Source organism: Lynx canadensis, chromosome F1, assembly GCF_007474595.2.
Source record: "Lynx canadensis isolate LIC74 chromosome F1, mLynCan4.pri.v2, whole genome shotgun sequence".
In the NCBI taxonomy this organism is placed as follows: Eukaryota; Metazoa; Chordata; class Mammalia; order Carnivora; family Felidae; genus Lynx; species Lynx canadensis.
In genome coordinates, this window is record NC_044319.2 from 46066805 (window position 1) to 46138893 (window position 72089).

The window sequence follows — 72089 nt, forward strand, 5'->3', positions numbered from 1 at the left end:
CATTAATGCAAATGCTAAGATAACACATAAGGATCCCATGTATATGTTCTATTTTTTTTAATGTTTATTTATTTTTGAGAAAGAGAAAGAGTACAAGTGGGGAAGGGGCAGCGAGAAAGGGAGACACAGAATCCGAAGCAGGCTATAGGTTCTGGGCTGTCTGTCAGCACAGAACCCAATGCAGAGATTGAACTCACGAACTGTGAGATCATGACCTGAGCCAAAGACAGACACTTAACTGACTGAGCCACCCAGGCAGTGTTCAATTTTCTCTCAGTGTCTTTATAACATTGATTTTGAGACTTTTGGCATGATTTGCTGTATTGAAAAGTCATATAAAACAGCACGTGACAGGATAAAATGTTTGTCATACAGATGCACTCTGAAGTCTAATTTAAGTTGGCCAATTTACTTAATCTCTATACCTTATGGGAAGAAAAGAGTACCGACTTCATAAAGTTGAGGTTTTCAGTAAATGTTGGCTATTTCCTTACAGGAAAAAAAAAAGTAGTGTGTGTGTACGTGTGTGTGTGTGTGTGTGTGTGTGTGTGTGTGTTTGCGAGTGATAGATTTTGAAAAAATAATGTGTGTATCATTCAGTCATTGATCATCAGTGCAAAATGCACTGTGCATATGTTTTCACTTTGTCCAAGGTTGCTAAATTTGCTGCCCTTTCATTTAACTTATCACCAGTTTGACAAGCCTCCTTTCAGCATATCCTTTAAAAGGACTCAAGAGCTTTGTTATCTCACTTAAGAAATTTAACAATCTTTGAATATATGAAGCAGAGGTTGTTTTCATTTTCTCATGCTCTCAAAATTTATTCAGGACTCTGTGTGGGAAGGTTGAGAAGAGTGCAAATTTAGTCATGGAGTTTGAGTGAAAAAAATACGTGTATATGTGTGTGTATATAAATATAAATATGTAAATATATGTGTGTGTGTGTATGCATGTGTGTGTGTCTGTGTGTGTGTATGTACACTTTTAGTGTGCTACTAGGCGAATTACTCGTTTTTCAATATATTATGAAGCAGAAAAAATTGTATATAAATATTGAATATTTAACACTAGGTACTCTGCATTACTACAAATTAGCTAGATCCAAAAGAACAAAAATGTCAACTCAGTATAGAGCACATTTGATTGTTGCCCTGGATGACAAGTGTCACATACAGAAGGACTTTTTAGTTTTAACTCAATCGACTTTCTCCCTAAAGTGTAAAATGTATTGGGATTGTGGTGATGCATTAATGGGATTTGTTTGCTCAGTATGTAAAATTGTTTGCAATATCCAATTACATCCCTGTTCTTTAAGCTTGATGTTTAAGAGTTATTGTCTACAAACTGTTACTAATTATTAACTCTAGTAACTCTAGCATTTATCTGTATTACTATTTTTAAAGAAGATTTAGCTGTTTAATTAGGAAAGATAAAACCAAGACAAATGTTTTACAATTATTAAAATTACTTAACTTCTACATTTAACAAGAGTTATATTCATTAAAATATAGGCCACAGATTACACTATATTACTTTCTAAGAGAAACATAAAAATATAAAATTTATTCTCAGTCTAATCATTATTTTTATGTTTTAACATTTTGATCACTTAAAATAATTTAGACCAAAATAAGCAATCATACCTGAGATAATACCAAAGAGATTTTACTACTAATTTTATGTTTGTCTACAAAACTTTGATAGGCTTTTGTTCTCACATCATGTAACCCTTGTACAGCATCATGTAAATATAGTTATTTCCTATTTTCCTTACCATACCACTCCTATGGCATTAATGAAGAAGTAGTCATAGTTTACAGCTTACATAATTTCCCTAAGTAAGTGTAGAAAGGATTCAAAAGATAATGATACACTACTTTTCCACCAAAGGACTTAGAGAAGTAGCTTAAAAGGATTAGCTAGTCTTGGGGCACCTGGGTGGCTCAGTCGGTTAAGCATCTGACTTCAGCTCAGGTCATGATCTCACACTCTGCAAGTTTGAGCCTTGCATCAGGCCCTGTGCTGATAGCTCAGAGCCCGGAGCCCCCTTCAGATTCTGTGTCTCCCCCTCTCTCTGCCCCTCCCCTGCTCATGCTGTCTTTCTCTGTCTCAAAAATAAATAAAAACACTAAAAAGAATTTTTTAAAGTATTAGCTACTCTTAAATCAGAAGTATTATGTGATGATTTTTATGTAGGAGTCTAAGCAAACAAAATGTCTGAAGGTCATTGCTAGCCCACAGAAAATCTTGTGAAAATTAAAAACAAATGTATTTTTAAAAGAAAAGAACTAAAACAACAGTGACAACAATTCCTCAAGATACTTTATTCTCATCATTTGGAAATTTATCATTATAAATAAAATAATCATTGATGTCTCTAATGTGAATGATGCCTGTTGGATGTGATGCCTTTGTGTAGCGAATAACTGAACAGTTATAACTCTGGACGAGTGTATCTTCATGGAGCCCATACTAGGAGTTCAGGCAAAATCTGTAAACCTACTATAATCATTATACAATCATGAATTTTTTATTTTTTATGGTAAAAATGGTATCTTTAAAACTGTTAATGATCATGCATGCACTGGATGTCTATTTCCATATTGGCTTGGAAGAGTCCACAGAATATTAAATGGACAAGAACCCTATCCATAAAATATAATTATTTAGAGTTAGTAAATGTATAAGTAGATATTTAGGTAGACAGAAGGACAGGAGCATGAATAGCTAGATGATTGATAGATAGATGATGATAGGCAGATGATGGATAGATAGATAGATAGATAGATGAGAGATAGATAGAATACATATATATATGCATGAAAGATCATTAATCCTTACCTACAAATAGGGTTATTGAGATAAATCTCTGTTTTGTATGCTTTTTAATTTTTTTCCAATGTGTTTCATGTACTATATCCTACTTCAAAACAATTAGTAATTTTATAAGGTACATAAGTAAAGCAATTTTATTGATTTTAATCACAATATAAATGATGAAATTACTACACTTGTTCTAGGCTAAAATATCCTTTAGAATGTAATGTTAAGAAAGAAAAATAAACCAAAGAAAATAAATCATGAAATTTAGATTACATGTGTTTTAACCTTTTACTTTTTTTCTCATCATATCCTTTTTACTTGTTTCCTCTGCTACACCCACTCACAGATTCATCAACAAATGTTCTGATTAAAACCATGCTGATTAAAAATGATTTAATGAAAGTTATAATACACCATGTACAAACTTTAGCTTATGTGAGAAAGAACTTATTAATCACATTTAAAACTGTCTTTTAAAAATATAGCTGTTTTCAAATGGGGCACTATTTTCATTGCTCAGTTTCTTTAAATTTTATATTCTTTATGGTGTATAATCATTGCAGAGGGGAGTCTACATTTTTATTATATAATGAAAGAAAGAACAAATAATGATAAGAAAACCAGAAAATACTAGAAATACAAAATTAATCTAACACATACTATCAGCTACTTCATCAACAGACAGATCGCACATATGTTACCCAGAAGACATCTCTTTATTATCCTTACGGGTTATGATTTTGTTTGTTTTTCTCTAGTTAAAAAGTATTTCCTTAGCTCCTACTTCTACCTGAAATATAGAATATCTCTGCTTGGTTCAGGAGAAATCTAATTTTGGTGTATCATCCAGACATTGTTGATGCAATTTCATTGGAAAAAGCCTTTGAAAAATTGAAAACTAGGGAAATTTTAGTCAAGTTTTTAATAAATACTAAAACCATATATATTGTAAAATTTTTATGGTGTCCATGTTGAGTGAACATTCTAGTGTACATCTTTTGCGTAAGGTGTTGAAGTTTGGTCAATACCCTAACTGGACTTTACTGAAAATGAAAACACACTACTTTTACATCATAGAACTTAGATAGGATATGAAGGGATCAGCTTTTACATCAGGAAAAGGTGTGTGGTGATTCATGTGCAGGAATCCCAGCAAATAAAATGTTTGAGGGTTACACAGGAGGGAAAACCAAGGATAAGCAGAAATAAAAGCATGAACTTGGCTGCAAATGAGGAAGAACTGGGGACATCCATAGTATCTTAACACAGTAGGTTCTAGGCACAGCAGAATGAGTTTAATATTGTCTACATATCTACATACTAGTCAATCAAAAAGGATTTGGTGAGAAGTCTGTAAAGTAGGTTGACTTCTGGGGAAATAGTGACAACAGGAGCAGTCGGCAAGATCACCATGGCAGATCACTTACCTCTTATGTAGTCCTCTATTAGTACATTCTTTCATAAATAATTTTATTCAAATATAGTTATGAGATTGTTATGCATTGTCATTGAAAATATATTGGCAACTAAAAAAGCCACAAATTACCAAGTTTTTGTCCCTCATATTTACTCCTCCAGTATTTAGAAAGTTGCTGTATTGTGGATTATTGATGTTTGGGACATATTCGATTAATTAGTAAACTAGTGGTATACTATTAGTCAATATGTAGTATCCACCAACTATATATATATTTTTATCATTCTCTATTTTTCCACTGATATAATATTTATTTACATGAAATGTTGAGATTTTAAATGCATTGTTCTATTATATATTGTTCTATCCTTACACCCACAACCAATTTGTGAAGGCTCATAATATAGCTAAAAAGATTCTCCCTTCACCATCCCCCTAAGATTCAGATTTGATAAAGCTGTTACAAAATTCTAAAGGAAATTTTATGTAACGTTGGAAGATGTTCTGTTTCTATTTATTAGACCAAAGAGATATTTATGTGAATTCTTTAAATAAAACATTTAATCTTTAAAAACAATTTTTGTTTTCTTTGTTAGACTTTCAAGTGTTCTCCATAAACTAGAGTATTGTTTTTAAATTCATTTTTTAAAACCACCTGCATGGCAATAATTTCCCTTTTTATGTTTTTAAATAAAAAAACTCAATATCATGATGGTAAAATCATGTGTGTGTGTGTGTGTGTGTGTGTGTGGTGTGTGTGTTATTCTCTTCTACAACTCAGTTTTTAGAGGAAAACAGGGCTTTTGTTGGAAATATTAGAAGTTTTATATGCTAAAGGATAAATTGTTGGTAAATAGGATAATGGTGGTTCCCAAATAGCTGACTATCCAACCATTTACTCCATTAGGCAACTTTACCTTGGCACATTTCAAGGAAAAATAAAGGCAATTTTGTCCTTAGATTAATAGTTCATTTTGAAACTCTTCATTTTACTTCATGTCATATCTCACTCCTACAGTTCCTTTTTCAGTATAACAAATGGACTCAAACATTTAGAGGGGGAAATTTATTTTCTCAAGCATACGTGTATCTTGGGAATAACCATACTTAAATGCACAATGACAAGCATTTTTGCAGTACTCGATTTAGCTTGATAAAGTTAACATAATTAAAACGTTAATATCCTGTTAGTCTTCTTTCCTGTCTACTTAGCACGGATTAAAAAAATCACTCTGTGTTTCCTTACAATTTTATATTTGTACACCCAATCTAGAAACATTTTTGTCATTATCCTTATAACTGATTCATTGCATTATTTTCCAGTAAAAACAAAACATCGTTTAATTCTGGTTTATGTCTACACAACTATGCATACACTGATTTAATCACTTTCTTGGGTGCCATCCCAGGTGACAAAATTTCTTTGAAGTAGTCTATCAGAGATAAAAAAATAAATAAATAAATAAGAAAAGAAAACGTATTCTCAGAGTCTACTCATGCAAAGATGTTTATGTGTTGAACTATATAAGTGAGGAAATTAATATGCTAGAAAATGATGGTGTTATGGGGAAAAAGAAAGAAAAATTAGGATAAAGAGGATAAGGAGTATTTTGGCTGAGTATTTAGGCAAATATTTGGGATTTTTAAATAGGGCAGTGGCTGAGAAGGTACGATTTGAGCAAAAACGTTCAGAGATGGCTGAGAGGTAGATGTAGATTACAAGTAGATGAAATAAAAACCTGAAGTCAAAGTATGCCTAGATTCTTTAAGAAACAGCAAGACCATACTGACTGCAGAGGAGCAAACCAAGGAAAAGTAAAAAGAGAAACATCCAGACAGGGGGTGTGAAGCCAGCTCATGTGAGGATTTAGCCATCATTTAGATTTTTGACATTTACACTAAGTTATGCAAGATTACAGAAATGGAATGTCATCATGTTGTTTCTATTTAAAAGAATGACTCCATCCTCAGTGTGAAGAACAAACTTTAGTTATTAAAGCAGGATCTTGTTCCAGCCATCCCAGTTCGAGATTATGGAGTATGGACCATGGTGTTGTCAGCAGAGGCAATGAAAAATGCTTAGGTACTGCATATAGTATAAAGGTAGAACCAATATTATTTTCCCACAATGGGTTGAGTATGGGGTTTAAGGTGTCAGGTGTATATGAAAGCAAGAGTCATATAGGAATCCACTATTTTTGGCCTAATGAAGGTATTAACAGGGAGAGGAAAGGGTGAGGTTGGCAAGAGACTAAGAGAAAATCAGGAATTTAATGCTGAACATATTACATTTAATGACTTATTCAGTTTGAGTTTGGAGTTTGGGAAAGAGAAGAGTGGAGATATATATCTTGGATTTATTCATTTTTTTTTTTGCATACAGTAAGTTTTAAAAGTTTTTGGGCAGAAAGAGATTACCAAAATAGTAAGTATAGATACTTACTGTATAGAAGAGAGAAAATAAGAACTGAGTTCTGATGCACTTCAACATTAACTTTCATGAATAATAGGAGGAAGCAGCAAAGGAGGTACAGTAAGAGAGGAGGATATGAGGTCCAAACACCCGGTGAAGGAAATATATCAAAAAGGAATAATATGTTGTTTCAAATGCTAATAAACATTTACAGTAAGCAGGATTTGGATTAAGATGTCTTCCTGTCACCTTATATATGGGGAAGATGCGCTGATGCATATGAATTTCTAAATCTCAGCCTCTTTGGGAAAATTAATATTCTCTAAAACTACAGTTTTGTTGATTCTTCACAGTCTAAACAGAGCTTTTGTTTTTTTTTTTTTTGTTTTTTTTTTAATTTTTTTTTTTCAACGTTTATTTATTTTTGGGACAGAGAGAGACAGAGCATGAACGGGGGAGGGGCAGAGAGAGAGGGAGACACAGAATCGGAAACAGGCTCCAGGCTCTGAGCCATCAGCCCAGAGCCCGACGCGGGGCTCGAACTCCCGGACCGCGAGATCGTGACCTGGCTGAAGTCGGACGCTTAACCGACTGCGCCACCCAGGCGCCCCTAAACAGAGCTTTTGAATTATTGCTGCTTTTCTTCTGTGATAGATATCTACAAGGCTTAGTTTGAAACTATGGGCTTAAAAAGGAAGAGGGACAGAGACAGAGAGGGAAAGAAAAATTGTTCCTGCAGTGAAAAATGTCTACTATTCTCAAGCATGAGTAATTGAACCACTCATAAACTATTTGGTTAGTTCAATGACCAGCCTCTGTTGGAATAAGAAATATCTTAGATGCTGATGGTAAATGGGAAATCAAAATTAAGAATAACTGACCTCAGGGAGTATACTAACAAAGGAGGTAGATATTAAGCAAAGGATAGGCAAAGATGCTTTAAATATACAATAGTTTATAGACATGTGCAACTATTTGAGTACAAAACAATATAGGCTTGAAATTTTCTCAACACTAACATAATCTATCCTAAAATATTGACTATAAAACAGTAAACTTCAAGATCAGGGATAATTAGCCTTGAGATTGTGGACAGGCTTCAAATGATTCAAGTCTCTGAAATTGCATGCAAAATCTTATGAGTGTGTGAATAAGCAATTCCCCCTGAGGATTAGGCTGATAGCTATCATCTATTGCCAAACAGTCCTTTGACCCCAAAAGTTTATGAACAATACTCCAGATGAATACTAAAATGCTATTTCAAACATCCTGCAGTTTCTAAATAGCCAGATGTTTGGAGGCATGAGATACATATATGGATGATTGACTAAATTTCAGTTTCATATACATGTTTTGACAGCAAGTACTCTGTGTAAAAAATGCAAATTAGCTCATTAGTTTGGAGATAAAGCAATTAATGCTGGAATATGACCAGGCATTAAGATTCAAAGGATGGAATGAGGATTAAAATCTTCCTTACTTGAAGGTTGATAGGTTTTCCTTAACATTTGTAGGGGACCTAAGCCAAAAGAATAAAAACTTCAGTAGGATTTAATTAATTACATTCTTTCTTACAACTTTATGTTAAATCTTAAAATATTTATAATCATACATGGAAATTGTATAATAGAGTATAGGGGTATAGAGCAGAAAAAAACTCGAGGTCCCACCCTACCCCTATTTTACCAATGGGGAAACAGGGTCTCCATTAATTTATTTATCCACAAACATTTATTACATGCCTGCTGTATAAAGTCACTGTGCTCAAAGAGATAATAAAAGCCAAGAGGCAAAGTATGGCTTTGAGTTCCCTTCTAATATCAGTAGATGGAGATTTCCCCCTTGATTACTTTTTAATGTTATGATTCATAAAGAACTGTTTTTTGAGAAGGGGAACAGAAAATGTCTTAAGTCTGTTCAGTATGCCTTGTTGATTGAACATCTGAGACATTTCTTAAACTTCAGAGTCTCCCATTCTTTCCTTAAAAGTATAAATACATTTCCCCTAATAAAATATTATAATATTTCCACTCTTTATGAAAACTTAGGCTTTAAAAAATTTTTAATGAGTTTTCTTCACACACTCATTTGATGATCTTTGTTGTTTGGATTCTTTAGTTTATTATGGTTCAGAATGAGTCACAGTTGGTGCAAAAGAACTAAGGGACCTGAGTATTAGCACCTATCACAAGAGCTGGCCGGGGGCACTTAGGTGGCTCAACTGGTTAAACGTCTGGCTTTGGCTCAGGTCATGATCTCACATTTTGCGGGTTCAAGCCCCACATAGGGCTCTGTGCTGACAGCTCAGAGCCTGGAGCCTGCTTCACATTCTGTGTCTCTCTCTGTCCCTCTCCCACTCACACTCTGTCTCTCTCTCACTCTTTCAAAAATACATAAACATTTAAAAAATAAAAAAAAAAAGAAAGAGCTGGCCTATAAATTTTCCTCCACAATCATTTATTTATTATGTATAAAATGGCAGATTCTTCATTAGTTATGCACTTAGAACATATTAAATTAGCAATATTTTTATTGTTAATGAATGATGATCTTAACTCATAATGTAAAAATAAAACATAACCTGAGGTACATGGGACATTAATTTAGAAGGGTGGTTATGAGAGAGTAAGCCCTGTCTCTCACACCCTCACCATCCTGACAGAGGGCTTGACTGATCTCTCAGGATTCTCAGGATCATTCCACAGAAACTTCCACATAGCAATCAGTTAAACCTCATGATTAAACTTAAAAATAAACTTCAAAAATTATAAAAAACTGAGAAAAACCAAGTGATTATATTTCTATTTTTTACTGAGAAGGCCACTTGATAACATGGGCAATTTGCAAGGACAATAAGTTGTTACAGAGCAAGAATACAGTTAGCACACAGTGCCTACTACTCTAATGTAGTCCTTGTGTTTTAATATCCCAAAGTCTAATTCAGGCAAAAAACTCATATGTTAATATTTTCTGACATAAAACAGACCAAAATAGCACATATTATCAGGTCTGTATAGGTTGAATCCATTTTATTTTCAATTATCTGAAAGTAGTATACATTTTTAAACATTTTCAGACAGAAACATAATCTATAAAATAATAAATAATAATGTGTCTCAAATGTCTTATGCACAAGCATTTAAATCATTTTGTCAATGCACTAAAAACAACTACATTCTAACTATAACTATGTTTAATAGCTTAGGAATAACTTAAATACTGAAAGCCTTTTTGTGTATCACTGAGAGTTCCAGAAATTCACACATAAACTCATCAGGGAAACAGATGAGTACATACAGGTCAAGGAACTGACTTTCTAAAGGATTCATAGTGAGAAGCCTGGCCTCTTGGCTGCTGTATTTTCCTTGATGTTAAATCTCTAGAAATTCTTGCAATGGGATTCAGTTTGATAAAGAAACAAATTGACTAGTGCTTTAATTATGAGTGATATGTAAAGAAACATTTCAAAAACATAAGAATAATCTTCCACATTTTGGTAACTGACAATAAAGGGAGACATAAATTTCATTTTTTTGTGTAGTCTGTTTTGCAAAAACAAATCCTTCCACTGTGTACTAAGTTACTCACAGCAGTATGTTCAGAATATTATGCAGAACATTATGTAGATATCTGTTACAGAAAAAAAGCTTCTGAAGAATTTATAAGTATTGAGAACTCTTTTAGCTCTCTGATTGACATTTTAAATTTATGAATGATCTTGTTCATACGATATCATTAACCTGTTTCAGTTGTTTCTGGAGATTCTATTTGACCACCATATCCTAGAAAGAAAAACTCAGATGTATTTTTCCAAGATCAAAATCAAAGCCTAAAAGTATTATCTGTGAAAGGTTTTACAAATTGCAAATTACCGGGGCGCCTGGGTGGCGCAGTCGGTTAAGCGTCCGACTTCAGCCAGGTCACGATCTCCCGGTCCGTGAGTTCGAGCCCCGCGTCGGGCTCTGGGCTGATGGCTCAGAGCCTGGAGCCTGTTTCCGATTCTGTGTCTCCCTCTCTCTCTGCCCCTCGCCCGTTCATGCTCTGTCTCTCTCTGTCCCAAAAATAAAAATAAACGTTGAAAAAAAAATTAAAAAAAAAATTGCAAATTACCAACTAGATAAATACTTTGGTTTTTAGTTATTAACCGATAGCATTTATAATTATCATGAGTCTATCAATAATTAAGACATTTTAGGGGCGCCTGGGTGGCGCAGTCGGCTAAGCGTCCGACTTCAGCCAGGTCACGATCTCGCGGTCCGTGAGTTCGAGCCCCGCATCGGGCTCTGGGCTGATGGCTCAGAGCCTGGAGCCTGTTTCCGATTCTGTGTCTCCCTCTCTCTCTGCCCCTCCCCCGTTCATGCTCTCTCTCTCTGTCCCAAAAATAAATAAACGTTGGAAAAAAAAAAAAAAGAGAGAGAAAAAAAAAAAGACATTTAAGGGTGAAATGCTAACCTATTTGAGAAAAAAACCCAACATAGTAGTATATGTAAGTTTATACTGTCAACATGTTAAGTTATGACTTAAGTGTTTTACTCCTGTTTAATTTCCAAGGATTATAATGGAAGAATAAAATAATAGGAGTTAAAGAAAATATAACAGTGTTTTGTGTGTTTTTTTAGGGTCAGGGAGAGAATCAGCCATAATTGTGCCTCAATGTGAAGGTGGCAAAGTTTATTGTTATTTTTTTTGAATATTTGTAGTTCCTCTTCTGTACTCTTTATGACTGGAAATTTGGGACACACTAAAACATGATATGAAATATCAACTTAATACAATTAAGATTTTCTCAGTCTTAAAGCCTCATCCTTCACATATCAGTAGCTCTATATTTAGTGAAAGGAAACTGTACAAATAAATAGTAAAATAACTGTATAAGATTAGGTGGAGTAACCCCGTCCCTTGATTCTTACATAATTCGGTGTTTGTATGTGTATGTATGTGTAATATTTTTAAATTGTTGGAAAGGAAACATTATGCCTTGGGCCTGAGCCATGGAGAAAGGATGGCTTGGCCGCTTACAGTAGTCCTCCCTTACCTGTTGTTTTGCTTTTCGTGGTTTCAGTTACCTGCAGTCAACCATGGTGGGAGATGATCATCCTTTGACAAATAGTCAGAAAGAAAGTATAGTAGCCCAACGCTACATCAGAATGCCTGTGTCATTCACCTCACTTCATCTCATCACGTAGGCATTTTATCATTTCACATCGATGCAAGAAGGGTGAGTGCAGTACAGTAAGATATTTTGAGAGAGAGAGGTCACATTCGTATACTTTTATTACAGAATATTGTTATAACTGCTCTACTTTATTATTTATTATTATCAGACTCTTACTTTACTTAATTTATAAATTAAACTTTATCATAGGTATTATATGTATAAGAAAAAACATAATGCATATATAGGTTTTGGTACTATTTGTAGTATCAGGTATCTGGAGGGGCATCTTGGAACACGCCCCCACCCCCTTACACAAGGGGAACTACTGTATTTCCTGTCTAGAATGGAATCTTTTTTCTCAATAACAGCAAAGATTAAAAAACAAAGTCCTCTTTAGATGCGTGAAAATAAAATCCTGGGAGAAATACCATGATAAGAATAGTAAGTCTTTAGTTTCCAAGTATTTAAAAATGAATGCTATCTAAATAATAGCTGACTCTTCCTAACTTTTATTAAAATATTTATTACTATGCAACTATAGTCTTACAGTTTCAGAGAATATACAATTTATTTGGCACTGTACCTGAATCTTCTGATTTTTTAAAATCTATCCTATCAAAATGAAAATGTTACTTTTTTTTCTTAAAGTTTATTTATTTTTTGGGGGGGGGCATGGGGGGAGGGGCAGAGAGTGAGACAGCATGGAGCCTGACATGGGGTTTGAACTCTAGAACTGCAAGATCATGACCTGAGCCGAAATCAAGAGTTGGACGCTGAACTGACTGAGCCACTAGATGCCCTGAAAAATGTTACTTTAAATAAGGCATGCTCACTTAAGTATTTAACTAACTTTTAAGTTGAGGAAACTGCAGTGAAAGAAATATAGATTTTTCTTTATTCTCATGAGCAATTAATTCCTGTTACTGGAGGAATATTGAAATCTAATCACCAAAATATACATACAAAACAAACCAAGAACAGCAACATAAATAAAATGCAGCAATTTTTTCCTGTGAACTCCAAACCAAAAATTGATAAATTATTAAATTCCAGGGAAAACAATATGCGGTATTCACATTTTCATTCAGTTCTAAAGCTTAACTGATGTTACCGACTTCAGTATATTTAGAAAATCATATGGTGGGTTTTTATTACCTTTTATTTTTGTGTTATATATGCTCCTTTAAATTTTTTGTTATAAAATAGGTGTAAACTAATTTAATTTAGAATTGTAAAGCTGCTCATGACATAGTGATCTAACAGAAATTATGAAGTGTTAGAAGAAACCATGGGACAGAGCCTTTCCACTGGAAGAATTACCATTTTTGCCACTCAGATCTAGTTTTAATGTTAGAAATGAATCATTTTTTAACTCCTATAGCTCCTTCCTGTGATGGTGATTGGAGATGGATAAAGAGCCTTTTGGGAATATCTTACATAGAGTGTAGTTCAGTGCCTTTTCTCAGTACCATGAATTTCCATGGCAATGTAACATCTCTGAACATTATATTCTAGATTCTTGACAACTCTTATATTCTTTTCTAAGGAGGGCACTTGTGATGAGCATTGGGTATTATGCGTAAGTGACTTATCACTAAATTCTACTCCTGCAGCCAGTATTACACTATATGTTAACCAGAATTTAAAGAAAAAATTGAAACATACGTACGTACATACATACATAAAATTTGGGATGCAGTTTTGCATAAAATTTTTAGAGATGATAGAAATAGTACATAATAGTACTCTAGTCGTGTTATAAAAAGTATTTTCTAATCGGGGGGTACTGAGTCTAGGAAATTGCGTGCATTACATGAGAAGGACTAAACAATATTTTTAGAATCGGATAGAAGATTAATCCTAAATTTCCCAGTTTCTCATCCCTGTGCTGTATCCACTACATCATGCCATCATGCTGAATTCTTCTACTCAGTGATGAATTAAAGTAATTATTATTGGGGCGCCTGGGTGGCGCAGTCGGTTAAGCGTCCGACTTCAGCCAGGTCACGATCTCACGGTCCGTGAGTTCGAGCCCCGCGTCAGGCTCTGGGCTGATGGCTCGGAGCCTGGAGCCTGTTTCCGATTCTGTGTCTCCCTCTCTCTCTGCCCCTCCCCCGTTCATGCTCTGTCTCTGTCTGTCCCAAAAATAAATAAAAACGTTGAAGAAAAAAAAAAAAAAAAAGTAATTATTATTTTAAGTAGAAGATGCTTTTTATAGAAGTAAATATCAGATAAACAAGTAGTGACTACGTAATCCTCTTTGAAAATGTTTATTTAAGGTTGTTTTTGAGAGAGGGATTAAGAACTAGTGGGGGAAGGGCAGTGAGAGAGGGGGACAGATAATCCAAAGCAGGTTCCAGCGCTGTCAGCACAGAGCTTACACAAGGTTCAAACTCACAAACCATGAGATTGTGACCTGAGCCAAAGTTGGACACTTAACCTACTGAGCCATCTAGGCATCCTGTGACTTTTCAATTCTTTGTGATGCCATCAAATAGGCAAAGGAAATAGGAATGGAACATTGATTTTCCCATTCATTCATTATTTATTCACAAGGAAAGCCACTAGAATTATTTTTAATCTTATAAGAACACTAGGTTGAAAGACTGAGTTGAAGATGGCTAAGTTTTATGTATTTGACAATGAATAACTGCAGGGCTCCCAGGTAAATTTCCAATGGCCCTGTGAGGCAATTTTTTTTTTTTAATTCAAATATTGGTATTTCTACCTGGTTCATTTACAAGAATTTCAAAATGTCGGGGAGCCTGGGTGGCGCAGTCGGTTAGGCGTCCGACTTCAGCCAGGTCACGATCTCGCGGTCCGTGAGTTCGAGCCCCGCGTCAGGCTCTGGGCTGATGGCTCGGAGCCTGGAGCCTGTTTCCGATTCTGTGTCTCCCTCTCTCTCTGTCCCTCCCCCGTTCATGCTCTGTCTCTCTCTGTCCCAAAATAAAAAACGTTGAAAAAAAAAATTAAAAAAAAAAAAAAAAAGAATTTCAAAATGTCAAAAAGTCAAAGCTTAGTCCTGAGTTGGCTCTTAATATTAATAAGAATATTCTCAAGTGCTAAACCTAAGGAATTGTAGTGAACTTCCATATACCATATAAAATATGCAGAAACACTATATACACATATGCATATACTTGTATGTACACATACACACACACACACACAAACACTGGGGCATATTAGAATCAATTGAGAGGAGTATTATTCTACTTAATTTGTATGTTTTTCACTATCCCTATAACTTGTCACCTCCTCTATTTATAGAGCTATCTAGATGTATAGGATGAGGATTTAAGGCTAAGTAAATTTTAGCTGCATTAAGTTCACATTATCATTTTCATTACTGACACATCCTTACAAGGTTTTCAGTTGGAATTTATCAACCAAGCGTTTTTTGTTTGCTTGCTTGTTTGTTTATTCTTTTCAGATTCTTTAGATTACTTTTCACATAAAATATGTTTTCAGGGAAGTAGCTAAGTCTACTGTCAGTGATTATGTATTCTTATAATAATAGCAAACCATTAAAAGGTTGATTCAAGCTGATGCTCCATTTCTATTTGTTATTTATTAATATGGCAAGGATATGCAAAAAAATCATCAAGGAAAATTCAGTACATTATGATAAATAATAGTACGTGTTAAAACCAAACAGGAATCAACCTGAAGCTATGTTCAAAATGCATATACTTAAGTATAAAATTGATACAAGAATATGTTAAGATCTTAAATATTTAAATAGAGTTGCTATTTTATTCAAAATAATTAACAAAGGTCCAAAGTCATTATAGATAATTTATTAAGCTGTCTCAAACTCACCTACCCAATTATTTAGAAATTTTTCTCTTTTTGTATTTTTTAATATTTATTTATTTTTGAGACAGAGAGCACAAGTGTGGGATCATGACCTGAGCCAAAGTCAGACACTTAACCTACTGAGCCACATAGGTGCTACATATCCCCTTTTAACAATTAAAAATTGGTATCCATCTATGAACAGAAGTGTCTATGTGGAAATTGTGGAATTCTGTGCCATATGTGAAGGCACCTGGATGGAGTTTTGCACACCTGTGCATCAGGTGGTATACTGGTCTCGGGATGGGCTGTCGAACCATCCAGAGCCTGTGAACTGGCCTCAGCTTCTCTCTGCCATGGTTGGGGAACAGTTGGATATTGCTGACTTGAGAAGGCACCCACAGGAAAGAGCATTTGTGGATGCCAAAGACACTCCAGCACTCCACAAGAAAAAAACAAAATTGAATTTGGACACACTGGAGAGTGTAAGAAGGACTTTGCAAGTTCTGCCTCTCTCTCAAGGTAGTACAGTGTAAAGCTGAACTAGCCTGCTGTGACCGCTACCACGAGGGAAACGGGGCACACATACCTCTATCTGCAGATAACATTGTATTATATATAGAACACCTTAATGATGCCACCAAAAACTCAGAACTAATAAACAAATTCAGTAGAGTTGTGGAATACAAAATCAGTATACAAAATCAGTTGCTTTTCTATACAATAATGACAAACTAGCAAAAAGAGAAATTAAAAAAAAACAATCCTATAAAATTGCAACCAAAAAATACCTAGTGATAAATTTAACCAAGAACATGAAGGATCTGTGTACTGAAAACTTCAGTGATGAAAGAAATTGGAGATGACACAAATCAAAGGAAAGATAGTCTGTGTTCATGGACATCATTAAAATAGTTAAAATGTCCATACTTTCTAAAGAACCTACAGACTCAATGCAATTTCTATAAAAAATCCAAAGGTATTTTTCAGAAGAATAGAAAAACATCCTAAAATTGGTAGGGAATCACAAAAGACCCCAACAGCCAAAGCAATCTTGAGAAAGAGCAAAGCTAGAAGCATCATACTTCCTGATTTCAAACTACATTACAAAGCTGTAGTAAGTAAAATGGTATGGTACTGGTATAAAAGCAGAGGCATAGGTCAATGGAACAGAATACAGAGCCCAGAATTAAACCCATGCATATGTGGTCAATTCATTTATGAAAGGAACCAAGAATATACAATGAGGAATCAAGAGTCTCTTTAATAAATAGTGCTGGGAGAGTGGGGTAATCACATGCAGAAAACTGAAACTAGACTCCGAGTTCACATCACTCTAAAAATTAACTTGAGAAGGTTTAAAGACTTAATCATAAGACTTGAAACTGTAAAACTTTAGAAGAAAACAGGGAAATGCTCTTTGACGTTGGTCTTGGCATTTTTTTTTTAATATGGCACCAAAAAAGCAAATATCAAAAAGTGGGACTATATCAAACTAAAATCTTCTCATAGCAGAAGAAGCAAAAATCAAAATGAAAAGGCAATGTATAGCATGTGAGAAAATATTTGCAAACCATATAGTAATTGTGGGATTAATAACCAAAATGTTGGGGCGCCTGGGTGGCGCAGTCGGTTAAGCATCCGACTTCAGCCAGGTCATGATCTAGCGGTCCGGGAGTTCGAGCCCCGCGTCAGGCTCTGGGCTGATGGCTCAGAGCCTGGAGCCTGTTTCCAATTCTGTGTCTCCCTCTCTCTCTGCCCCTCCCCCGTTCGTGCTCTGTCTCTCTCTGTCCCAAAAAAAAAATAAATAAATAAACGTTGAAAAAAAAATTAAAAAAAAATAACCAAAATGTTTCTCCTCCATTTGCCCTCTTTCTGTCTCTTTAAATAGATAAACATTAAAAAAAAATCCAAAATGCTTAAAGAACTCATACAACTCAATATCAAAAAACAAATAAAAAAACAAAACAACCTAATTTAAAAATGAGCAGAGGAACTGAATAGACATTTTCTAAAGAAGAAATCCAAATGGGCAACAGGTACATGGAAAGATGCCCAACATCACTAATCATCAGGGAAATAAAAACCACAATGATATATCACCTCATACCTGTTAGAATGGCTATCATCAAAAAGACAAGAGATGTACAGAAAAGGAAACCCTCAGGCACTGTTGGTGAGAATATAAATATGTTCAGCCAATATGGAAAACATTATGGATGTTTCTCTAAAAAGTAAGAATAGGATTACCATATGATCCAGTGATCTCACTTCTGGGTATATATTCAAAGGAAATGAAAACACAGTAGCAAAAAGCTATCTGCACTCTCATGTTGTTGTTGTTTTTACATTAGCCAAGATATAGAATATTTACATTATTTATATTTGCCAAGATATAGAATTATTAAAATAGCTAACAATTTACATTAGCCAAGATAAAAAAAAAAACTATGTCATCAATGGATGAATGGATAAAAAGATACAGTTTGTGTATATTATATATATAATGTATAGCTTAAACTACTATTATATATATTTAGCCATTAAAGGAAGGAAATCCTGCCATTTGTGACAACATGGATGAACCTTGAGGGAATTATGCTAGGTGAGATAAGTCAGAGAAAGAAAGATAAATGCTGTATTATCACTTATACATAGAATCTAAAAAGCCATTATCATAGAAACAGACAGTAGAATAGTGGTTCCCAGGGCCTGAGGTGTGGGGGAATTGGGGAGATAATACTCAAAGGGTACAAACTGGTAATTAGAAGATGAATAAGTTCTAGAGATCTAATGGGCACACTGTGATTATAGTCAGCAATACTGTACTATGTACTTCAAAATTGCAATGAGAGTAGATATTAAATGTTCCCACTAAGAAAAAGAAATGATAGTTATATGAGTTGATAGAAGTGTTAATGCTATAGTGGTAATCTAATTGCAATATGTATAAATGTATAAAACCAACAAGTTGTATACCTTAAACTTACACAATGTAGTACATCATTTATATCTCAATAAAAAATAAAAATAAAATAAAATAAAATAAAATAAAATCTTTTTTTCCCACAAATCTACTAACGGCATATAAGAATAGCAAAAATTTCCACCAACCTGAAATGTGGGGGAAAAACTACAGAAATTTAAAGTAGAATATACTAGTATGAACAAATAAAATACAAAAGCCACATTTATGTATAGCCATTAATACGTTTCCACTAACTTTCCCTTGCTTCATTATTTTTGTTGCCTCTGGAAATTCAAAGTTCACATCTACAATAGCAGTACACGTATAAATTACTATAAAACTGAGGCAACTATGTGGGACAAAGACCAGTCCTAGACAAAGCTATAAAAGTTTAAAAATGTTGATTCTGGTGTCCTTCTCTCCTCCCTCTCTGCCACCTCAGTTCTTCTATTCCACATCTGTCCCTTCTACTCCTTAAAAACCAAAAAAAATTAAAACAAAACAAAACAAAATGTCCTTTTATGACTTCAACAACTGAAAAGCAGGTGGGGTCATTTTTCTTCTTTATCATTGGATATCTGTGTTAGAAATCTACCGTTTTATATTAATAGAAATACATAATGCAAAATGCCTATTAACATTAACCTAGAATTAGTATTCAGATTTAAATCTAAGAAAAACTTTATTTGAACTTTCTTCTGATTTTCAAACCATTCTCTTATAGGTGAGGTATTTTACTGTTGTAAATGCAAATGTTTGTTCTGTATTGTACATGAAAGGTCAAAGCAATTTTATATCTGCTTCTACAAAATATTTTAATTCAAAGAAATCCCTTGATTAATATTTTATTGGAAGAGATTTATTTCCTAAATTTTATTTTTTGGAACATTGTCCTTTCAAGTTTAACTGGCTCTGAGAAATTGTATTCTTTGACTTCTCCTGAAACATGATCATGTGGTTATCAACATGATCATAAAACCCAAAGAGAGTGCTGGTAGACCTCAGATGCATCCAGATTTACATGTGCTTATCAGTTTTGAATTAAACAGCCAATGTTTTATCAATTCTTAGCATAAACCCATTGTATTGTGCTTTGCTGTATTTGGGTGTCTATTCCTTACTAGATATGCTCTTTTCACATTTTTTTAAAGTTTATTTATTTTGAGAGTGAGAGAGCATGAGTAGGGAGAGAGAGAGAGAGAGAGAGAGAGAATTCCAAGTAGGTTCCGTGCCGTCAGCATAGAGCCTGACATGGAGCTTGATCTCATGAACTGTGAGATCATGATCTGAGCTGAAATCAAAAGTCAGAGATTTAATTGACTGAGCAACCCCGGTGCCCCTAGATATGCTCTTAGATTGTAAAGAAGTAATAAATAATTTGATTTTGAATGAGCATACCTGACATGGTAAATTTTTAATAAAGTGCTATGATTTTAATACACATTTGTGATTGGTATAAAAAATTACTAAGTAAACAGTTATGATGGTTCCATTTCTGTGTGAAGTGCTGAATGTTTGGAAATTAAATGCATCAACAATTCAAGGAAATGAGTAACATAATCAGAAAAAGGGTAAACAATGATGATGAGTGACACCCACTAAAGTACCTCCAAAGTTGCATCACCATGTCTATATTGCAAATTAGTAAATTGAGGCTTATTCAGGTATTTCCAAAGGATAAATCTTAATCTGTGTTAAAGTTAGTATGTGATACTGATTATTAGTATCGTGATCACAATCATAATTGTCATGAAAATGGTGATAATGCTAGCTACTATTTACTGAGAGTTATTATCTCTGATAGTTTTTATGTCTGAGAAGAGTACTGAGAAGTTTATACACAGTATCTCATATTACTCCAACAAACCATAGAAGTAGGTACACATATCAGGAAAACAGTCAAATAGAGTGTGATTTCAAACTTCTGTATATGAGAAAGTCACTGGGTAGCAGCTTTTAAGCTTATTTCTTAAGCTTATTTTTGCAACCAAGACAACTATGCAGAATGCATAAAACACGAAAGGAATAAAGTATAGCTCAAGGATACAGAAAGCATATTGGTGGCTTCCCGAGATCAGGGATTAAGGTAGGCAAAATGGGTGAAGGGGGTCAAAAGGCACAAAATTCCAGTTATAATATAAGGAAGTCATATGTGTATAATGTACAGCATGGTGATTGTAGTTAATCATACTGTATTACATACCTGAAGGTTGCTAAGAAAGTAAATCTTAAAAGTCCCCATCACAAGAAAAAAAATTGCCTTGTAATTATGTATGTTGAAGGATGTTAACTAGATTTATTGTGGTGATCATTTTGCAGTATATATATATTGAATCCATGTTTACATCTGAAACTAATATTAGTTATATGTCAATTATATCTCAATGAAAACAAACAAAAACCAATGGAAATCAATGAAATAAGCCATGTTAAAGTGTGTTAAGATCTCAGATGAAAGGCAAGTAAAAAACAAAACAAAACAAAAAAAAAAAAAAGAAAGAAAAGAAAGAAAAGCAAGCATAGTGAAATGAGTCCTAAATTCAGACCCATATTTTCACTTGCCTGGTAGAGGCACAGAGGACTTATAGAAAGCTGTGACTTAATCATAGGCTCTGTTGCAAAACCATTCAATCCTCTGCAGGAATATCCACAGACTGTACCAGCCCCCATACACAATGACTGGCATTTCACCAAAAATTACCTAAAATTTTTGGTTAGGGATTTTGCTAGAAAAGAGTATCAAATAGTATAAAACCAAATTAAAAAGCAGATAATGGAAACTGACTCATAACTGTTACTGCCATGCAAGGTAACAATCATGATTATTATGATAATAACTATGATTAATATATTAAGGATAGCAGAGAAAAGTTGAGAATCTTACCAAAAAACTTAAATCTACTAAAAAAGGGGCATTTTACATTGAACTTAAAAGGAATAACTAAACTTAAGTATTACATACATGGGACTAAAGAGCAGAATAGACACAACAGAGCAGAACAAAGGATTAGTAAACTGGAAGTTATGTCACAAAATGCTGAGAGTAAAACATTAAGATGAAAACAAGATTATAAATACGGGAAAATGTGTAAGACCATTATAGAATATGATATAAAGTATAGTTATAGGGGCACCTGGGTGGCTCAGTCAGTTAAGTGTCTGACTCTTGATTTTGACTCAGGTCATGATCTCACGGTTCATGAGTTTGAGTCCTCCCTCAGGCTCTGTGCTGAGCATAGAACCTGCTTGAGATCTCTCCCTCATTCTTTCTCTCTCTCTATTCTTTCTCTCTCTCACGCTTTCTCACTCTTTCTCCACTCTTTCTCTCACTCACTCTTTCTCACGCTCACTCACTCTTTTCTCCACTCACGCTTTCTCTCTCTCTCAAAAATAAATAAAAACATAAAAAAAAAGAAAGTACATATATATGTAATTCAAGTTATAGAAGGCAAGACCTGGGCAGAGAATTTTTTAGAACTCTTGAAAGAGATCAGTCTACATATGCAAACAGTTCTATAAAGCCCAAGCATGATAATGACAAACAAAAGCACATTGAGTACGACCTAGCAAACTGCTGAAAATCAAAGACGAACACAAAATATTAATAACTGCCATATGGAAAAAATACACTTTCTTTTAAAGAAGAAGTTAAGGGGCACCTGGGTTGCTCAGTCAGTTAAGTGTCCAATTTCAGCACAGGTCATGATCTCACGGCTTGTGAGTTGGAGCCCCATGTAGGGCTCTGTGCTGACAGCTCAGAGTCCGGAGCCTGCCTCAGATTCTCTCTCTTTGCCCCTCCCCCACTCATGCTCTGTCTCTCTCTGTCTCTCAAAATAAATAAACATTAAAGAAATAATAATAACAAAAGAAAGGAGAAATGAAGAGTATTGATTTCACAAAAGAAACCATGCAAGCATAAAAACAAAAGAATGAAAGCTTTTAGTGTTGAAATAAAATAAATGACATCCTAGATTCTGCAGCCATTGAAAATATTTTTTAGGGGTATCTAGGAGGTTCAGCTGATTGAATGTGTGACTCTTGACTTTGACTCAGGTCATGATCTCATGGTTCATGGGTTCAAGCCCTGCTTCATGCTCTGCTTGTGATTCTCTCTCTCTCTCTCTCTCCCTCTCTCTCTGCCCTCCCCTGCTCGTGCTCATTCTCTCTCTCTCTCGAAATAAAGAAATATTAAAAAAAATTTTTTTAATTTAGTAAATGGAAACTGAGATATTTTCTGACAGAGGCCTGGACTAAAATAAAGACTAAAGTAAACCAAGGTATATGATATTAAATGAATGACACCATTACCAGAAAAAATAAATAGGATCAGAAAACATTGTGCTGGTAAACATTAAGGAATATACAATCTTTAAAACCATAACCTTTGGAGATTAAAATGTAAACAAAATTAAATTATTCAAGTCAATGGAAAAATGTGGACTAGGAAAAAGAGAGGTTAAGTTGTGTAGGGATCCTGCATTTTCTTGGAAGTAGTAAAAGTGCACATCTAAAACAAATATAAAAGCTGAAAATGTGTAAGAAACTAACTGAAAATGATAGATGCACATAAAAATTGTAAAATACATAATAAATAAACTAATATTTTATGCATTCAATAATATGTATGATGATATATATACATAACACAATATAATGTATATCAAAATTTAGATCATATAGGATCATATGATCATATATTATGCTTTATTTAGAATATGATTTAAATAATAATATATATAATTTATAATATGATTTATAGACCTATATTTAGGATTACAAAAGAAGGCTTTTAAAAGATAAACACTATAAAATCTTTAAATATATTTCATATATTATACATAATATATTATGCATAATACATAATATGTAATATATGGCATATTGTCATGTCCATTATATATTGCATATTATATGTAATATATGTTATAGGCAATATATTATATAGACTATATATTCCATACATTTAAAATATTTTGGTGTTTATATTTAAAGATTTTTTAAGTTATATTTATTTTGGCCAGAGAGGAAAGCAGAAGCAGGGGAGGGGAGGGGCAGACGAGAGAAGGAGAGAGAGAATTCCAAGCAGGCTAGCACTGTCAGCACAGAGCCCCATGTGGGACTCAATCTCATGAACTCTGAGATCATGACCTGAGCGAATTAAGAGTTGGATGCTTAACCAACTGACCCACACAGGTACCCCAGTGTTTATCTTTTAAAACTTATATTGCCAATTACATTTAGTTTATGAGTGATTACGAATTAAATTTTTTTTATGGTGTGGTAGATGTCAAGAATCCCTCATCATACTAGGGTAGGTAGAGATTTCTTAAACTGGAACAGAAAGCACTAACCAAAATGAAATAACGATTGATGAATTCGGTTTCATTATAATTAAGTATATTCCTCAAAGTACAAATAACATAGTCTCAAGACAGAATTATATATATATATTTATAATATAAAAATATATGAGTTATTTTATATATTAATATACTATAAATATATTGAGTATCATATAATCTTATATCAAACTATGTATATATAAATATATATGAGATATATATATTTATATACAATCTGTATATATAAATATATATGAGTTATATATATTTATATAAAATATATAAAATATATGAGTTACATATATTTATATATAAAAATATCTTGCATATATGTGTGTGTGTATACATATGTATACATTTACGACACCGCACATATATGCATGTGAAGAACCTACAGAGATCAATTTAAAAAGCCACAAATTCAGGGCACTGGGTGGCTCATCTCATTCAGCTGAACATCAACTCTTGATTTCGGCTCAGGTCATGATTCTAGGGTCGTGGATCAAGCTCTGAGTCAGGCTCCATGCCTGAGATTTTCTCTCCCTCACTCTCTCTGTCCCTCCTGGCTCTTGCAACATGCACACATGTTCTCTCTCTAAAAAAAAAAAAATTTAAAATAACTAAAATAAAATAAAATAAAAAAGCCAGAAAATTAATCAAATCTTTGAATAGAGACTCTGAAAAAAATATCCAGATGACAAATAAGCTTATGGAAATTTTCTCAACATCATTAGTTTTCTGAAAGTACAAAAAGAAACAACTTTTTTAAAAGTTTATTTTTATTTATTTTGAGAGAGAGAGAGAGAGCAAGCAGGGGAGGGATAGAGGAGAGAGGGAGACAGAAACCCAAGCAGGCTCACCATTGTCAGCACAGAGTCCATTATGGGTGGGGCTCGAACTTACAAACCATGAGATCATGACCTGAGCCAAATCAGGAGTAAAATGCATGATCCACGCAGGTGACCCCCAAAAGAAACAGCTATCACCAGCCCTCCACACCAATAAAAATAGAAACAATTAGTAAAAATAATAAATGGAAGCAAAAAGACCATCATCATTAAGAGCAAAACTAATAAGGCATATTTGACAAATATTTAAAGTAACTAAAAATTATTAGATATTGTTGATAGAAGTATAAATAGCTGCAACCACTTGGTTTACAATTGCTAGTGTTTATAAAAGCGGAACATGTTACTACTCTGTGACTCAGTTATTGTTCCCCTAATCCTAAGCATATTTGCACCAGAAGGACATGAAACAAAAACACTCATAGTAGCATTATTTACAGCATCTCAAAATGAGAAAAAAAAATGCCTAGAACCATTAGAATAGACACAATATATAGACATAATACTGTAAAGCAATAAAAAGAACTATTGTTATTACATGCAATAACACTGATGAATCTTACAAAAAATCTGGAGAGATACAAACAAGCTAGATACAAAAGATTATATAAAGAGGAATTTCAATTTTATAAAGTTTTAAAACAGGAAACCAATTTATGATGTTAGAGGTTAGTTTTCTTGAAGTAATAATGACTGGAATAAAGCATGAGAGAGGTTTCTGGAAGACTATCACTACTTCCTCATCCTCCCCACCAAGACTGTAATTTCATGGAGGTTTGGGAGTTCTAAAAATTATCACACCAAAAATTCATCATCACTTCATCAGTTAATCAAAACTTCACCACTGTGCACTTCAGTACAGAATTATTTATAATTAAAAGGTAAAACAAAAAGATTGTACTTGTAATATCTATATTTGAATTATGACTAAAGTTTAGCAAGGAAATAAAGATTGAGTGGATTAGTCCAGGTGAATAAAATATGAAGGAAAGAAAATAAAAGTAGGCACCATGTAGCTATGTGTAGTTAATTTATTCACTCATGAATTCCTATATTCATTCATTAACAAATATGTTATATCCAGTACTCTAAGCATTGGGATATATCAATAACAAAAATTGTTTACTAATGGGTAGGACTATTTTTAATGAGGAAAGCAGTGAATCTTTAAAAAAATGCAGCATATTAGAAGTAAAAGTAATGGGGAGGGGTGCCTGGGTGGCTCAGCGGGTTGGGCATCTGACTTCAGCTCCGGTTGATTTTGTGGTTCACGAGTTCGAGCCCCACATCGGGCTCCATGCGGACAGCTCTGAGCCTGGAGCCTCCTTCAGATTCTGTGTCTCCCTCTCTCTCTGCCCCTCTCCCCCCCCTTCTCAAAAATAAATTTAAAAAAACATCAAAAAAAGTAATGGGGAAAAGTTATAGCAAATAAGATTACAGCAAATGTTTTCACGGGATAGAGTAATGGGATGGTGATTTAAACTTGCATGGCCAAGATGGCCCTTGAATAAAAAGTGACATTTCAGCAACACTTGAAGGAAATGAAAGAGTAAATCATATGGTTATCTACAGGAGAAGCATTCCAGGCAGAGGGAGAAGTTGGTAACGGAGAACAGAGATGGAGGAATATCTAGTATGTATACAACTCAGAGAACATACTAACATAACCACAGAGAAGTGAATGAGAGGAAAAAAAAAATATGAGTATAGGCCAAGAGTTAAGAGTCATGTAGGGCCTTGGAAGTCATCATAAGTTCTTTAAAAGACATGAGGTACCACTGAAAGAGTTTGAGCAAAGTAGTGGATAGTTTTCGGAAGCTAATGGCAACAAGATTTGCATGTAAACTGGATGAGAATTGAGAGAAAAACAGAGAATCAAAGAAGACTTGGAAGTGTCCAATCAGAACAAATTAAAGAATGGAGTCTTCAGCTGAAAGTAAGGAGGAAGGTGATAGAGGAACTTTCAGGGAAAGATCAGATCAGTTGAGTTTGCAATGCCCATTAAACATACAAGAAGACATATCTGATAGGCATTTGGATATATACTTCGGAATTCAGAGAAGAGATTAGTGTTTGAGATACAAATTTGGGAGTGATGGAGCAGCTAGATGATTTTTAAAGTCACAAGATAATGTCACAGGGATCACTATAGATAGAAAAGAAAAGAGAACTAAAAACTGAGTCCTCTGGGACCCACCAACATTAAGTTTAGTGATATATCCAAAAGAACTAACAAAGAAAGAAAAATCAGTGAGGGAAAAAAGAAAGGCCCACCCTACAAGTCAAATGGAAAAAGTTTGTTAAGGAAGAAGAAATGTTCAGCTGTGTCAAAAGCTGCCTGTAGGTGATGTCAGATTAGTTGAGAGAACCACTGAATATAGTGATGTGGTAGCTATTGTCCAGGTATATTGGAACTGTGGGCAATGATTCTAGCCAGATTACAGCATTCTTTAATGAAGTCTGGTCTCTGTTCTCAGCATTTATATTTCCCGACATGAAACATTCACGGAATATTCTATTGTGGAAAATATGCTTAAGAGTCAGAATGAAATTCTACATTAAAAAATGTTTTTGCATTAAACGAAATACAATTAAAGAGCACATTAAAGGAGGGAAGAAAAAAAGCACTTTGACAGGCATCTTTGTGCTTGATAGCATTTGTCCTATGGGATTCATGGATATGTGAAAAAGACAGCTCAGGTTTTGGTTGATGTTTGTCAACAATTCAATGCATAACAAGGAAGTGACTCTCATCCTCCAGTTACAATGTGGATCCTTTGGAATGCCAACAAAAGTCCTTACAACAATAGGGACCAATTTTGTCTTCTGAGAAAGACTTGACACTTAGTATCCGTGTAAGTAGCCTTCTTTCTATAAGATATTACTTCCACCAGTATACTCACCCCCGATGATCATATGCCATTGACAGGACAGATTTTTGTGACCACAATCTCCAGGATGGCTATACAATGATCAAGAAATGTTCTGTTTGATCACTAAATCATACACACTAACAAAATCGTTTTTCACTTCTTTTTGGGTTAATTAACCAAGAACCAACTAACCAACGAATAAACAAAAACATAAATAAAGTAAAAAATCCAAGAACAATCAGTGAGTGAGAATATAGCTTACATATTGATGGGTTTGCCTTAGGGGAACTGAAAAAACAATGTGTGAGGTAACTTCTAGATGAGAATATGAGTAACGATTATTCTGCCACACTGTGGTTCATTCTGCTGACTTTAGACAGTTCTTTTACTCTGGGTGTCATGTTGGCTGGTGATAAAAGATTTGAAATTAATTCTAACAGCCATGTTTCTATTATTAGTATCTTTAAATTTGTCATAATTTCTTTGACACCTGTCAGGATAACTTGCATATTCATAGTTAAACATACATAATTTTATGTATAATTATAATACTTTCTTTTCCATTAAGATGTCTTACAAATGAATAGAAATCTAGTTCATGAAGTATAAATGAATGGTTCCTTCTCTTCCTTCACTAAGTCCAACTGAAATAATTGAAGGAATGTAAATAAGAGTACAGTGTGATTCAGATCAGGACATGTGTTATTAATGAGAAATTACTCTAAAACACAAAAGCAGGTGGAATCAGATTAATATAGAAGGAAAGAGTGTTGAAAATCTTTCAAAGAAATACAGGTGAAAATTGAGATGACATAAAATCCAGATTCCACAGCAGAATTTTGAATATCTATACTACCTATATTATCAAGGAATAAGGTATGGGTCTTCAATACAGTTATTACATTGCTCTGTTATGACTATTCCTGTTTTTGGTTCCCAGAATGGTTGACTTTCAGTGTTTGTTTTAAGACTGAAGCCCAAGGAGAGGGCACCTGGGTGGCTCAGTCGGTTAAGCATCCGACTTCAGCTCAGGTCACGATCTCCTGGTTCATAGGTTCGAGCCCCACGTTGGGCTCTGTGCTGACAGTGAGGAGCCTGGAGCCTGATTCAGATTCTGTGTCTCCCTCTCTCTCTGCCCCTCCCTGCTCATGCTCTGACTCTTTATCTCAAAAATAAATAAACATTAAAAACAATTTAAAAAAAAGACTGAAGCCCAAGGAGAGTTGACTGGAGGATCTGCAGACTGTGGAGGCTTGTGCGCCACAAGGAGAAAGGAAGCAGTGCCCCTAGTAATATGTGAACTATTTACTAATAAATTCTTAAACCCAGAAAGCAAGTTTTCCATATATCCAAAGGAATTATTGCCCGACCTCAATCCACCTCTGATTTCTTCTTTCAAAGAGCCAACAACTACAATCAGTATACATATATACATATCCACTCACTTGTTACTTTATAGAGAAGTTTTTAAGAAGCCATGACATTTACAAAAAGGAAATTATGTGATAATAGCAAATGAAACTGTTCCATAGGTGAAATATAGGAAGGGGGGTTAAGAGGTATAACTTCCAGTTGTAAACAAATGGATCACGGAGATGAAAAGTACAGCAGAGGGACACCTGTCAATAATACTGTAATATTATTACAGTGGTGCCAGATGGTAACTACACTTATCGTGGTGATCACTGAGTAATGTATAGAATTGTTCAAACACTGTATTGTGCACCTGAACCTAATATAATATTTTGCGTCAGCTATACTTCAACAAAAAAAATAAAGCACTCTAAAATATATTCTAGACTGGCAACAAGCCAACATACACAATTTTTAAAAATATAATGGCTTTTTTACAGAAGATTTCAGAGCTTAAATTATAAACTGAAATAATTTGTATTATAAAACCTAGGGATGCTACTGGCCCAAAGTTGCATTTATGCAAAATAAGAAAGGTGCTTACTCCCCAAAGTAATCTTTTGTGTTGTGATATGTCATGCAATATTATATTACTGAACTTGGGAAAATAAAAAAATGAAGGGGTCTCCCCATTTCAGCAGTGTTAGGTTACCCTGAAGAGTGTCAGCTTGAAAAGGAAAGAAGAAAAAAACAGGAGTAGGGAAAGTATAAGAACAATGCTGGTGCTAGGATTCAATGGCGAGCACACCGCTTGAATTTACCCAGAGCCACTAGTATTTTAATAAAAATAGTATGTAAACTTTGAAAATCAGTGGCCTAAGCCCCAGTTAGAAATCTGGGGAAGTTGCTGCTACTATAAGACACTCATATGCAGGATCCGTTTCTATCCAGGGGAGCCAATGGTGAGAATCCAGGCCTCTGAGAAAGAAGTTGCCCAGGGAAAAGAAACCTCAAGAGATGCCCAGAGATCCAAGAGCATCAGAGAACACCAAGGACAACACGTGGTCACAGGTAGCTCTGTTGGCCTTTAGCTGTGCCACCAGCTAGCTGTGCTACTGTGGGTTTACTTACAAGGGGGCTTGCTTCTGCTGCTCCAAGACTTTACTGGAAGACCAAAGACCGAGTTTCCTCACACACTGCCATACAAGTTTATGTCTAACATGGTGAACAGCATTAACCTAGATGGTATGTTACTGTGCAGAGTCAATAACTGAACAACCAAAGGCACCCTGTCACAATTAATAGGTGGGAAGAAAGCAATGCTAGAGGAGACTTCATACCTTAAATATATAAATTATTTATATATAAATATATATAAATAAATATATAAATATATAAATATATATATATAAATATATATATATATATATATATATTTGTAACCAACAGGTCTAAAAAATTAATTAGTTCAAGTTCCAACTGAAGAAGCTAAAATATCACCATTCAGAGAAAGTGAAATGGAAAAATGAAGAAAAACAGAGTAGTTAAATGAAAAGCAAAAACCTGTAGATGATAAAAAGGAAGACTGTGTTTAAGTCTAATATGATTAGGGCATATGCTAAAAGACAATTGAACCTAAATATTAAGCATTAGGAACAGAAAGAGTATACTAACAGATTCAGAGGTAACTAAACATAAGGAAATTTTGTACATAACATAAACTTTTATCAGCAATTTGAAAGAAACTGAATGAAGTATGTGAATTTTAAAGAAGAATTGCTAATGTTAAGTCCAAGCATTATTTCACTTGAATAGGCTTTAACTGAAAAGAATCTCAGAATATATTTTAAAAAGGAAAAGAAAAAGTTTTAATTCCAGGTATATCAAAACAGAGAAAAATAGAAAATGTTTTATAATTCTATGTAGCATAAAGTGTATAACTCTATCAGATATTATTGCTCTCACAAAGAAGCAAAGGATTCATTTCATTCATGCAAATATGGGCACACAGACACTTAATAGATATAAGTGTGCCAAATACAGTGACAAAATAAAAAATGGTGTAATAATGGTTGTTCCATTAAAGGAAGATGGTGTTTCAACCTTGGGAAAACCATTAACATGATTCAATTTGAAAAACAACTAAAAGAAAGAAGACCATTTACATATTTCAAAAGATACTAAAATGCATTTGATAATGTTTAATAAGCAATTGTGATTACATTCTTAAAAAGGAGGAAAATGTATCATGATTTATTAATAAAGTACATCCTTTAATATCAATGCTTAACATGAGGATGAGGTGATAAAAGAATTGCTACCATTGTCAGGAAAAAAATTGTGATGTCCTTCATCACTGCTATTTTTTAGTATCCTTTCTGCAGGTACTAAATTACCCAGACAATGAAAAAGCAGTAGAGATGTTAAAAAGGTATCATCAATATCCACAGGTGGAAATGCAAGAGAAACCACTGAACAGAACAATTATTCGAATCAGTATGACAGGCTAGTACTTCTATGATTTTCATTCATTCTAGAAATAACCACAAAGGAAAGTGAATACTCTGTTCTATTGCTGCTATTATAAATCATCATACATATAGTGCCCGAAACAACTACATTTATGATTTCACAGTTCTCTAGGTCAGATCTGGGGAGGCATGGCTGGCCAGCTTCTCTGCTCAGCATATCATAAGATGTAGGCTCGGGCTACACAGTTCTCCTCTGGGACTTGGGGTTCTTCCAAGCTTACTAGTCTTGGCAGAATCCTGTATTTTGTAACGATAAATCCAAGGTCCCCATTTCCTTCCTGTCAGCGAGGCCACTCTGCCCCTAAAGAATGCCCACATTCTTTCTCACTTGGCCTCCTCCAGCATCAAGACAGCACCTGTAGGTGAATCATTCTCAAGCTTTGGATCTCTTTGACTTTTTCTTCTGCTTCCAGCCAGAGAAAATTCTGCTGTTAGAGTCTCCTTTATTAGATTTAGTCTCCCTGGATAATCTTTTTTTTTTTTTTAATTTTTTTTCGACGTTTTTTATTTATTTTTGGGACAGAGAGAGACAGAGCATGAACAGGGGAGGGGCAGAGAGAGAGGGAGACACAGAATCGGAAACAGGCTCCAGGCTCTGAGCCATCAGCCCAGAGCCCGACGCGGGGCTCGAACTCACGGACCGTGAGATCGTGACCTGGCTGAAGTCGGACGCTTAACCGACTGCGCCATCCAGGCGCCCCCTGGATAATCTATCTTAAGGTCAACTGTGATACAAGATTTCTTTCACAATTAGAACAATGTAGGTAAAAACTTAAAAATAAATATGTATAAATATATACAATATAATATATAATATGTGTGTGTTCTGCACATTTATTTTTAAGCTTTTTCATGATATAAATGTATAATTTCTACACACTTATTTTTAAGTTTATTTCTTAAGTTTTTGCAGTGTGTGTGTGTGTGTGTGTGTGTGTGTGTGTGTGTATCAACTTTATAGAGAGATATATCTAATTTTGTATGGGGACAAAATAGTGTAACTATTATGAACACAAACTTTGAAGAGATACTTCGTGGTTCAAATCCCAGAATCAATCTACCCCAAGAAGGAAATTATTTCACTTTCATGTGCCTCAATATTCTTATATATAACAGAGGGGGGAAAAACCAGTATATATTTCACAGGGTTGTTTTAAGGAGTTAATGAGTTAACAAATGTATTTAAAACAGCACATAGCTTCAGATTAATTTTAAAATGTAGTACAATTTCATTTGAAATAAAAATGTAAACTTTTGGGCAATTGGCAAAGATACTGAAGTTTATTTGAAAAATTAAATATAAAAGAATAGTTAGCACCCTTTTGAAAGGAAAAAAACAATCTCTGGGGTGCCTGGGTGCTGGGTGGCTCAGTAGATTGAACATCTGACTCAGGTCATGATCCCAGAGGTGTGGGATCAAGCCCCCTGTTGCACTCCATGCTGAGTATGGAGCCTCCTCGCTCTCTCTCTCTCTCTCTCTCTCAATCTGGTTCTACATTAAAAAAAGAAAAGGCTGTGCTTCTGTTAGCAATATACACTAAAAAGCACCAAATGATGACATTCTTGCACAGAAATGGACATGTTCATTCACTCATTCATTCATTCACTCAATCTATAACAGACATTTTTGTTGGCACTGCAGAGAGATAGAGCAGTAATAGAACAGACGAAAATTCCTGAATGAGACATATATTCAGAATGGAAAAATATAATTTATAGTATCTTAAAAGGACTGTGAGCTTGGCTATAGTAACTATTTTATATGCAAAGTGACCCACTGGTCATTATTTATTTTAATCCGAGAGTATTATTTGTTGGTGTTAATTCCTAGGTATGTCAATTGCTGATAAAAATGAGCTTAAGTTTTTTGAGGATAGGAGTTGATTTACTCAGTTTTGTGTTTCCTGTAGCATTTAACAAAGTAACAGAGTAGAGAAGCCTCGTATTATGCCTGAATGAAAGAATATGTGAAATAATAACTTCAATAAGTCTTTCAAAAGCTATGAAGAAGTAGGTTTTTGATGTATTTGCCCTTTTATTTTTAATCCACATTCACTCAACAAAGAAAGCAGAGAAGTGATTTTTTAATTGTAACTAAAATATACAAAACAAAACTCTCCTCCTTGCAAGAATGACAAAGAAATAGTAAGTGAAATAAAGTTCAGATTAGGAAATAAATTGAATTAGCAACAATTATATGTTCAAGTTTTTCCAGTGAATTATTATTTTAAAGCTGAAAATTCATATTGTCATTTTTTAATTAATGTATTTAAATTAATATTAAGATGTAAAATTTCTAGAGCCTGCTTAATTGTATTTTTATAACCAATTACACAAAGATTGTGTTTATGGAATAAAAATAGATATATCTGAAAGAGACATATCTGTCCTTAGATTGACACTATATTAGCAACTTCACGTTTATTTTCTCCTTTAAATTTTACAATACATTTGAAGAAACAGATGAAGGAATTTTAGTTCATTGAGATCACACAATTAGCCCAACACTACACATTTATTAAGTTTTTTGAGTTGGTATTCAATGCAAATTTATATTTCTCTAAAATATATGCTTCTTAGCATATATTTTCCATAATTGGGAAAGGAGTGAGGAAGGGATAGAGGGAGGGATGAAGGGAAATAAGTACAATTATTAAAATATTTAGTTGCATTAGAATTAATTATATATTTAATTATATATATGTGTGTGTATATATATGTTTATTTTTTCATCATACATACATTTTAAAGGGATGGTGAGGTATTACACATTTAAAGATGTTCTTCAAAGAGTTTTATATGACATGCACTTTATTCATTGCCTGTTGATTCTCGGGATTATGTTTAGGAGGTTCGTCTTTGCCGATGTGTCTGGCTCGATTGGGTTAATCTCACCAGAGACTTAGGTTGTTTTAAGATTGATACTAAAAAGCATGGCTGCACTAAACATTGTCCTGTGCCTCGTTGAGCATAGTGTAAGAGCTTTTCAAGGGTAAATAATCAGGGTAGAATAGCTGGAGAGTAGGCTATATGCATTTTTAATTTTGTGAGGTATTGCCAAATTGACATGAAAATTGTTTTGGCAGATTTGTACTCCCACCAGCATTTGGAACATTTCCTTTGTTCCACATTTTCAGCTATTATCTGACTTACTTTTTCCAATATGAGGCCACGTAGATTTTTTTGACATGTATTGGTTTTTCCTAGCTGCCATTTCTATAGAACTCTTCACACTCACCTAAAAGAAAGCATTCTATTTAGAGTTCTCCTTTCCCTGAGAAGCAAAGAGAAGCCATTTTAAAGATATAAAAGAATTAGATGAAAGATTAAAAACGGTGAACATATGAACATAAATTTACTGCAGGAAATCCTCTAAGGGAAGCCTATGTTCTTAATTCACAAAAAAAAAAAAAAAATAAAGAAAGAAAAAAAAATTCAGCGATCTAAGCATTAATGGCTAGTATGCAGGGAGCACCACCGGCTTGCTTGCTACTAATCACCTTTGTACACAAATTACCATTGATTGTCATCTAGTCCACCACTAAATGAATAAGGATAAATTGGAAATTTCATTTTTGTGTAACTCGAAATCTCTCTCTCCTTGTTTTACTATGTTAAAAAAAAAGCCAACACAACTTTGTTTGTTCTCAGTGCTGCTTCATCCACCTCTTCCATCCAGAAAGAAGATATATTGTATGTGACCTGCCATATATAAAGGACAAACCTACTGTATGCAAGTGAACTGCTCATGACATCAGTAGTTTGTATTGTCCTCATTTATGTTATGTGTACTATTTTCTTTCTAAGAGATTATTAAATCATCAAAAATACCCACCATCTATAGAAAGAGCATTTGATAAAATTCAACATCTTTTTTATGATAAAAACTCTCAACAGTGCATATAAAAAAAACATAAATCAACATAATAAAGACTATACATGACAAATCCACAGCTAACATCATACGCAATAGTGAAAGGCTGAAAGCTTTTACTTTAACATCAGGAACAAGACAAGGGTGCCCACTCTTACCACTTTTATTCAGCACAGAGTTGGAAATCCTAGCCACAGAAATCTGACAAGAACAAATAAATAGAAGGCATCTAAATTGAAAAAGAAGAAGTAAAATTGTCACTTGCAGACAACATGATACTATACATAGAAAACCCTAAGACTCCGCCAAAAAACTATTCGAAGCAATGAACAATTCAGTGAATTTGCAGAATGCAAAATTAATAAACATACATCTATTGAATTTCTATATACTAATAATGCACTATCAAAAAGGAAAGTTAAGAAAACAATCCCATTTCCATTGCATCAAAAAGAATAAAATACCCAGGAATAAATGTAACCAAGGAGGTGAAAGAGCTGTACTCTGAAGACTATAAGTCATTGATGAAAAAAATTAAAAATAACACAAATAAGTGGCAAAATCTACTGTACTCATAGATTGTAAGAATTAAAATTGTTAAAATGTCCATACAATCTAGGGTTGACTGTGTGGCTCAGTTGGTTAAGCGTCCAACTCTTGGTTTGGTACAGGTCATGATCTCATGGTTCATGGGATAGAGCCCCGTGACTGGCTCTTTGCTGACAGTTTAAAGCCTGCTTAAGATTCTCTCTCTCCTCTCTCTCTGTCCCTTCCTCTGCTTGCACTCTCTCTCTTTCAAAAATAAGTACTTTTTAAAAACGTCCATACTATCCAAAGCAATCTATACACTCAATGCAATGTCTATCAAAACACAATAATCAATTTTAAAATTGTATGGAATCACAAAAGACTTCAAGTAGCCAAAGCAATCTTAAAAAAGAAGAACAAAGCTGGAGGTAACATGTTCCCTGTTTTCAAACTATCCTACAAAGCTATAGTAATCAAAACAGTATAATAGTAGCACAGAAACAGACATATAAATCAATGGAACAGAATAGAGAGTCCAGAAATAAATCCACACATATATGGCAATCTTTTATGAAGGAAGCAAGAATATGCAATAGGGAAAGACAATCTCTTCAATATGGTGTTGGGAAAACTAGCAAAAATAGAAGCAAAAGAATGACACTGGATCACTATCTACACCAGATACAAAAATAAACTCAAAATATATTAAAAACTGATGTATAACACCAGAAACCATAAAACTCTTAGAAGAAAACTTAGGCAGTAAACTCTTTAACATCTATCTTAGCAATATTTGTTTTGATCTGTCTTGTCTCTTCAAGGAAAAGGCAACGAAAGAAAAAAAATGGAACCACATCAAACTAAAAAAATTTTAGCATAGGAAAAGAAACTATTAACAAAATGAAAAGGTAACCTACTGAATGGAAGAAGATATTTACAAATGATAATAACCAACACAGGGCTAATATCTAAAATATATTTTAAAATAACACAACTCAATGTTTAAAAAAAGCAAGCAATCTAATTAAAAACAGGAGTGTCTGGAATAGAGATTTCTCCAAAAAGGAAATACATATGACCAATAGACACATGAAAAGGTGCTCAATATTACTATCGTCGGGAAAAAAGAATATCAAAACCACATTGAGATATCACCTTACACCTGTCAGAATAGCTATTATGAAAAAGACAAGAAATAACAATCATGAATGAAAGAGGAGAGATCACAACCAACACCACAGAAATATAAACAATTATTAGAGAATACTATGAAAAATTATATGCCAACAAAGTGGATAATATGGAAGAAATGGACAAATTCCTAGAAACTCACAAACTACCAAAACTGAAACAGGAAGAAACAGAAAATATGAACAGATACATAACCAGTAAAGAAATTGAACCGGTAATAAAAAATCTCTCAACACAAGAGTCCTGGGCCAGATGACTTCCACAGGAATTCTACCAGACATTTAAAGAAGAGTCAATACCTATTCTTTGGAAACTATTCGAAATAATAGAAATGGAAGGAAAACTTCCAAACTCAATCAAGCCAGAATTACCTTGATTCCAAAACCAGACAAAGACCCCACTAAAAAGGAGATTTTCAGGCCAATATCCCTGAAGAACATGGATGGAAAAATTATCAATGATATATTAGCAAATCAAATTCAACAGTACATTAAAAAAAAAAACTATTCACTATGATCAAGTGGGATTTTTTCCTGGGCTACAGGATTGACTCAATATTCACAAATCAATGACCACATTGATAAAAGAAAGGATAAGAACCAAGTGATCTTCTCAATGGATGCAGAAAAAGCATTTGACAAAACACACCATCTATTCTTAATAAAAAAAATCCTCAAAAAAGTAGGGATAGAAGGAATACACCTCAACATCATAAAGGCCATATATAAAAGACCCACAGCTAACATCATCCTCAACAGGGAAAAACAGAAACTTTCCCCTACAGTCTGGAACAAGACAAATATGTCCACTCTCATCATTACTATTTAACATAGCACTGTATGTCTTAGCCTCAGCAATCAGACAACAAAAAGAAATAAAAGGCATGTAAATCAGCAAGGAAGAAGTCAAACTTTCACTATTTGCAGATGACATGATACTCTGTAGAAAACTCGAAAGACTCCACCAAAAAATTGTTAGAACTGATACATGAATTCAGCAAAGTCACAGGATATAAAATCAATGTGCAGAAATCTGTTGCATGTCTATACAACAAAAACAAGGCAGCAGAAAAAGAAATCAAGGAGCCAATACCTTTTGCAAGATACCTAGGAATAAATCTAACCAAAGAGGTAAAAATATGTTCTCTGAAAACTATAGAACACTTATGAAAGAAATTGAAAAAGACAAGAAGAAATAGAAAAGCATTCCATGCTCATGGATTGGAAGAACAAACATTGTTAAAATGTCTATACTACCCAAAGTAACCTACACATTTAATGCAATCTCTATCATAATACCACCAACATTTTTCACAGAGCTAGAACAAACAATCCTAATATTTGTATGGAACCAGAAAAAAACTCAAATAGCCAAAGAAATACTGAAAAATAAAAACAAAACTGGAGGCATCATGATTCTGGATTTTCAGCTATCAAGACAATATCGTACTGGCACAAGTACGATAGTCATCAAGACAATATCGTACTGGCACACCTAGGTCAATGGAAGAGAATTGAAAACACAGAAACTGACCCCCAACTATATGGTCAACTCATCTTCAACAAAGCAGAAAAGAATATCCAATGGAAAAAAAGAAAGTATCTTCAACAAATGGTATGGGAAAACTGGACAGTGACACGCAGAAGAATGAAAGTAGACCACTTTCTTACACCATACACAAAAATAAATTCAAAATGAATGAAAGACCTAAATGTGATACAGGAAACCATCAAAATCCTAGAGGAGAACACAGGCAGAAACCTCTTTGATCTCAGCCACAGCAACTTCTTACTAGACATGTCTCCAGAGGCAAGGAAAACAAAAGTAAACATGAACTACTGGGATTTCATCAGTATAAAAAGCTTCTACAGAGTGAAGGAAACAATCAACAATACTAAAAGGCAAGTGATGGAATAGGAGAAGATATTTGCAAATGTCATATTGGATAAAGGGAGTATCCAAAATCTATAAAGAACTTATCAAACTCAACATGTAAAAAAGAAATAATCCAGTGAAGAAGTGGGCAAAAGATATGAATAGACACTTGTCCAAAGAAGATATCCCAATGGTTAACAGACACATAAAAATATGTTCAACATCACTCATCATCAGGATGATGATAAAAATCAAAACCACTATGAGATACTACTTTACACCTGCCAGAATGGCTAAAATTAACAATACTGGAAACAACAGATGTTGGTGAGGATGCAGAGAAAGGGGAACCCTCTTGCACTACTGGTGGGAAAGCAAACTGACACAGCCACTCTGGAGAATAGTATGGAGGTTCCTCAAGAAACTAAAAATAGAACTATCCTATGATCCAGCAATTGAACTATTAGGTATTTACACAAAGGATACAAAAATACAGATATGAAGGGGTGCATGCACACAAATGTTTGTAGCAGCACCATCACCAATAGCCAAACTATGCAGAGAGCCCAAATATCCATTGACTGATGAATGGATAAAGAAGATGTGGTATATATATATATATATATATATATATATATATATATACATATATATATGTACACACACACACTATATATATACATATATATGTATATATATGTACATATATATATGTATGTATATATATGTACATATATGTGTATGTATGTACATATATATATGTACATACATATAATGGAATATTAAATATTACTCAGCCATAAAAATAGTGGAATCTTGCTATTTGCAATGATGTGGATAGAGCTGGAATATATTATGCTAAGCAAAATAAGTCAATCAGAGGAATACAAATACCATATGATTTCACTCATGAGAAACAAAACATGGACATATGAGAGAAGTGAGGGAAACAAACCACAAGAGACTCTCAATGATAGAGAACATACTGTGGGTTGACCAGAGGAAGGTGGGTGGGAGATGGTCTAGATGGGTGATGGGCATTGAAGGCACTTGTTGTGATGAGCATTGGGTGTTTTATGTAAGTGATGAATTACCGAATTCTACTCCTGAAACCAATATTGCACTGTATGCTAACTAAAATTTATATAGATATAAATAAAATAAATAAATAAATACATTAATTTTAAAAAGATATGACAATTATTGGTAAAGATGTGGACAAAAAGAGAACCCTTATGGCTGCTGGTGGGAATTCATAATGGTACAGCCACTACGAAAAACTATGGAGTTTCCTCATAAAAATAATATAGAACCACCATGCTATTCGGCAATCCCACTTCTGGATATTTATCTAAAGAAAATGAAAACATTAATTCAAAAAATAAATGCATCTCTATGTTTACTGCAGTTATTATTTATAATAGTCAAGATACGGAGGCAACCTAAATGTCCATCAATAGTTGAATAGATAAATAAGATGTGGTATATGTGTGTATACATATATACATATATATATATGTAATATATACATTTATAAATATATAAATAATAAATTTATCTATCCATCTATCTAGGATTACCACTCAGCCATAAAATAAGAAGTGATATCTTGCCATTTGAGACAGTATGGATAGGTCACAGGGTTGTATTAAAAGTGAAATTATTTAGACAGAAAAAGACAAATACTGTATCATTTCACTTTATATGGAATCTAAAATACAAAACAAGTGAATAAAGCAGAAAAAGAATCACAAATACAAAGAACAGAATGGTAGTTGCCAGAAGGGAGGTGGAGTGGGGACAGTGGAAAAGGGGAAATAGAAGGGAATTAAAAAGTACAAGCTTTCATTTATAAAATAAATAAGACCCAGGGTACAGCACAGAGAATATAGTTAATAATATTTAACAAACTTGTATGGTGACAGATGGTAGGTAGGCTATCATGGTGGTCACTTTGTAAGGCATATAAATGTTGAATCACTGTGCTGTATACATGAAACTAATATATCATATATAAACTACACTTTAATTAAAAAAAAAACCCTCATCCTCTAGAAACATACTTCTTAAAAATGGATACTTGATATAAACTTGATTCCCCTTTTTACTTTATAATCAATTATGGATTCTATTTTTTTCTGATGGGTATGCCAAAATATCTTATTTTAAACAATTTTTCCTACTAACAGCTAAAATACCATTCTTCTAAGAAATAATTAAATATATGTATTTTTAAACAGGTAAAAGACATAAGAAACAACTGGAACTAATATTTAAACCCAACTATTTTCTATAAAATTCACTTGGATTCTGAAAAACGTTCACTAAAAATTTTAATCATCTGCAACCACACACTTATTTATTTATTTTTATTTTAGAGAGAGAGAAAGAGTGAGTGGGGAAGATGGGCAGAGGGAGAATTTTAAGCAGACTCCACGGTCAGTGCAAAGCCCAGCGTGGGGCTCGATCTCACAATCCTGGGATCCTGACCTGACTGAGCTGAAATCCTTTCAAAAACTCAACCGAGTCATACAGGCACCCTAGTCTACAAGCAGACATTTAATCAATTTTCCCATGAGATATAACAGATTCTTCAAAAATAATTTCTTTGATACTAGCTTCTTTTCATTTTGCTGTCTATAAGCAGTTTTATTGCTCCTTTTAAGGGAATAAAACAACTGCCAGTTTATGTCCTGTAGCATAAAGTAGGTCAATTACTAACTTGAATTTCTTAGATTGTACTATTAGATACATTTAAGTTAAAGTGATAAGACCTAATGGTGTAAGATATGAAAATATCCCACATTTAAAATATTGAGTCTCCTTAAATAGCAATATTAGAATATAAATTAAAGGTTAAGTATATGTAAGGTGATTTGCCATTGTAAAGAAAAGTATATTAGGAATTGGGGAATTCCTGAATACAATGAACTATATAGAGAATCACAAAATAAGCTATTTAAGAGTGGAGAGTTTTTCTTAACATTTTTCAGTTTCAAGTAAGCCCAGGTGACTGACTGTCAAAATAAAACAACACAGCAAAAATAGCCTTCTCAAGGTAAGTGACCTATTGACAATTTTGGAGCAACTAAATGTGATGCCATCAATGTTTACTTAAATCTTCACTTTTATCATAAAGGCAATCATTATATCACTGTTGGTAGAATTATTCTGAGGGAATTGCATATGCCCCTTTCACACATGAAATGTCTCAGTCACTCAACGTTACTGATATTTACTTGTCAGTAGCTGGGTATTTCATTTGTGACTATGAAAAATAAATGGAGACTAGTTTTCATCCAGAGAGCAAAATGCTATGACCAATCAAATCACTATTAAACTGTGAATGAAGTTAGTGGTGTTTTTAATCTAAAATATTTGTTTCAGGGAGCCAAGCTTCTTGGTATTTGGTCCGTCTATTAACAATGTATTTGGGGTTTTATGAAACAGTAATTTTAATAAATTGGGAGATTGGATTCTTTCATCATTTTCTCTTTGCTTTTGGTTTTCCGCAGTTTGAAAAAGGAATTCCCAAGTGAAGTAGTCCAAATTCTGCTGGTGTTATTATTATTTCATACTATTTCTGTAATGGTATATGGTATGCCTCCGGACTTCAGAATAGTGTAATGCAGGAGAATGTTCATGGGCTTATGAATCAAGAGCTCTAGCTTTAAGCCCCAGATATGCCACTATTGTGTGAGCTTAGACAAACTTTTTAAGTTCTACTTTTTTATATGCCTGTTTAAAATCAATAGATTGGGTTGTGATATATCAGATTATTTCCAAGTCTAAAATTATATGACTGTCTCCTTGAACACATCTAATTAGGAAATCACTATATTTGTGCCAATATAACATTCTGTTCTATTTTTTTCAACATCCACAGACAAGTTTCAGCTATATTTTAACTACATATAGATATTTCTCAGCATATGGCAATCCAACAGCTGAATGTCATTATCAAACAATGTTTAAATCAGGGAATGGATTTAATATATGCTCTTTATCAAAGAAGATAAAGAAAACTGTGTGTGGACCTACCTCTGGTCCTGGCTTAATCCCCACCTAACTATAAAAACTTCCTGTGACAAGTCTGGTCCTGATTCTACACCTTTGTGTGGTTATTCAGGCCAGATTCTGGCAATTACAAAGACCTTACCTAAAGCCGTCCTCTCCACGGTACACTGCAATCTCTGAAGGCAGTTTCACTCAAGAACTCAAGACCCTCTCATCCTTCTCCTTTCCAGATATTTGCATTTCTAGGTCTTCTGTCCTGGACCTTGGGCAGGAGTCTTCTTCTGACTCCTCCCCCAAGAATGAGGCGGATGGAGAGGCTGTAGGAAAGGGAACCTTGAAGACCCGTTTCCTCATTCTCAGTACCCAGTACTTTTACACTCCTAGCTCTCACTCCACCCCCTCCCTTTTACCACAGGGCCCAAAACGTTGATGGAGCCTTTTTGGGGTTTTCTCAACAGCGAGACAAGCCCCAGGACCGCACTGACCCACCTAACTCTGAACAAGGTACGCCTTTCATGGAGGGAGGTGGAACAGGAGAAGTTAGCACTTTCTTTGGTTTAGAACTTGCTTATTTCGTCACGAGTAAAGACTTCTTTCATTTTTGACTTGTTGCTTTAATGGTCTGCTGTGGCACCAGTTCAGCATTCTCTGTCTCTCTGTTGTTTTTCTTTCAGGAGCGCCACTGCGCTTTGGCAACTTGGTGAGATTGGATGAGTCCATGGTGTATCCAACCTGAATTTTCTATTTAAGCAAGTGTGTGTAGGAAGGGTCTCATTATGCGTAGAAAATTCTCTTGTTATTTGTTTTCTTATAGATTGAACATACTCTTTATTCCTTACTGTCTAATGTTTAAAGTTGGAACATCACTGAAATAGTGGAAAAGGATAGAAGTAAGAAGTCTCTTCTCTCATTTGCCCTAATAACATGAAATACTTTTAAACTTTAAGAGAAAGAAAGACTGTGGGAACACATATAATAAATCTATAATGACTGAAAGCCAATGGAGGTAACAAATGTTTAAAGCAGTGATGTGATTTTATATACTTTCATGGTACAGTAGTTATCAAATGTTGAATTTATTTAATATAACCACAAAAGAAGTTACACAGAACTTTTTCTTCCATCCCAAGTTGATGGTCATTTGCTCTGCTGAAAATAAATCTCCGGCCTCATAAGACTGTCATTCTTAAATCCTTTTCTTATATTCAAATATTTACCTTATATTATATCCATATTTCAAATTATATTTCTTATGCCCTGAAACTTGTACAGTGAATATATATCTGGTTGTTAAGGAAGGCTTTCACAGGTATTTCCTGTGGTCCTGTCTTCTCCAAGTTAAACAGGACTAAGATCTTCAGAATTTTAAAGGATCTGGATTGGTACTATAGATTTTGACATACAGCTAATATTGCAGGCTCATATTGAGAGTGGAATTCACTATAGATCATATAACTGTATAACAATCATTCTTTAAAAGATATATTTAGTAATATTTTAATCTTTGGTAATATGTTTCATGTCAGACAGCAGATTTTCTGATGTAGTATATAAATAAACATTGAATTCCCTTGATCTGTAAATTTGTCTGGGTTAGAATTAGTTTCCTTAAAATTTTCAATAAATATTTTTTTCCTTTAAGAAGTTGTAAAACTTTTTATATATACAAAGAATATATGTAATCTATTTGGTTTTTTTTTTTTTAATTTTTTTTTTCAACATTTATTTATTTTTGGGACAGAGAGAGACAGAGCATGAACGGGGGAGGGGCAGAGAGAGAGGGAGACACAGAATCGGAAACAGGCTCCAGGCTCTGAGCCATCAGCCCAGAGCCTGACGCGGGGCTCGAACTCACGGACCGCGAGATCGTGACCTGGCTGAAGTCGGACGCTTAACCGACTGCGCCACCCCGGCGCCCCATCTATTTGGTTTTTAAATAGACAATAATATGATGTATAGGTCTAGATCTAGATATACAGATATATATCTTTATTTCCTTGGTGAAAGAAGCTTTATGAGTATTTTATATACGTATACATATATATGTGCAAATATATTACATATATTTTTCAATTTATCTGTGTACTTTTAAAAATCAGCTTCCTGCCTCCTGCCCCAGATAGCCAGGATCTTGAATTAAAAAAAAAAAAAAAATCACCCTACATCTCCTAAACTTTACCACTTATTTACATAGCTCAATTTAATATATTACTAGATTTTATACTATTTAGAATCTTATAATTATTATAATTCTTCCAAAACTTCCTTTTGTTTTCATTCAACATTATACATAGGAGATAAATCCACGCAGACACATAAAGCTGAAGTTTATGCAGTTTCAGTGTTTTGTAATATTCCATTGTGTGAACACTTTCTAAATTATTTTTTTCATTATTCTGTTTAGATTTGGGGATTATTATCTAGCTCTTAAAAACAAGGCAATGGGAAGATTTCTATGCATGCTGGTTGGATGGTTAAGACTTCCTCTAAGATATAAACCTACTAGTGTAAATGCTTGATCTTACAAATGGAAGACATGCTTGCTCATTTTAAAAGGTTAAGGCTCATTCTTTCCCAACAGCATAGTTTAATTTATTACAGATTTTCCACACTGTGAGATCCCAATGAGCCAAATCCTTGTCAACACTTGAGATTAAGACTTTAAATTGTTTTCTTTTCTTTTTTAGTTTGTGTAAAAGATCTCATTATTGTGATTTTAATATTCTGATTAACAATGATGTTCAGCAATTTTTCATAATTACTGGTCATTCCTATTCCCTCTTATCTTTTACTTCCTTTCTCTAGAATTGTCTCTTTTTCATGATTGTGAGTTTTTAGTATAATCAGAGTCCCTCTTTGTTAATTATATATGTAACAAATAATCTTCTCCAGTTTGAGGGATTTTTTGTGTCTGAATGAAACAAAGTTCTTAAGTTTAATATAATTAAATTAAATATTGGTGCTTTTGCTTCCTTTTAATAAAAGCATTACCCTTAACATGGTGAGAAAGTTATAGACCTCTATTTTTTAAAATATTTTAAAGTTTTGTTCTTTAAATTATAGTTCTTTAATGCACCTGGAGTTGATTTTCCTTTGTGTGGTAGGCATCCAATTAAATATGAATATACCAATTAATTACTCAATTCTCAAAAACACTTTCAAATTAAAAAATGTAGACATCATTTTTGGCATAGGATTTTGCTTTGCCACAAATAGTTTTGAAATGTTCTTTATATTGCTCAGATACTCGACAAACTTTAAAACTGATTTACTTTTTAAAGAGAACATGTTAGTAATTTAAGTCGGCCTATGTTTAGAAATAATCCCTGTCACATGCAATATACTATGTAGATAATTGAAACATGATTAGTCAAATGTAGATTCAGCATTGGAAAAGTATTAGATATAGCTGCTATATACATTTTTACATAAATGATTTTATACATTTTTCAATACGTATATGTATATGGGTCAATAATTCTCTCTTCATCTCTCTCTCTCTCTCATATATACACACGTACCCCCCCCCACTGGCACACACACTAAGAAAAACAAATCCCTCTTTTTGTAATTTCACATAATTTTATCATCAATGCTCTCATCATTTTTTCATCAAGAAAATATATAATATAGTTTGCATCAGTATTTCTCAAAATTATTAGATACTGGAGCTTTATTTTTTATTTTTTGTGGGGTTTTTTTTGTTTTGATTTTTGTGCTACATAGCTATTAATATCCTGTGGAATTTTTTTCTTGGAGGCATTAGTTTAAGGCACAGTCTTTTAAATGTACATTATAATCCTCTTTTTTTTTTTTTATGATCACTAACCCAACCAAAGCTGCAATGCTGAAAATCTAAAAGAAAACAAAAACAAGAAGTTTTATCAACTAGTATAAAGACATAAAGATTGTTAACCTTAGCAAACATATTCCTCTCAGGGTAAAAAAACATCAGGAAGAAATTGGGCCGATGAATTTTCATCGTAAGTTTAGTTGCCAAAGTGCTCACAGTTTTGGCAGATCTAGCTAGGCCTGAACTTCAAAACTATTCCTCTTTTGAAAGCTGGTGGGTACAGCATGTGATTTCACTCATTTCTGACACTCTGCCATTTGAATCTACACAGTGCATACCACTCTATACTGCACACGGTAAAATTCAAAAATACATGTTTGAATTAAAGAAAGAATAACTGATAAAATGAATTTTTAAAGATGTAAAGTATTCCATGTGAAATATATTCTACTTGATGTTATTTACATATGGTAGAGACTAGATCTTTTCACTAGTCAAACAATATTAGATGTTACTAGGTATAAATACTACTTTTTTTCTTTTAACAGATTTATAACAAGGAAACATTTGGTCCCAGAGACAAATTGTAACAGATTGTAAGGCTTGAGTAAATGTCATAAATATTAATATATTACTTTGAATATCTCTAAAATAAAACATCATGCCCTTGCTGTCAGTAATGTTCTAAGAAACCTTAATCTCCACCTTAATTGTTTACATATTATGTAATTCACAATTTGTTACATGCATTTTAAAAGCCATAGTATCAACAGGCATGTATGCTTAAAGCAACAGGAGACCTCTCTGAAGGCATTCTCATTTACCACAAAGGAAACAGAAAAGGTCTGATGATATAACAGAATCAAACATATGTTTTTTTCTTTTTCTGTGTTGTAAATGGTGATTTGCAAACAATAGATGGATTATCACATGTGCAGGACACATTGAAGTTTTCTGATTTTACCTAAAATAAAATAGTCATAAACCAGGACCTTAAAAAAGAGCAAACATACATTTAAGTTCAGTGGGTACAAGATAACCATTCAATTTTAGTCAATAAATGTAAAATTAGATCTTACTTTAAAATATTATGAAAGCAATGTATACTCTTGCGGTTGTATAATCTGGTGTGTGTAACATGCAAAAAAGGCACTTTCAAAGATGTGTAGTTTAATACTTGGGAAAGTACAGAATTTTGTTACAGTGCATAGGAATAATGTATGATCCATATTAAGGAGAAATGGGGAGATTCATATCTCCGGATGAAATGATACGTATATATTCTGGCACTTTCTTTTAAATGATTCGCAAGTTAGGGGCACCTGGATGGCTCAGTCGGTTAAGCGTCCGATTTTGGCTCAGGTCATAATCTTGCAGTTCCTGGGTTCGAGCCCTGCATCGGGATCTGTGCTGACAGCTTAGAGCCTGGAGCCTGCTTCAAACTCTATGTCTCCCTCTCTCTCTGCTCCTCCCCTGCTCATGCTCTGTCTCTCTCTCCTTCAAAAATAAATAAAAACATTTAAATGCCCAGTAACTACCTATAGCTCATGGTTAGCATATTGGACAGCGCAGATTACAGAACATTTCTTCAATTTAGATAGTGCTGTGCAGCCTGGGTAGAAAGTATACTGGAAAACCCAGAATTCTGCCTCAGGAGAGTATTTGAATTCAAGTAGTGTCACGTGCTTTCGTCTCACACATAACTTACTTGATTTATCAACTGCTCCTAAAATGAAACCCATTTAGTTACATTGAACATTGACTTATCTTTTAGACTTCATATTTAATCATCTAGTGAAATGTTTCTCATTGCTAAAATAATTTTTATAGATCTTCCAGTATAAATATTTGGAACAAATGGACTAGATGGTGATTGTTCAGTTATAACTCAATAATAAAAGCACATGGAAACTCTGAAGAAATGACAAAATAATGAGGTCCCTCCACAGAACTCTTAAATCAGAATCTCTTAGGTGGGGACCTAGATATCACTATTTTTAAAAACTTCCACAGATAATTAAAATGTGTAACCTTGCTTAAGAACAAGTAGAGAATATTGTGTAGTCTGTATAGAACTTGTAGATAAAATTTGAAAATAATCTTGATTCTCCCCCCAAATTTTGGAAATCACTCATAGTCATTCACTCTATGCTTTATTCTATATATACATGCCTATATATTTTATACAGACATACATACATATTTATACATGCATGCATGTATATTTTATATATTTATATATTAGCATTTATACATAACATGCATACACATACATATAATGTACATTATGTTAGCATAATCTGTTTTTAAAATTATTTATGTGTTTTAAAATTTTGTTTTGAGATAATTTTAAATTTATAGAAAAGTAACAAAAATGGTACAGACAATTCCTATACAGGCTTTCCCAATTTCCTTTATTGCTAACCTCCTACATTACCATGGTACGTTTGTCATGATTAATGAAGCTATTTGATACATTATTATTAACTAAACTCCATGCTTTATTCACTATTTATTTATTTATTTATTTACTTATTTACTTATTTACTTATTTATTTATTTTAGTTTTTCCCTAATATCCTCTTGCTGTTTCAGGATTCCATCCAGAATATCCCACTACTTTTATTTATCAAATCTCTTTAGTTTCCTCTCAGCTGGTAACCATTACTCAAAATTTTCTTGTTTTTCGTGATCTTGTAAGTTTTGAGAAGCACTGGTCCAGCATTTTGTAGAATATTCCTCAGTTGGGATTTATCTGACATCTTTTTCATGGTTAGACTGGATTTTTGGGTTTGCAATCGGAGAGCACAGAGGTGAAGTACAATTTTTTGATACAATATATCAAGAGCACATGCTATTATTTTGATAATAGCACATGCTATTATTAATCTCTGATAATGTGAATGTTGATCACCTGGCTAGTGTTCTTCAGGTTTCTCCACTATAAAATTAGCCTTTTATCCTCCTTTTCTATATAATACTCTTTGAAAGTCATTATTCATCAGCCACACTTAAGGAGTAATGTGATATGCTCATCCTCCTTCAGGAAGGAGCATCTCCATAAATTGTTTGAAATTTGTCTGCATAAGAGATTTATCTTTTCTCCATTTATTTGTTTATTCAATTACTTATTTGTATTTGCTTAGGGTGGTGACTATTCATTTTTATATGTTGAATTATAATCTGATAGTAATTTACTTTTTGTTCAAATTGTTCCATCTCTGGCCACTGGGTACACCTCAGTTGGCCCCTATGACCTTTTGATAGTCTCTAATTTTTGAGAATTTCATTTGTTTGTTTGCTTGGTTGTTTTGTTTTGTTTTGTTTTGTTTTTGATATCCAGGATTTCCTCTCCTCCCTTTTTCTTATCATTTTTCTCTCTCTGTTAACATGACCTATTTAGACTTGCCCATTGCCAACCTTTCCCATCAGAAATATCAATGTATTAATCATAGTTATTTTAAATTCTCTTTCTGATGGTTCCAACATCTGTGACATTTCTGAACCTGGCTCTGATGATTGCTTTGTCTCTTCATATTTGTTCTGGCCTTTGGCATTCTTGACATTTTTTGTCCAAAACCAGACATATTGTATGGACTAATATTTACTGAGATAAATAGACATTTAGAGTTAAGTTTTATATTAATCTTTCTGGAAGTTGGACTATGTTTCTTTTCATATAATTATAGGCACCAGAGGCTTCAAACTGCTCTACTGGGCTTCTTTTTTCTCACCTTTTGGCCTTGGAGTTTCTCTTTATGCTAGTGCACAGAGAAAGTCTATGTCTTACAGCCCTAATCCACTGTTATTATTCTGCATTGTTTCTCAATGTGAAGGTAGGATGTGGGAGAGTAAGGCATTACATAATTCTCTAATTTTTGGTCTTTTAGGGGGGCCTGTGTTTGGTGAGTGTGCCCTTCAGAAATACTTCTGCCCTTCTCCAGAAGTAAAGCTTCCCCACCTTTTTATCCCTTAGTCTCTTCCCTGGTGATAGTGTTCTCAGACTCTTTCCTCACAGCCCCTTTTAGACTATGTCATTCACTCATTCATTATCATTTATTATTTATTTTTCCTTATATGTTTATTTATTTACATGTTTGTATATTTTTATTTTCATAATTGTGTATGTATGTATGAATGGATTCATTGATGCACCAAGGTTAGAGCTAGCTGCTTCGGTGTGTTGCATTCCTTGGTGTGGGTAAGGTTTCTGAGTTGCACTCTGGTCAATTCCCTACCCCAGTGCGCAAGCCTTTGTTGAACACAAGTCTGAGCAGGTTTTACAATGGCTACTTTCCCCCTTTTCTCTGATATTACCCCTGGGGAGCCTTCTCTGATCCTCTCTTTGAGAACCTGGTGAGGTACCTGGAGGAAAAGACTTGCGAAAGTATGGACAACTCCCAATGCAAAATCTCAGAAACTTTTCAGTCTTGCGATGTCTGCACGCCACTTCCAGCAATGCGTCAACTATACTATTTAAACATTCCTGCCAGCGTATGGCATCTGTCAGCTTCTGCTCCAGGTATGCAGATTCCAGCTGTGACTCTCCAGATATACCAAATCTCCAGATTTAGGGTTGATGGTTGGCCAACAGTTTCAGTTCTCTGATGCATTCAAGAATCTTTGTTGATATTTGGTTTGTCAGGTTGTCACAAGTAATATCAAGGGAAATCCTGAAGGTCAGTCCTTTTCTTACTGTAAGGGTAGGGGTAACAGCCAAGCATTGAGCCTTTGCAAGAGCTGAAACCAGAAGGCAGTGTTCTGTGTTTTTATCCAAAAATATATTGAATCCCCACATTTTTTTTCTATGTTTATAGTCAATTTTCTGGCCAAGAAAATATCTCTTATCAAGACACAGTTCAGCCTCTAATAGCATTTTTACCCTCTCCAATGTATCCTCCAAGTGATAACCATACTATCTTAAGTCATGTCATTTGACTGTTAGCACTCTCTGGGGGTTTCCCAATGAATTCAGAATATGATCTAATATCTCTTGCATTAAGAGACAACCGTATCTAATCCTTGTATAATTACCTGATGTCATATACCACTGATTACCATTTATTCCCAACCCAGTTTACAAATGTTTGCCCTTATCCCTCTTGACATGGTTGTTTTATTCTTTCTGCACAAGTCTCAGCTAGGATATTGTTTCTCCAACAAGCCTTCCTTGACTACTTGAACAAAAAACCCCTGTATCCTACAGATCAAACTCTGTATAGCTTGTATTGCTTTGCTTGTGTGCTTATTTATCTTCTAATCTTCTTCCAGAAAAACAGTACAATGAGAAAAAGGGACCTTTTCTGACCTGATCATTGACATATTCTTAAGCTTAAAACAGCAGCAAGTAGAGAGTAGAATCAATGAATGGTGTGGACCTTTCTAACCATTTTTGCACTGTGTATTTTAGTATCTTCTCACTAATATCCTCAGTTTCATCCACATTACCCTTATTTTATTCCCTTTAAGGCAAAACAGTTCCTTGCCATTCTGTTTTCTATCTTTCCTTGGTCTTATTACTTCACCCAACTTATTTTCACAAGACTGGTCCTTTTTAATCCCTTAGGTTTTAGCTTCAAGGAATTAATTATTTCTCATATAAAATTCCCCAGATGAAATGCTGGAATAAGCTAGTAGTTCCATAATCATCTGCTAACCACAACCTTCTCTCTTGCTCTTCCTTCTTTTTCAACATATGGTTGCCATCTCATGGTGCACAAGGATGGCTTTTAGTCCTTGCATCACATTCAAATGGCAGGAAGGAGAAAGTTCTATTTTTCTTCCACTGACTGGAAGTTAGTCAGGTGGTCATTGCTAATATCAAGAACACTTTAGTAAGTCAGTACTTATGTGAAGTGCTCATGTATTCATCTAAAATCTGAGTTCTACTCCAGAGGAGATGGAAATATGTCTGTCAAATATCAAACAGCCTCTGCCACGCTACTGAAAATATATTGCTCCTATTATTCTCTTATGTAGTGCTGTATTTTTCATATCAAAACTTTGGTACAATTTATAAATATTTAATTTAATTTCTTATTTTTTTATGTGTTTATTTTCTCCTACTCCACTATAAGCTCTATCATGTCGTAGCAAATACATTTCCTGGGACACCTGGGTGGCTCAGTCAGTTAAGCATCCGACTTTGGCTCAGGTCATGATCTCACAGTTCATGGGCTCGAGCCCCTCATCAGGCTCTGAGCTGACAGCTCAGAGCCTGGAACCTACTTCTCATTCTGCGTCTCCCTCTCTCTCTGCCCCTTCCTGGATTGCACTCTGTCTCTCTCTCAAAAATAAAGTTTTAAAAAATGTTTTAAAAGAGGAAAAAAATATCTTTCCTGTTTGCTATGTTATCTACAATGTCTGAAATAGTGTCTGGAAAAATAAAGGCATTTTGTAAATATTTATTAAGTAAATAAAGATATCAGGAGAGAAACCTTGGTTATTTATTTCCTAATATATCTAGTCTTCCATTCTGAAATGGAATGTTTGTTACTGTTTCCATAATCTTGTGTATTGTTTCTAATAACAATTCCAAAATTAATACAGAAAAACTATTATTATTGCAAAAATAGTATTTCTTGTAAAGAAAGAACTCTATTTCTGAAAAATATTATTTCATGTGCCATATCAACAGTTAAATGGTAATATAAAAGCTGATTTTTATTGTGCATTTAATATTTGTTACTATATCACCTATAAATAGAGATAAACATGTTTAAAATTAAATCATTTTATTTACTGACATATGATGTATTCCTAAAGTCATGTAGAATTCTACATTTAAATTGTTATACTTTCATCCTGTACAAAAAAATTAATTATACTAGTTTCTTGGCTATATGAATACAGGCATCTTTGTGTATTTTCTTCATTGATGTTTATCAGATCCCTAGAACATCTGGCACATTTGAGTGCAAGTTGCAAAAGAAGGGTGTGTGGACAATAGGTTTTGTAGATCATCTATTTCCAGTGTGTTAGGCAATTTAACAAGCAGTTACTAAGTACTATCATATTTAATGTACATGACTTAAAAAACTAAATATCATGTACTATAAAATATGTTATAAACATATTACATATAATTAGAAAATAAATCTATAGTTATTAAACATAATCACTTGTTATCAATATGTGATAAACACATATATTAATTATTAATTATTTAATGGGATATATTTATTATTAATATACTATGTGTTATTAATTATTGATTAATTATTAATATATGATATATGCACATATAAAATGTATGTATACATTGTTATTAAAATAATTATTAATATATGATACATACACATATTAATTATTACTATGTGATATATACACACATACACAAATCTGAAGAATTCAAAGTGCTCCCCCATTCCTGGGTCCACAGACATTTGTATTTTAACATTGACAAAGTGACACACACATATAAATACAAAATAAATTGTTAAATTCATAAAGAAACTATTCTGTACCTAAAAACAGGGGATAAAACCATTAAAAAATAGTAGTGTTTACCATTAAGGGATATATGGACAGCATTGTGTTAAGAAAATAATACGGTTGTCATCACTAGTAGCCAACACTATTTTTAAGGTATACAAAACAGTACAATAATACAAGAAAAATAAATTACAAATATATATTATATGAACTAATATTTACAAAGTATCAAGATTGGGTATGTAAGTTCTACATAAGAGATTTCAAGGGGCATCATTATTTATTTATGTCAGGATGCACTACCCAGGAAAGCCCCAAAGAATCATTTGAAATACTATTTTATGTCATAAAGAGTTTAGTAAGGTACCTTATTCGAAAGTCAGTAATTTCTTAAAAATCATACAAAGCAACCCACAACAGCTCTGCCCTTGTGTAATTTACGTTCAAATGTGTGTACTGGGGGGTGCAATAGACATCCATATTTAATAAATGAGAATATTAGATTGTATTTTCTGAAGACAGCTTAACAATATCTCCCATTACTATATAGACTATATGCTAGTCTATAATGTGAACTTGATATAGTGGAGACCATGAAACCTTTGCTTGAGTCTGGGCAAAATTATAATTCCACTGTAATCAGAAAGATGCGATGCTGTATGTCTTCCAAAGGCTAGGTCAGAAAAGATTAAAAAAAAAAAAAGGCTTCTGGTTTCTTTGCCAAAACACTCACCCTGAAGCCCTGAACTGTTAAGAAATTCAGTTGCCCTATGTCCTCCATATTGTAAGAAAGATCAAACAAGCCCTGGTTGAAAGGCACCATGGAGAAGCTTTAAGACAGTATGAAGAAGGAGATTTCTGGCCAGACTTCTGCTGCTCTGGTATTGATCTATCTGCAATCACTAAGTCCCTAAGTCAGTACCACACTATGCATGCTTTTCCTAAATTTCTGATCCACAGAAGCCATAAATGATAATAAAAATGTTTACTTTTTAAGCCACTGAATTTTGGGGTCTCTTGTCATACAACAATCCAAAAATGGAACAGTGAATAAATGAGCTTGTTAAACAGTGATAAATAATGAAAACAACAACAAAAAATGTAGCAGGAAAACAGATAACAAAAACAGTTTTCAGTTTTTACTATGATGGTCATGGTAGGCATATAAAGGTACAATTGATGCATGTGATTATAGAGGTCCCAAGATCTGCAATGGGCATTTGGTGATACAGGTGAGCCAACAGTGTAGTTCTGTTCCAAAGGTCTGCATGCTTGAGACCCAGGAAAGAGCCAATGTTTCAGTTCCAGTCAGAAAGCAGGGGAAAACCAGTGCCACAGCCCGAAGACATCAAGCAGGAGGAATCCCTTGTTCCTCTTACTCATTTTTTTGTTCAACAGTGGGATGGTGCCCATCCACGTTAGAGAGGGCAATCTGCTTTACTGGAACTACTGACACAAATGTTAATCTTGTCCACAATCACCCTCATGGATACACTCTGGAGAATGTTTAATCAAATGCCTGGGCACACATGACCCACTCAAAGTGACATATGAAACTAATCATCACACAGAGTAAAGGGACAGCTATTTGCTATTACAGTATTTGTAATGTGTGATTATATAGTAGACAAATAGGAAAAGGACTTATATTTTCAATTCATTTTACCCTGACAGTTCGAAAAATAAACTTTCTTTTTCCCTTTACTGCATTTCTTTCTCCCTTTACTTTGCTGGTGTAAGTAAGTGTGTGTGTTCTCATTGGGTTCTGTTAGACAAAAAGGATAACTTGATATAGCCTTAAGTAAACAATGTAATCACTCCCAAAGTGACCTTGTGACCAGGCAGAACATAATCTTTACTGATTCCCAGTCTTTCTTTCCAGGTTCTGGTCTAGTTGGTGTCGCCATTAGTTTTCTTTTTCTCTGCCACTCTTTTCCCTAATAGCCTCCCTTGTCCTTAGATAGCCCTTCCTTCCTATAAAGCAAACTATAGCTCTTATTAGCCCTTGAATAATGCACACAGACACCAGGCATCCTTCTTTAAATGCAGCTTTAGTCATCATTCACTCAGTCAGGGGGTTGTGAAAAGAGCATGAACTTTAGACTAGACAGGTCTAGGAACCATTCCCTGCTTTATAATTACTAGTGTGTGATCTTTTGAAAAGGAGTTAACTCTTTCAAACTTTACTTTCATCATTTGTAAAATGGAGACAAAAATGCTGCCTGACAACTTTGTTGTGAGAATTAAGAGAAAATGTGTAGAGGACACATAGTGCCACGCATGTAGAAAAATCATTGGGGCACCTGGGTGGCTCAGTTGGTTAAGCAACTGACTCTTGGTTTCAGCTCAGGTCATGATGTCACGGTTCGTGAGTTCAAGCCCCACATCGGGCTTTGAGCTAACAGTGCAGAGCCTGCTTGGAATTCCTTCTCTCCCTTTCTCTCTGCCTCTCCCCTGCTTGCTCTCTGTCTCTCAAAGTAAATAAACTTAAAAACAATTAAAAAAAAAAGAAAGAAAGAAAAACCATTGTCTCCTTTTTCCTTTGCTCCAGTATTTACTGAACCTCTATGATGTATGAGGCACAATGGATGTCACCTGAGACACTGGGTTAAAAGACCTAGTCTCTGCCATCAAAGAACCCACAGGTTGGTGAGATTAACAAAAATAAACAAATGGGCTCCTGGGTGGCTCAGCTGGTTAAGCATTCACCTCTTGATTTGGGCTCAGGTCATGATCTCAGGGTCCTGAGACTGAGCCCCTAATTGGGCTTGGTCCTGAGCATGGAGTCTGCCTGATTCTCTCTATGCCCCTCCCCCGCTTGCTTGCGCATGTGCACGCACATGCACCCTCTCGCTCTAAAAAAATTAAATAAATGAAATTTAAATAGAGATGAATAAATAACTACCAACAATGTGGAAATGTCTATGAAATAAGCCAGCTGCAATGTGGTTATTCAGAAGATATGTGTTAACAATGGTCTGAAAAGGATCAAGGATGGTTTCTGGAAATGACAAAAATAAGCCAAGACTTGGAATTTGCAGGGCTTTCCAATAGCAAGGAGCAAGGCGGGGCGGGGTGTTTCAGCATGTGTAACATGTGTAGATGGTGGGTGCACACAGGATCTCAGAAGGACTGAAGTTTATTTTATTCAGAAATGGGGCTTGAGGAACCCAAAGAAAGCTTGTAGAATTAAGAGAGGGCCTGAGTAAGCAAGGTCTGGGCACAATAAATGAGTTAATGTGTATAAACTCTTATAAAGTAGATATTTTTGTTATCACCATTTTAAAGATGAAACAAAAAGCAATTAGCATTTCCAAACTCCTAAAGCATTTAAGGAGCATTTAAGGAACCCTGCTGAGCCAGGGTTCATATCTTAATAATCCAGCTCCATATCCCGTGCTTTAAACCTATCTGCAGTGTTCCTTGTCACCTGGTTAATACGTTACGGCATCCAGTCTCCTCCTATTCTTTCCCTTTTTCCATATAAAGGTTAATCAAATATGATGTTCTTGTACCATGCTAATCCAAGTGATTTGTCCCCACATCATTGTATTACTTTTTTGCATGAGACAAAATTTTATCTTTTTAAAAAAATTAGGAGATACAACACCAATATTATCAGAATTAAAGAAAATAGTTCCCTAAGGTGAACATATTTTTGTATCACCATATGAAAACCTATACTTTTCCTATATAACAGTACTAAACTGAGGAATTCGGGTCTTGGTTAGAATCTTATGTGTGAAAATAGGATAATATTGAAAATGCATTGGCCTTATAAATTTTTTTTAATGTTTATTTTTGAAGGAAAGAGAGAGACAGAGCATGAGTGGGGAGGGTTAGAGAGAGCAGACACAGAATCTGAAGCAGGCTGCAGGATCTGAGCTGTCACCACAGAGCCCGACGCGGGCCTCAAACCCACGAACTGTGAGATTATGACCTGAGTTGAAGTCTGGTGCTTAACCAACTAAGAAACCCAGGCACCCCGGAAATTTACTGGCCTTCTAAACAAAATAGTAAAGAGACAGAGAATTTAGACAATGGCCTTGTTATTCCCTGAGTTTTTAGTTTGAAATTACCAGGGACATTTAGCTGAGTCAGTTAAAATGTTGTGACATTAGAGATGTATACATTTATCATCATTTATTAATGATTCAGGTAGTATGAAACTGAATCAGTGGACAGGCAGGGAATACAGCTCATAGAAAATAACATTCTTTTTAAATACAGAAATAATAATTAGAAATAGCTGTAATCTTGTAATCGACAATCTTGTAATAATTGTCTACTTCTATGTGTAAGTTTAATTTTTAATTGTATGATATCTCAAACATATAGTTGCTATTCTTATTAGGTTTTAATTGTTTTCTATAGAAAACATTTCTATAGAAATTATATTGTTTTCTAAGAGACGTAGGTATACTAAAATTGTTTTCTAAAGAAACCCAGCATCGGGTTAAGAGCACAAATTCTGAAGCCAAACTACTTGGGTTGAAAATATGGCTGTGTTATTTTTCAATATTCGTGAACTTTAATCAAGTTAATGAATTAGTATGCCTATACTTCATAATCCTTATTATAGGATTAATATTAGCATCTATCTCATGAAGTTGCCATGAAGTTTAAATAGGTAACTGTGTTTGAAGTTTTCTTGCTACCTTTTCTATATATTTAAGTGGTATGACAAAGTTTTAATCATGAGGATACTTTAAAGATGTATTGGTTATTGTTACAGAGTTCACATACCTATTATCTCTTTACACTCTTTTGCTGAGTTGTTTTAATTTAAAATCCATATCTTTTACTTTTAGAATGGATTTGTGCCACATATTTCAATAATGTTATAAATAATAATTTTAACCATTTTCATGTTTTCACACAGTAAACATAAATAGTAATTTCTATGGCTAATACTTGAGGTTGACATATTTGAACATATTTATGAGTGGTTTGATTATTTACATTGATATTAAAAACCATAGCATTTGATCAAAGCATATAAAATGTTCAGTATCCTACCAGATGTAATTACCTATACTATGTAAATGACTGTAATTTAGACCACGTCTCTCCTGTGTCTGACTCTCTGCCTGAGAGGAAAATTAGTCAGATGAATTAAATTTAACTGTATAAAATGCTACCAGAAGGGAAGGCTATGCCTTCAATCTCAGTAGGCTTGTAGCTACAAATAAGCAGTCAGTTGGCATGCCTTATTTTCACATTCACACACACCACACCTTTCCAACTATATATATTTATTACTGATTTATTCTAAGCCTTAATTAATCTTGGCCTTCTATATGTACTAGATACACTTCTGTGATAGCTCACAATGACCACCGCCACCTAGTATTGGCAGACTGTGTAATCTTGTGCCCTTAAGTGGGAATGGAACTGATAGAACATGGCAAGTTCTGTGTCTCTTCCATGATTAGGTTACAAAAGCTTATAACTTCTGTCTTACACGTGGACTCTACTGACTTCTCAGTGTACAGCTTTGATGAAGTAAATTGTCACATTTGAGAGATCATGTTACAAGAAACTGAGGACAGCCGCTAGCCAACAATCCACTTGGATCTGAACGCTGCCAACAACAACTAGGTGAGCTTAGAAGGAGATCATTCCCTATTTGAGCCTTTGGATTAGACTATAGGCCCTAGGCTGACAAAGATTACAACTCTGTGAGAAAGTGTGAAGCAGAGGACCCAGCTAAGTCCAGCCCAGATCCCTGAACCACAGAAAGTATGATATAATAAATGTGTGTTCTTCGAAGCCAGTAAATCTTGGGGCAATTTGCAACACAGCAGTAAATAACAATACACTATGCCAAGTTAGAATAATATACCTTGCAGTGTTATAAGTCAAACTATTTCTTTACTATTGAATGGTATCTTGTAATTTCATCACTACACATTCAAATGCAAAATAAAACATTAATATTGATTATGAAATATATATGGAAGTAAACACAGATATATTTTCTATACACTGTAAGTTATATAAGTTAAATATAAACCACAGATCATTTTTACATTTTGAAATTTTTTTTACAGAGTGGCTTAGATTAGGCTTCTTAAAACAATAAGTCAAAGACACTTTTACTTAAGACACACTGTAATTTTCCCGTTATTTTACATTTAGTAAGCATAGACAATTATCTTGTCCCAAGGACTTTCCCAGTTACACTTCTCAAATGTAATTATATAATCAAAATCACATGTGAATACTATTAAGCATAATAATGCAGCCATGACCTAGTCACCCTAATTAAAAACTAGAATAGCAGCATTACTTTGAAGTTTTCTGACTGCTCCTTCTTATTGTATCTCTCTGCCTGTTCCACAGAGGTAACTGCTGTTTAAAATTTTATGGTTATCACTTTCTTACTTTAAAAAGAGTTTGCTACATAGGTCTATATCCTTCAAATGTATTTTCTTTATTGAATATGCGTAAACTAACAAAATGACAGTTTATTGACTGGCCCACCAAAATCGACTAAATGGAAAATTAAGGAAATACACTGTTCAGACATCACCAGTAAAATAAACATCTAAAAATATAATATTTCTAAAAACTTCAGCATAGATGTAATTTAATCTTCTATGTCTGGGGAAATAAAGGTAACTCTTTGCTCTTATATTGAATTTCTGACAAATCTATGGTTAGAGTATAAGCATGTGAGGATATAAGTAGAAAATCGTTTAGAAACATTTATTAACTATCTTAATGTGTAGTATAAGTTCAAAAGAAATTAAATTTTGCATTCCTTTGGATTAATCATTTTGTACTTGGTGCCTATTGTATTGTAGAATTTAGTGTAGATATTAGTGCAACCCAGAGAAATAGCTGTTTACAACTTGTATCAGGTAGTGTAAGGATAAAGTTAATCAGAGTTTCAGTGAAACTTGAATAGAATTGTTTTGGTATCATCTGGGTTCTGTAGGTTTTAGTATATCACCAGCATATAGAGCATCAACTCTTAGGTAAGAGCAGATTGACAATTTAAGAGAAACAAGCTTCACCAGAAGCTTCAACCAATACCAAGTTTACTGAGTTATAAGAAAGGATACTGGCAGGAAACAAAACAGCATACATAGCAAAAGGGTCACAGACATCCAGTGGATTTCAGGCAGAATTTTGATGGCCTGAAGACATGTATAAACACGAGAGGCTTGAGTGTGTGTAGAGCCTCAGATCCTGGAAGCCATCAGTATTGGTTCTTTCCACTTTGGTATCTTGTAAATTACAAAGCCTTCAGACACAGCAGCCTGGGCCTATTCTCTAGATTAGCTGCCTCTCAGAAATGCTGGATACCTATTTCCAAACCTTCACAATAGAATAAAGGTGCTTAATCCTGTAGGTAGTCTTTGGCCAGAACCTCACAATTTGGACCGGAAAATTCCTAACAAATTTTTTAGTTAATACTGTCCAGAGATATTGACCAAGAGTTGTGTCCTAAGGTGGTTTTGAAGTGAGAGGAATGACCTAAGAATCTTCTGTTCACCCTTTCTCCCCACACATATTTTAGAGTTACTCTATTATAAAACTAAAGGATGGTCATTTTCCTTATAACATGAATCAGGAATTTAGTGACTGACACTCGCTCCAGATACTAGTTCTTACTATGTATATTTGGGTTGTTATTTGATTTTCTCTAAGGAAAAGAATAAAGGATATGATAAAACCAAGGTGTAAAGGAGCTGTTAAAAGAGGGTAGATTGTTCAAAACCTTTAAAGTAGCCCTGTTATGTGTGAGGGCAATGAATGAAGGGGGTTAGGATGAAGTTAGAGAGGTAGGCAGTAGACATGGGAAGGGCCTTGTATACAGGAATATGGGCATACTTTCATGCTATAAAAAGCCATTAAAAGAGTATAAACAGTATAATCAGAAAATCAGATCAGTGAAATTGTGGCTCAACTGAAATAAATCTCCAAGGAAAATGATAAAGCGAAGATAACTCAGAGAATGAAGACATTAGCCAGGGAGGAAATTCACTGGATATCCCAAATACTCTGCTTATTTATAACATATGCATAATCAATTTCATTCTAATTATTATCACAAAATAGTATACTGTTTAAAGTGATAAATAAAATAATAATAAAATAATGTTTAATAGATTTGTAGGAAAATGGCAAAGTACATAGAAAAAATGATCTGGTAGATGTCATTTTACTAGTTAAGAAATAGAATATTTCTAGAAAAACCAAGGAATCTATTAAAACAATATTTGGTTGATGCTTTATTGTATCTTAAAGTGCATTGTCTAACTGTATACTTCCGGTATATCAAAATGCATTTGAGTTTTTATAAATCAATCTATCAAGACACAAGACGAATTAAGCCTCTCAATATTGTTCTTTTTCTTATTTTTCAGAATGCTTTTTGAATTAAAGTCTATGTTGTCTCATATCTTTGCTTTTACAACATCATATTATCTGTAGCTCTACAGAGATTTTCATATTTATAGTGGTTATTAATAGCTCATGGTATATTTCAGCCATCTTATTTTTGGCATTCCATTCTTCCCACTTATTGTTTATTCATATGTCTTCATTTGTGTAAGGTTTTTCCTCATTCTGTTTGCCCTTTAATCAGTTTGAAAATTACATTCTGTATTTAATTAACACCCTTGAAATTTTACCATATTACATCAGTAGAATATAAGAAATTACAAAATCATTTGCTATCTGACCCTGTCCTCCAAAAACCAGGGCCCTGAATATTTATAGGGAGAAATGGTGTTTCACTTCTAACTTTTAACAACTGCAGAAACATTATATTTCTTGACTCTTATTCCAGAGAAGACCAATGTTAGAGAAGGAGCCTACCTCCATACTTCCAAGACATTTTTTCACTTTTATTCTTGGCTCTCTGTGATTTCTTAAATCCAAAGAAAGCCGCATCTGCCAAACATAACTATGGCCAAAAGGTTTGAGTTGGCCGTTCACCTAATACTTAGAGAAGAAAAATGTCCAACTTGTAAGAAAGTAAAAGGTACTGTATTTTGAAGTATATTTTTAACCTAACGTTCCAGATATTGGGCCTGGAGGTTTATACCTATGTTACAACCTCAAGATTTTCCTACAGAGAAAGTAATTAAGAATTTAAGGAAGAACTTCACAAATCAGGTAGTACACACAGTGTCTATAACCTAAGCGCTAAATGTTTTGACACGGGCATGATTATTTCAGTTATATATGCCAGAATATTAGACACTTGGGGAATGTGTATCTTCTGTAGTGTCAGAAAAGAAAATGCTACCAGAGCTAAGGCTTTGATTTGTTATACTTGAGTTTCAACTCTGAAAATTAGCCTCAAAATAATATTTCATTACATATATTATAGCTCTGTGCTGGTAACCATAACAAGAGAGGAAAATTAGGACTTTACAAGCATTTTCAGTATATGTAGCCCGAAATTCATCTTTTTTCAAAAAATAAAGAGAAACCATACCCATTGTCACTATACCTTTAATTTTCTTTTATCAAATTAACTTTCTCTGGAAAATGGAATACATATACATATATGCACACACACATACATACCACATATATATACACACACACACACATATATATATACATATACATAAATACATACACATATATAAAGAATGAAATCTTATCATTTGCAACAAGATGGATGGACATAGAGTGTATAATGCTAAATAAAATATGTCAGTAAGAGAAAGACAAATACCATATGATTTCACTCATATGCGGAACTTAAGAAACAAAAGGAAACAAACAAAACAACAAAAAACAACAAAAAAACAGACTCTCAAATACAGAGAGCAAACTGGTGGTTGCCATCGGGAAGGTGGGTGGGAAGATGAGTGAAACAGATAAAGAGCACTAAGAGTATGGATATCTTGATGTACACTGAGAGCTATATAGAATTGTTGAATTACTACATTGTATATCTGAAACTAATATAAGACTATATGTTAATTATAGTTGAATAAAAATATAAATAAGAAATCTGATTGTCAGTGCTGCTATTCAACATTATTTTAAGGTGTATAAAACAGTGCAATGACACAAGAAGAATAAATTACAAATCTATATTAAATGAACTAATATTCATAAAAGTTTCAAAGGAGTTGCTAGCATGTGGTAAGTGAAACTTAGATTTTAAGTTCCATCATTATCTGTAGAAGGTAAGATTCGTTATCTGGAAAACCACAGAGAATTAACTGAAACATAACTTTATGTTAAAGGGGGTTTAGTTAGGTGTCTGATTAGTATATGAAAGTCAGTAACTTCTTATGGAAATATATGAACTAATTAGCATGGCTATGAAATATACCCCCTTTCAGTGTAACAACATATTTTATTAAAGACAATGAGAAGAAAAATATAAAAGAATAATTAATAACCTTAAAAAACTAAATAAATTGAGAATTATATTATTTTTTAAGAGATAATATAAAAATATATAAACATATCCAAGATTTCAATTCTTCTAAATTAATTTAGATCTTCAAGTACAAATACATGTTTTTGGTAACATGGTAAATTAAATTTGAAGTTTATCAGGAAGATTAAATGAGCAAGAGTAATAAACACAATTTTGTTAAAAAAAAGCAATAAGGGAAAGAATTTATTATAATATTTTCAGACTTGTTTAAAACATAAAGTATATCATTATTAAAAAGATAATTTCATGAAGAGTAAAATTAAAAAATGGACGTGTAGGGGCGCCTGGGTGGCGCAGTCGGTTGGGCGTCCGACTTCAGCCAGGTCACGATCTCGCGTCCGTGAGTTCGAGCCCCGCGTCGGGCTCTGGGCTGATGGCTCAGAGCCTGGAGCCTGTTTCCGATTCTGTGTCTCCCTCTCTCTCTGCCCCTCCCCTGTTCATGCTCTGTCTCTGTCCCAAAAATAAATTAAAAAAAATAAAACTTTCTGTTTAAAAAAAAAAAAAAATGGACGTGTAGGGCACCTGGGTGGCTCAGTCAGTTAAGCATTTGACTCTCGGTTTTGGCTCAGGTAGTGATCTCACAGTTTGTGAGGTCGAGCTCCCTCTCTCCTCTCTCTCTGCCTTTTCCCAGCTTACACGCTCTGTCTCTATCTCAAAAATAAACTTAAAAAATGTACCTGTATATATTGTACTTGTCATGCAAGTAGCATTTTTAACAGACATGAAAAGGATATATTATAAACAAATATTAATTTTACCATTGATTCTCCATTGAAATAAAATAATATTATATAAGTATAACATACAGAAATTATTTAAGATATACACATTAGAGCAGAACCTTTGTTTCAAAATAAAAAAAGAAAACACACTGGTTGAAACATAACTGTGGTGCTTAATAAAAGATAAACTTTTAAAAAAGACAAATGATGTAGATAAAATATTTAGGCAATATATTAATCTAAGCCAAAATATGAACCTTGGTACAGTATTATTACTACTAAAGTATAGCAAGCATTTGGATTCTAGAAACTTTCTCTCTAGTAGTATTCTTTTTCTTTTCTGGAATACTAACTGGGTTCCCTCCTGCATCTAGTTTAAATATCTCCTTGGTACCATCCAATCTGGGGCAATTTTGTCTTCCGTTGTCTTTTAGGGGTCTGGAACATTTAAATAGTCTGCTGAGATATTTTGTAGAATGTCCCATAATTGTCTTAACTGATTGTAAATTTTAATTCAAAATTTAAAAAGGGCTAGCATAAATAAATAAATAGCATAAATAAAAGTGCCATGTTCTTATGGCTAACCTATCACAATACGCTGATGCTACCATAGGTGAATAGCTCAAATCAGAATTCTCTCAGAGGTTCAGGTCTGTGTTACCAACTATCTACTTGATATTTCCGCCATTCAACTCCATAAAGCTCTTTATGTAAAGCACCTTCATATCTAAACATCTAGGCATATTGGGTCTCATTTATTGTCTCCAATTTCCAATTCCCATTTCTCTATATTGCATATAGCGAGTTGATTTCCACCCTATTGCTCCACTGAAATCCTGAGAGGAGCGATTTCCATCTCCATCTGGCAGACTATATGCTATGCAAAAAGATGATCACTGTTGAGCAATTTTGTAAAAATCTTCACCCTGGTAGTTACCAATAACTGGTAGTCTGCTCCAGTAGTTATCAACTGGGGGCAGTTTGACCTGCCCTGCCAAAAGGGAACTTAAGAAATGTCTGGTGACATTTTTAGTTTCCAGTGAGAATGCTATTGGCCAAAGATACTATTGTCTTACAATGCATAGGACAATCCTGGAAATAAAGACTTATCTGGTCCAAAATTTAAATAGTGCTGAAGTTGAAAAACCTGCTGAAATCTTGTACTCATCTTTGAAAGTCATTAGGTAATCACAAAAACAAAACATTTCCACCCATCCCTAATGGCCTGAGCAATATACTAGTCTCACTGTGTGGGAAAATCTAGCACAATTCCCTCACATAATAGAGCTCATTAAATATCTTATGAATAAACAAATGTTATCTAGATGCTTCCAAAAAGGATATCTCCTTACTACTCAATGAATGCTACTAGATGTTTTGAAGCAAATGCTAAAGGACCATTATCTTTTCTACTATCAAAATGTCCTGTTTACAATTAGACTTAATCATTCTCCTTTTGTATAAAAATATCAACAAATACCTCAGAAAAGGGACCACAAACCTAAGCTTTATAACTGTGGCCAATTAAGTTGCACAGGATAACCGTTCACACTGGTCAATACTGTTATTCGGATTATTGCTCCAAAAAGGCAGACTTCTGGACTAAACTTTAGAATGAGAGGCATTTTCAAGAAAAACAAAAACAAAAACAAAAAAAAACACTGAATAATACAACAGAAAAAGTATATATCAAGGAAGTGAGTCAATCAGATTGTGTTTAAATTGCTTTCAATTTATATCTAAGTTGTGTCTTATGGCACTATGGCATGATTGTGCCTTATAATTATTGTACCTCTATGTTGTTTTTCCCTTCCATGTTTTCTATTTCATATTAATTTGTTTCATAAGAAATAAGATGATAATAAAATAAAAAATAAAGATGATTATTTGGAATCTCAATGGTGTATAATCTGGTTAATGTTAAGTCTCATAATTATTTTTTATTTCTGTAGAATTTATAGTATACTTCAGTTTGAAACAGAGAAAACCAAGTTTTTGTGATTTTTTAGTAATACACTTTTGACCTAACTTAAATCTTTTTTTACAAAATGTATATTTACTCCTTTTTGAGAGACACAGAGAGAGCATAAGCAGGGGAGGGGCAGAGAGAGAGGGAGACACTGAATCTGAAGCAGGCTCCAGGGTCTGAGCTCTCAGCACGGAGTCCGATGTGGGGCTTGAACCCAAGAACTGGTGAGAGATAATGACCTGAGCCCAAGTCAGATATTTAACAGACTGAGCCACCCAGGTGCCCTGTCCTAGCTTGAATATAAGTACTATAAATTAATGATGCAAAAAAGCCTACTGTGGAAAAAATTAAAAATTATAAATAAAATCAATCAATATTTAAAAGTAGTAAAAAAACAAACATTTTAAAATAATCATACTTTCAATAGGAAAAAATCAGAAAAGGGTACACTTTTATTAAATTTAGAATTTTTCCTGGGTTGCTTGCTATAAAATAACTTAACAGAAAATCCAATTACTTATAAGTACATGGTCCAAAATATGTAATAACTTCTCTGCAAACAATATAAATATGTAATATATGATAAGACATACATTTATTGGTATATAGTTTTGAAAACATAGTGGAGAAGTCCTATAAGCTGCTTATCATTACTATATATCAGTTTATCTAAGACATGTCATTCTAAGCCAGTTGTGTCTAATAGATATTAAATTAATTTAAAGAAATGATGGAAATTTTTTTAATATTGCACTGTTCAGTTTGGTAGTCCTTAGCCACATGGAACACATCAGCACATGAAATGTGACTAGTGAGACAGAGGAATACAGTTTTTATTTTCATTAAATTAAAAGATACATAAATTGAAATAACATGTGTAGAGCCCACTATATTGAACAGCATAGAGGAATATTAGCTTAATATTCTTTCACTTTATTAATAAATATAGTTCACAAAATAGTAAAATAACTAATGAACGTGATTTTGTCAATTTTCATGAAAAGTGATCAATTTCTGTGAATCCTATGCCTAAGCATTTCATTCTGAATGAGATAAAAGAAGCATGGGCTCTAAAGCAAGTAAAAAAACAGCCTCTGTTAGTCTGATCTTAAATCCTCTTTTAAACGGACAACTTCTTTTCAATGTATAGGAGTTTCCCCTCGGTAAGGACTGCAGAGTAAGTGCTATTAAATTAAACAGCCCTACTGAATACCTTTGTGGGCAATTGACACACGAAGAGCATCAAAAATTATAATGTTATTGCTTATTTATTTTATGAATCCTTCTTCCTCAGTGGTGTGGGTTATTTTTATATGAACCTTTAATTATCTTTCCTGAAACTTACAAGCATAAATCTTTCCTGAATTCTCTGGTAAAGAGACACATTAAATGTTTACAAAAATTCACTGGAAATTTTGCTGACAGCGCATTTGAAATACAATTTTCTACCTTGTTCCTACACAAAATCCTGTTGTATTAGCTATCCTTAACACGTAAAATGACACATACTCCCCTCATTTTCCTGACAACAATGACATAGAGTCCACAATTACAGACCCAATAACTTTGGTTAAAACCCTTGCACAACCTGTTATTCTTGGTACACTTGATAAATGTTGAAACATATAACTGGAATTTAAACAAAAGATTCAATAACATTTTGAAGTGACTTCATCAGGAATACACTTCAAATTCCGTAGGAAAATAATAAATCTATGTTAAAGAAAAAAGAATTAATATTTTATTGTCAATTAAAAAATGGGCAGCTGTAATTTTTCACTGCAGTGTAGACGTTGTTATTGTTGTTATTTTTGTTTTGTTTTGTTTTGTTTTTTGGTGAGGCTGCCCCAAGGGTGTTGTTGTTGTTGTTGTTGTTGTTGTTGTTGTTGTTTTGGTGGATTTTTCTTGTTTTTTGTTTTGTTTTGTTTTGGTTTTTTGCTTTGTTTGCTTGTTTTTTGGTGTAGTGCTGATGTTTTGATCTGGGCTAAAGTGACAGCACTGATAATAAAATGAAAAAAAAATAATTTAACTTTAATTTGCATTTAACATGTACCCATACACCAATAACTTAAATTTGTTAGTGGTCTTGAAAAGCTGACAAAAATTTTGCTTATTTGTCTAGATGTTTCATTTTATTAGCATTCTTTGAGTATGTTTGTGTATGTGTGTGTATCTGTATTTGAATTGCATTAATTCACTCTGGCTGCTTGTAACCTCTTTAGCCTCTATAATTTCAAACCCTGTAAGCAGTGACTCTGAATCTAATATTCCCCTCTAAAATATCTCTAAATTCTGTTATTTTAATTTATAGGAAAATTGCTGATGTGGTCACTCATGTTGTTGGCTTATTATGCTTTATAGTTTAATTGACCAAACATTGCACTTCTGTAGAAATTTTTCTACATAACACAAGGATAGGAGAGAAGGGACTTAGTTTCAATTAGAAACAGCATGGATCATGTGATTTTGAACACAGAATACATGACAACTGAGGTTTATTTTTCAGTGCTAAGGATCCATATTTACAATAGTAATCAACCTGTCTCAATTTATTGAATTAACTAAATATCGGGTAGTGCTGGGATAATATAAATTTTGCAAACATTCTATATTCTATTTGACAAATATATTTATATTAAAAATTATATATTACACATCAAGTGTATCTTCTGTATGAGTAATGTAATATGTTAAGAAATACCCTAATATCTTGGCTTTGGCTATTAAGCTATATTGCACAAAAGTATGAAAAAGATTGAACTTCTCGAATCTGTGGGTGGATGTTTTTCATTTTTTAATATGCTCTAATTCTTGTATTTTTCTCGAATATTTATTTTACTTCGTTTGCTCTTTATTTACCTTCAGAAAAGAGCGTGCCCCTTCTTTTGACACATCATTGAAGTGAGATGTTGAGCACATATAATATGTGTTTGAGTTTCATTTAGGCTTCCTATGCAACTTTGATTTCATTTGCTACATACTTTCAAATGTTTTGACAAGGAATCAGAACGTTTCCTTCAGAAAAATTTGGAACCTGCATTTTTGCATGATCCCTGAGATCTCTGTGGTTTTTTTTAGCCAAGTCCTCAGCATATTAACTTACTCTCTCTATCTTTCCTATAGCCCAGCTGCAGCTTTTTGGGTCACAGAGGAGTTTTCCTTGTTCTCTAAGTCCCTTCTCAGCTTTCTGTGCCTTTAGAGATCTTTACCCATCCTCTGACTTGCCCTTAGTCTTTAAACAGAAATGCTCTATATTCTGTAAAGGCCTGGAATGTCTCAGATATATATTTTGAGCATTCTTCTTTCACCCCAGACTGAAGCGGTTGGAGTTATTACATGTCATAAATAAAATTTCTTGGATCAATCCTGCCCTCTTAGGAAAAGTAGCTGAAAGCCCAAATCACCTTTAATTGATAACCCTCATCTCTCTTCTACTCTTCCCCACTATCACATACGTAATGTGGGAAAATGCAACTCACCCATTTTGGAAGAGAAATATGTATAAGAATTTTTTATAATCCTTTGGCAATCTCAGAAAGTCTCAAAGAATCTAGAAAAAGTTAAATTCTCTAGGGAATAAATTATTTCCACTTTGCCTCTGTCTATACTCATATAGCAATGCTTTCCCACGTGCCTAACGACAGTGGTAAACATTCTACCTGTGAGCCTGTATGAAATGCAAAGACAAAGCTCGTCCTCTGAGATAATAGAGATTTCTTCCATGTTATCACTTACCAAAAGAACACTATGTGTAGGGATAATACCCCTGGATTAGTGCTTCTCATAGTGTCATCCATCAAAATCAACTAGGCACTTGTTATAAATGAAAATCCTCAAGCCCCATTCCAACCTATTGAATCAGAAACTCTGGGACTGCTACCTAGAAATCTGTGCTCTACCAACCTCAGATGATTCTGATGTAACGTTTAGTTGAAAATGCACTGCTCTCTATAACTATGGTTACATTTGTTAGTGTGACTGTGTGTGTGTGTGTGTGTGTGTGTGTGTGTGCGCGCGCGCGTGCACTTGAGTGTAGGATTCAAAGATTAATGTATCAACTTCTACCAAATACTTTAATATCTTAATTATTACCAGAAATATATTTTAATGACTAAAAGCCCTCTCTTCTCTTTTTAAATCCAATCTGGTTTGTAATGGTGCCATTTAAAATTCCTAGTGCTTCAGATTTCTGACGCTCAGTTTTCTCATCTGTAATAATAACAGTGAGGCCTTAAGGTTGATGGATATAAATAAGGAAATGTAAATATGTAAAATACTCAGTGTAGAACCCATGGACATTATAATTATGGCCATTACTTTTTCCAATAAGGGCTATAACCAATGGAGCTGCTTTATTGGAATTAATTAATACCTTTGTTTTTGGTTTGCACAAACTTGCTCCCTTATATTTTATTTTTATTTTTTTAAAGAGAGACAGCATGCATGCACATGTGCTCTAGTGGGGAGAGGCAGAGAGAGAGAGGGAGAGAATCTTAAGCAGGTTCCATGCCCAGTGCAGAACCCCACATGGGCTCGATCTCATGACATGAGATCATGACCAGAGCCAAAATCAAGAGTCAGACACTTAAGCAACTAACCCACCCAGGCACTCCTATTTCTATTTTTTTTTAATGTAAGCTCTATGCCAGATGTGAGGCTTGAACTCACAACCCTGAAATCAAGAGCCGTATCTTCTGTGGACTGAGCCAGCCAGGCACCCCTGCTCCCTTATACTCAAT